Source organism: Oreochromis niloticus, unplaced genomic scaffold (genome assembly GCF_001858045.2).
Source record: "Oreochromis niloticus isolate F11D_XX unplaced genomic scaffold, O_niloticus_UMD_NMBU tig00000310_pilon, whole genome shotgun sequence".
NCBI classification, from domain to species: domain Eukaryota; kingdom Metazoa; phylum Chordata; class Actinopteri; order Cichliformes; family Cichlidae; genus Oreochromis; species Oreochromis niloticus.
The window spans coordinates 4211-76299 of NW_020327120.1; the positions used below are offsets into that span (position 1 = coordinate 4211).

General features: G+C 41.3%; 2 protein-coding genes and 1 long non-coding RNA gene across 4 annotated transcripts; 1 reads left to right on the forward strand and 2 right to left on the reverse strand.

Annotated features, from left to right (window-relative positions):
* Positions 1 to 24709: 24709 nt before the first annotated feature.
* On the reverse strand, positions 24710 to 36802 carry LOC100698726 (uncharacterized). The gene is made up of 7 exons (XM_005466246.4): positions 36570 to 36802; positions 36299 to 36370; positions 35942 to 35995; positions 29065 to 29118; positions 28261 to 28314; positions 25781 to 25912; positions 24710 to 25677 (listed from the first exon to the last, which is right to left on the reverse strand). Exons 1-7 carry the CDS (start codon positions 36775 to 36777, stop codon positions 25400 to 25402), a joined length of 852 nt encoding a protein of 283 aa, XP_005466303.2. The 5' UTR covers positions 36778 to 36802; the 3' UTR covers positions 24710 to 25399.
* Positions 36803 to 37488: 686 nt separating this feature from the next.
* Positions 37489 to 40380, forward strand: LOC112844580 (uncharacterized). 2 transcript variants are annotated; one of them, XR_003217304.1, is made up of 2 exons: positions 37489 to 37629; positions 37869 to 40380. It is a non-coding gene; the product is annotated as an uncharacterized LOC112844580 (long non-coding RNA). The 2 variants fall into 2 exon arrangements; XR_003217305.1 differs by having other exon boundaries at positions 37496 to 37629; positions 37791 to 40380.
* A 3796-nt stretch (positions 40381 to 44176) lies between these two features.
* LOC102078744 (uncharacterized) lies at positions 44177 to 52187 on the reverse strand. The gene is made up of 7 exons (XM_019356282.2): positions 52035 to 52187; positions 49543 to 49635; positions 48803 to 49396; positions 46984 to 47189; positions 45110 to 45227; positions 44660 to 44828; positions 44177 to 44552 (listed from the first exon to the last, which is right to left on the reverse strand). The coding sequence occupies exons 3-7, from the start codon at positions 49367 to 49369 to the stop codon at positions 44539 to 44541; spliced, it is 1074 nt and encodes a 357-aa protein (XP_019211827.1). The 5' UTR covers positions 49370 to 49396; positions 49543 to 49635; positions 52035 to 52187; the 3' UTR covers positions 44177 to 44538.
* Between the last annotated feature and the right edge of the window lie 19902 nt (positions 52188 to 72089).

Here is a 72089-nt window from a genome sequence, read left to right on the forward strand (position 1 = left end):
ATGAGGCCTGAAAAGAGGCGAAAAAGTGGCTAAAATTACACCTTAATTTTAAAATGGCTGACTTCCTGTTGGATTTGGGATATTGCTCCAAGAGACTTTTTTGTACATCTTGATATCCTCCATAAGCTTACCAGGTTTCAGACTTATAAATAAAACACAGAGCAGGGGCTGATGTTTTGAAATTTTGTAGGGGGCGCTGTGGAGCCATTTTGCACTATTCAAGGAAAATGATCACATAACAACAAAGCCCTCATCACATTGGAGGTGTGCGCCAAATTCCAAGACTTTTTAAAATTTCCAAGCCCCTCAAAAGCCACTTCGTCTTTCATGGTGAACCGCCTTGCGACCAGGGTGCGCCGTTCAGTTTAAAGTCACAATTTTCGCACAGAAGCATCATGAAGGACTGATGGTGATACTCACGGCTTTTGAGGTGGCCACGATGAACCTGTGAAAATCAGTACAACAAAGTGAAAGACATGACATTTCCTGGTGCCACTAGGTGGCGCTCTACGTATTCCTGACAATGGGCATATCAATCTGTTCAGGGCGGGTCTGACATCATCCCTGTAAAATCTGGTACTGATCAGATTGGATTTCATTGAGTTACACTAATTTGTTTCTTCATGGCGAGACATCAATGTTCGCCATGCTGCTGGGGTCACACCCTTCAGCGAAAACTCACAGTTTTCACTGTAACCCAAGACCAACTCCTTAAGGCTTTCCTGGAGAAATTTGAGGCTGCAGATGTCACCCATTACAATACTGTGCCCCAAAGTGTAAAACATGACATTTCCTGTTCCCACTAGGTGGCGCTGTACCTGATGTCAAATATGGCAGTTGAAATATGTTCAGGGGTGGAGCCTTATCATATGTGTTCACTTTGGTCAAGGTCGGACAATGTATGACAGAACGAGAGGCAATAAGATTTTCATGGCGAGTCATCGAAATTCGCCGTGGCACCACGGCCTCACCGTATCCCGAAAACTCAAAAGCTCCGCAATTTAACATGGCCCAGGTGTGTAGTTGACACTGACCAAATATGAAGCTTGTACGATGAAATTCCAATGAGGAGTTCGCAAAAGTTCGAGGCATGGAAATGGCAAAATTAGAGCCAAAATGTCACCTTCACTTGCAAATGGCGGACTTCCTGTTGGGTTTGCGTCAATGGTCCCACTGACTTTTTTGTTCGTCTTGGCATGATACACATGTGTGCCAAATTTCCTACATGTAGCTAAAACGATGTGTTCGTAGGGCTGCATTTAACAACGCATAGGTGGCGCTACAGAGCCATTTCCCAGTGCTCATATGTAAAACCATTAAAATACAAAATTTTTCACCAGACCTGGCATGTGTGCAAAATTCCAAGAGTTTTCGAGCATGTTAAAGCCCTCAAAAAGGCCCTTCTTTTGCCTGAATAATAATAATAATAATTAAAGCTGCAAGCAGCGTTATGAGGGCCCTCGCACCCCGGCACGTCGAGCCACGCCCAACACCTACAACCAGCACGTCCGATCTGATGTCACATTGATGGAATTCATGCCTAGAACCACCAGCTAACGATTCATCTCATTCAATCATTATTATAGTCGTCCCACTAGGTGGCGCTCTAACCATTACTGACAAATGGGATAACAAACATTTCCGACCTTGAGTCTCATCACGCCTGCGAACTTTGGGAGAGATTGGACATTGTGTTTTTGAGTGACAGCAGATTACTGCTTTTTGGCGAGGGATTGAAACTCCACGTGCCGCCATGGCCACCCCGTTTCCCTGAACGTAAAAAGCTTCGCAATTTAACATCACAAAGGTCTTTAGATTCCACACACAGGAGATCGGGTTAATCTGATGAAATCCCTTGGAGGAGTTCGTCAAAGTATGAGGCCTGAAAAGAGGCGAAAAAGTGGCTAACATTACACATTAATTTTAAAATGGCTGACTTCCTGTTGGATTTGGGATATTGCTCCAAGAGACTTTTTTGTACATCTTGATATCCTCCATAAGCTTACCAGGTTTCAGACTTATAAATAAAACACAGAGCAGGGGCTGATGTTTTGAATATTTGTAGGGGGCGCTGTGGAGCCATTTTGCACTATTCAAGGAAAATGATCACATAACAACAAAGCCCTCATCACATTGGAGGTTTGGGCCAAATTCCAAGACTTTTTAAAATTTCCAAGCCCCTCAAAAGCCACTTCGTCTTTCATGGTGAACCGCGTTGCCACCAGGGTGCGCCGTTCAGTTTAAAGTCACAATTTTCGCACAGAAGCATCATGAAGGACTGATGGTGATACTCACCGCTTTTGAGGTGGCCACGATGAACCTGTGAAAATCAGTACAACAAAATGAAAGACATGACATTTCCTGGTGCCACTAGGTGGCGCTCTACGTATTCCTGACAATGGGCACATCAATCTGTTCAGGGCGGGTCTGACATCATCCCTGTAAAATCTGGTACTGATCAGATTGGATTTCATTGAGTTACACTAATTTGTTTCTTCATGGCGAGACCTCAATGTTCGCCATGCTGCTGGGGTCACACCCTTCAGCGAAAACTCACAGTTTTCTCTGTAACCCAAGACCAACTCCTTAAGGCTTTCCTGGAGAAATTTGAGGCTGCAGATGTCACCCATTACAATACTGTACCCCAAAGTGTAAAACATGACATTTCCTGTTCCCACTAGGTGGCGCTGTACCTGATGTCAAATATGGCAGTTGAAATATGTTCAGGGCTGGAGCCTTATCATATGTGTCCACTTTGGTCAAGGTCGGACAATGTATGACAGAACGAGAGGCAATAAGATTTTCATGGCGAGTCATCGAAATTCGCCGTGGCGCCACGGCCTCACCGTATCCCGAAAACTCAAAAGCTCCGCAATTTAACATGGCCCAGGTGTGTAGTTGACACTGACCAAATATGAAGCTTGTACAATGAAATTCCAATGAGGAGTTCGCAAAAGTTCGAGGCATGGAAATGGCAAAATTAGAGCCAAAATGTCACCTTCACTTCCAAATGGCGGACTTCCTGTTGGGTTTGCGTCAATGGTCCCACTGACTTTTTTGTTCGTCTTGGCATGATACACATGTGTGCCAAATTTCATACATGTAGCTAAAACGATGTGTTCGTAGGGCTGCATTTAACAAGGCATAGGTGGCGCTACAGAGCCATTTCCCAATGCTCATATGTAAAACCATTAAAATACAAAATTTTTCACCAGACCTGGCATGTGTGCAAAATTCCAAGAGTTTTCGAGCATGTTAAAGCCCTCAAAAAGGCCCTTCTTTTGCCTGAATAATAATAATAATAATAATAATAAGAAACGGAGCAGATACAATAGGGCCTTCGCACTCTCAGTGCTCGGGCCCTAATAATAATAATAAGAAGAAGAAACGGAGCAGATACAATAGGGCCTTCGCACTCTCAGTGCTCGGGCCCTAATTAAAGCTGCAAGCAGCGATATGAGGGCCCTCGCACCCCCGGCGCGTCGAGCCAAGCCCAACACCTAAAACCAGCGCTTCCGATCTGATGTCACATTGATGGAATTCATGCATTTAACCACCAGCTAAAATTTCATCTCATTCAACCATTATTATAGTCGTCCCACTAGGTGGCGCTCTAACCATTACTGACAAATGGCATAACAAACATTTCCGAGCTCGAGTCTCATCACGCCTGCGACCTTTGGGAGAGATTGGACATTGTGTTTTTGAGCGACAGCAGGTTACTGCTTTTTGGCGAGTGATTGAAACTCCACGTGCCGCCATGACCACCCCGTTTCCCTGAACGTAAAAAGCTTCGCAATTTAACATCACAAAGGTCTTTAGATTCCACACACAGGAGATCGCGTAAATCTAATGAAATCCCTTGGAGGAGTTCGTCAAAGTATGAGGCCTGAAAAGAGGGGAAAATGTCGCCAAATTTACACATTAATTTTAAAATGGCTGACTTCCTGTTGGATTTGGGATATTGCTCCAAGAGACTTTTTTGTACATCTTGATATCTCCAATAAGCTTGCCAGGTTTCAAACTCATACATAAAACACAGAGCAGGGGCTGTTGTTTTGAAATTTTGTAGGGGGCGCTGTGGAGCCATTTTGCGCTCTTCAAGGAAAATGAACATATAAAAAGAAATCCCTCATCACATTAGAGGTGTGCGCCAAATTTCAAGACTTTTTAAACTTTTCAAGCCCCTCAAAAGCCACTTCATCTTTCATGGTGAACTGTGCTGCCACCAGGGTGCGCCGTTCAGTTTATAGTCACAATTTTCTCACTGAAGCATCAAGAGGGACTGATGGTGATATTCACCGCTTTTGAGGTGGCCACGATGAACCTGTGAAAATCAGTACAACAAAATGAAAGACATGACATTTCCTGGTGCCACTAGGTGGCGCTCTACGTATTCCTGACAATGGGCATATCAATCTGTTCAGGGCTGGTCTGACATCATCCCTGTAAAATCTGGTACTGATCAGATTGGATTTCATTGAGTTACACTAATTTGTTTCTTCATGGCGAGACCTCAATGTTCGCCATGCTGCTGGGGTCACACCCTTCAGCGAAAACTCACAGTTTTCTCTGTAACCCAAGACCAACTCCTTAAGGCTTTCCTGGAGAAATTTGAGGCTGCAGATGTCACCCATTACAATACTGTACCCCAAAGTGTAAAACATGACATTTCCTGTTCCCACTAGGTGGCGCTGTCCCTGGTGTCAAATATGGCAGTTGAAATATGTTCAGGGGTGGAGCCTTATCATATATGTCCACTTTGGTCAAGGTCGGACAATGTATGACAGACCGAGAGGCAATAAGATTTTCATGGCGAGTCATCGAAATTCGCCGTGGCGCCACGGCCTCACAGTAACCCGAAAACTCAAAAGCTCCGCAATTTAACATGGCCCAGGTGTGTAGTTGACACTGACCAAATATGAAGCTTGTACGATGAAATTCCAATGAGGAGTTCGCAAAAGTTCGAGGCATGGAAATGGCAAAATTAGAGCCAAAATGTCACCTTCACTTCCAAATGGCGGACTTCCTGTTGGGTTTAGGACATGGCCATAATAGACTTTTATGTGCGTCTCCGAACGTTAGATATGTGTTCCGAGTTTTATACATGTAGGTCATACCCATCTCGGGGGCTCGCGTTTCTCATTTTTCTAGGTGGCGCTACTGAGCCAATTTTCCCTGGACATGTCTACGGACATTAAAATACGTAAATTTTCACCAGACCTGACGCGTGTGCAAAATTTCATGAGTTTTCGAGCATGTTTAGGCCCTCAAAAGGCCGATTCATTTGCCGAAATAATAATAATAATAATAATAATAATAATAATAATAATAATAATAATAATAATAATAATAAGAAGAAACAGAGCAGATACAATAGGGCCTTCGCACTTTTGTGCTCGGGCCCTAATAATAATAATAATAATAATAATAATAATAATAATAAGAAACAGAGCAGATACAATAGGGCCTTCGCACTTTTGTGCTCGGGCCCTAATTAAAACCAGGACACTCAAAAAGATGCTCTGTAAAAGAGTAGAATTCTTGGAACAGAGTTTAATACACTGAATCATATGAACAGCAGGAAAAATACATACAGACATTTAGCAAGAAAATTACAAAGCAGAAAGCAAGCAAAGCAAAACCCCGGGGTGTACAGCCTTAAGCACAGACAGCAGAGCAACACAGAGACGGACAGGTAGCAGCAGCAGGAGGAAAAAAAGCTCTGGGGGCGTCCTCTGGTCCCCTAATATAGGGACCAGTGTCGCCGCCCCCTGCTGCTGGGTAACTTTCCCACACGCCCAGCACAGCTGCTGGGGTCAGGTAGCGGCCAAGGTCTTGGCCAAAGGCCAGTCAGGACTCTGAGTACCCCTTGCTCTGGCTTATCACAATAGGTCATGACACGGTCAAAGGTCACACATTAATCCTAATTATTAAATCTTATACAGCAAGTGGCACAATCTTATAGGTTACATGCTTTCTCATATATAAAAACACTTCAGTTTGGGTTCAAAGTGTGTGTGTGTGTGTGTGTGTGTGTGTGTGTTTATTTTGTATGATATTTTATCGTGATGTGTTCAGGATCTCTGTTACAATGTTACTGTTTTGGTTGTGCTGCGTTAAAGACGTTAAATTAATTAATTATTAAGTAAATTATTCAAGAGAACTCTCCCCCTACATTAACTGCCCTGTTACAGTACCAACTTAATAAACCTCGGTGAAGCAAAAATGTCTTGTGCTTAAGACTCTACATGAAAGTTAAAATATATATGTTCAGTGCGCATAGATATATAGTGTATATAGTTACATAGTTATACATATCACACAAAAATCCACCACAATGCAGAACAGCTGATTGTTCTGTAAATAGTTTGAAATGGTTATTAAAAAAAAGGGTAAAAGGTAAATGGCTGCAAATAACTTTGTTGTTTGCAAAACTTGTGCATATGATTTTAAAATTGACAATTTATATTTGCATTTAAAGTTATGAAATATGATTCAATAAACATGTTTGTGGTTGTTACAGTAAAAATATAACTTTTTCTACTCGGATTTTATGTTTTTTGTCTGATTTTAGATCAATTGTATTAATACAGTATGTCAACATGAAAACATAACTGTAAATTCAGACACGTGAGGTTGTGCTGGAAAGAAATGATACCAAACAAGGCAAAGTAAATAGTTTTTAAAGGTAAAATGTGGAGGGAAAATCGAAAGTAGTTAAAAATGGCCAATTATACCCTGGACCCCAGAGGGTTAAACATTTTTTTAAAGTGATGCAATAGTTACTTTTCAAGTAATTAATTACATTTAGAATCTTGTAACTCAGTTACTTTTTTTGAAGAAGTAACTAGTAACTATAATTAATTACTTTTTCAAAGTAACTTGCCCAACACTGGTCATAAATGGTAATTCCAGAAACTGTAACTGCCCCCAGGGCTTCCCTAGAGGTTGAGTTGCTGACCTCAGCTGATTCTGGGCCCCTGGAGGTTAGGAGCTAGTGCAGCCTGCTCCACCATCTGCTGGCAGCTCAGCTGAGCTGTCTCTGCCTCCTGTTTCTGCCAAGAGCTCAGGCAAGCCCAGCCAGCCTTCAATGGACTGTTTTTTAGCTGCTTACTCAGACCAGGGAGCAAATAGCTCAAAGCCTGTTTTTCCTGAGCCTTCCCCTCAGACTCCTTGTGGCCAAGTTCTTAGCACTCCCCTGCACCTGTCTCAGTTTCCCAGGTGAGGGGGGCTTTGGCCCAGTTGGTCCCTGCTCCGGTTTCCGGGCCGGCTGAGGCTCTGCTGGTCCCTGCACCCATATCAGCTTCTCGGTTGGGGACAGCAGCTGCCCAGTCGCTGCCAAAACCTGCGCCGACCCCCAAGTTGAGGCCCGCCAGGACACAGCTAACCTCCGCATCTGTACTCACTCCTCAGGTGGGAGTGGTTGAGGTTCAGCAGGGGCCTGCACCCGTGTCGGTGTTCACTGGAGGCTCTGGTGAGCCCGTCCAACTGGTTAACTCGGGTTCTGGGGGCGCAGGGGAACCAACACCACCACCTGTCCTACATCCACTCTAACCATCACTACAGTCTGCATCTCAGCCGCCTGTTTTACCTGTTCAGTCGCCCTTAGCAGTTCAGTCTCCTGTGCAGTCTCCCCTAGTTCAGTCTTTAGCTCTGTCATCTGCTCAACCACAGTGTTTTCGCTGCGTGGTCTGAAGTGTGGAGCAGCTAAGGCACCAGGAGTTGCTGTGACCGACTTCGCCGTTCATCTCAAAGGGATCTGTATTGTGTTTTTCTGCTGGATTAATGCACTGTATGTATTTGAGTTCACACCTGTATTATAATATCTCCGTGTGTAAGAGGTAAAGCGTATTGTTAACTGTTTTATCTTTGCTCTGTATTTTAGCAGGAGAAGCCACTACAGTTACTTTGGCACTGCTAAGTTTGTTTTGTTTCTGAATAGGCTTCTATCATTTACAAATTGACGCTAGACATTTTTGAGTTCCAGACCCTGAAAAGTTGGGATAATAACCTGCATTAGCAGTGGGTTACCAGTGCACAAAGCTGTTACTGGATGAGAACTGTCTGTAACAATTTCATTACCTTATTTTTACAACCTTTTTATTTTCTTCTGAACACTTACTTTATAATTCACATTAAAAGGAACCCCAAAGATAATGTGTGTTCTGAGCTGGTTGATTTAGCCAGGCTACACAAAGATCAAAGGGAAACTGAGGACTTAAATACACACAAGCTAATTAGGGAAACACAGCTGGGTAAAACAAGAAACAGCTGAACTACGTCAGACTGGCGTGGGAAATAAAACTTTAACACTGAGACTAAAACACATAAACTTGATAAAACTTGATTTAAAAAAATGACTAAACATGGGCGACCTGACAGAAACACAGACTGGGTATGGGACACATAGGACAGGAAAAACTTGAACTTTAACAAAGAAAACTATGAATCCAAAACTCAGAATGAAAACACAAGTTAAAGCAAAGCTAATATTTAAACTGTGCAATCTAAAGTCAGGGTCTCGTTCAGCACACGTTTCTAAGATTTTATAATAACTTCACTTTTGTCTGAATTTAGAAGCAGGATATCAAAGATCATCCAGACCTCTACGTCTTTAAGTCATGCTGTAGTTTAACTACCTGACTTGTAGAAGAAGAGAGGGGCAAACGAGGTGGTGCTTGCACTGTGTGTGTGAGAGAGAAAGAGAGCGCACGATTGTTGAAAAGCGTGATCTTTGCGTGTGATCTGCAGCAGCAGATGTGCATCGATTGCCAAGTTGGTTCTTCTGGTGCAAACAATGTGATGCAATATTTCATAGTTTACGCAGAAAACCTTCACCTGTTTAATATCTGTGACACACAGGAGCAGAAAGAAGCATTGGTTCCCTGAATAAGTTGAGAGTTTTGTGAAAATTCCCTGGAGAAAACTTCAAAAAGTGAATTTTGTGCAAACTTTCAAAGGTCATGAGTCTGAGTGAGTCTAAAGAGAAAGGGGTGCCTGCTCAAAAGGCAAACCTTCTCTCCAGATACGCACTTTGAAGCGTGGAGTTGATTTTGGCAGATGTGTGTCTTTGTGCAATTTCTCTTTGTGTGTCTGAGCCAGTATGTGTCTGTGGGTGTGTGTTTATGACTGGGCCTGTGGCTTGCTGAGTCTTCGCCCTTGTGGGATATGGTCATGGAGGCTGTTTTGGTTTGCTTGCTGACCTGCTCCCTTGGGGCCTTTGGTCCTGGGTGGCTTACGACTCTTTGGCACTCGATGTGGATCTGCTGGGTACTGGGCGGTTCTCAGGCACCTCTTTCTCTTTCCTTATCGCTTCTCATCTCTTTTGCCAACCTGCCTCTTAGGTCGAGTAATAAAGTAAATAACATAAATGAATTCAAAGAAAAAGAAAAAGACCACCAAGAAGAACCTATTTAAAAAAGAAAAATCCTGGTAAAAAGAGTTCATAGCATCTGAAAAGTCCCCTTTTCCCAAACATTACAGGCTCATCTTGTAGCTATGATTCTGGGCCAAAACATTTTCAACATGGACATGGACATAGATATATAGATACATAGACATAGACATTTACATTAACATGTAAATGCAAAGATCATGACTGGATCAGACTGGATATGACATCTGGGTTTATTTCGCTGGACTTTTCTGACAACGTTTCAAACACCCGTTCAGCTGCAAATCAACTATAAGAACCATAATAACAAATGTTTGTGGGATTATGATCCAGACAGTATGACAGCAGTATTAAAATGATACATTTTCTCCGTCCTCTGTTCTTATTGCATATATTTTTTTGTGTGTCTTCATATTTCTGGGAGGTTTTCTTTTCTTTTTGTGACCTTTGGCTTTCTGTGGATGCCACTTCCTGCTGAGGAGAGGTGAGTGATTGTGAGTTCTGTTCACAGTGTTTAAAGGAAAAGTGCTTCACAGCTCACTTCTTACACCCACAGACTTTATTGTTTCAATGTTTTTAATGTCAACTGATATTTTTCTGTTGATTAAAGAACTTTATTAGAATATATCTGTTTGCTGATCATACGCTGGTCTGCAGGAGCGTGCAGGTGTTTCTTTCCTTATCTTCTTTAAAGGTGTGCAGGTAGAAGCCATCTGAGAGGATAAATCCATCTCAGCAGTTAAAACCATGAAGCTGTTTGCAGCAACATGAAGTGTGAGGCCAGAACCTGAAACATCAGCTCTTCTAAACTTTCCTCATAACAAATGTCACAACTGAAATCCTGAGGACCAGCACTGGTTCCTCTTTTTCATCTGTGAAATGTAAAGCTGATACTGAAGCTACGACCTTCTGTTCAACAGTACTCAGTGAGTGTGCCGTGATCATTCTGTATACACTGTAGAGCATGTCGAGCCCTGCTGTCCTCCTCTGGTTTAAATGGAGTGTAAAGTATGAAGAACAGAGCGCTGCAGAGGAGAGCTTTGGTGGTTTCTTTGAAGACTTGATGACATAATAAGTAATGTCTGTGAACATGTGTGTGTTGGAGTCATGTCTTTACTTCCTGTCTTCTTCTTTCTCCCTTTGTCTGTCCCGCCCTCCTTAGTGTCACCTGCTGTCAACTTTTCTGGATTCCTGTTTTATTTGTTCAAGACTTCAAACAAACCGGTGCTTAATTCAGGGGCCTCAAGGTGCTTTATACTGTACACTCTACAATACTCTACAATAATACAGAGAGAACATTAACAAACATATAACCCCCAAAGGAAAAACATCCCTTCAGTGATTCCTGAGATTAGGGACAAAACGGGTTTTAATTTTTTAAACATTATTTCTTGATTTTTCAAAAACATATTTACATATAATTGTTACACAAAGTTTTGGCTGTCTCACCATGTTTTGGTACAATCTCCCAGGTGTAACATTTTTTAATAATTTATGTTTTTGCTGGAGAAGTGCAAGGTTTTTGTCAACACTGTCACACACAAAGAAATATATTTTAAATTAAGTTGTTTCAGCTATTCTGACTATTAGCAGCTTCTCTGTTCTACTGTTTATGCACATATGTTTTCAAACTAATTATACCACTTTTCAAAGTAAGATTGTTTTGGCTTTTTATTATTAGAGTTACAGTCATACATATTTTCAGAAGCTTGTATTTAATCTCTATACGAAACAATCATATTTAGCAGCGTGCAAATGACACATTTATTGAGAAAATTACATATTTTTATTGGAAGATCATGAGGGAGGAAAATATATGGTTCTCCAAAAGAGAAAAATGAACCAAAACTTCATATTATGGAGTTGACAAGGTGCTGACGGTGGTGACACACTAGTAGAAAACAAGATATTATTTCTTTCTAAATGACCATTAAACCTTAACAACCTTTGTAATATTACAAAGACACATCATGACAATTCTGTTTTTGCACATGTCAAGTTCTACATCTTAATAGTTCACCAGCAAGTAGCTGCCTGCTCCTCCTTGATTCCTAAAGTACTCTGTGGTTGTGTGTTTAGATCCTGCTGGACTTTCTCTCCTTTTGTCTCTCTGTGCTTCCAAAACCTTCTCTTCTGCCTTTTTTCTCTTTCTTTCAGATCACTGATGTTCTTTATTTTTCCCTCTTTCACTCTGTTTCTCCATCTTTCCCTTTATGAGAAACTCTTTCTTCAACTCAGGCTGGCTGTTAATTTTTTTCTCCTTTTTTCATCATCCCTGTTCCTTCTCTTCCGTTCCTCTACTGACAGGTTCCCCTTTGCTATTCTAGCCTGAAATGAACCATTTTCTAATTACTATAATTTTTCCTAACCATATGCATTTATACAGATTAAGGATGAATATTCACAACACAATTATGTATTAAGCAATAGAAATCTGACGTCATTAGCTGTTTCCAGGTCCAAACTCCGCTGCAGATCCCAAAGTCAAATGAACTCTGCGGCATCACTGAGAGTTACAAACTGTCTAAATTCTTTCATCTTTAATAAAATGATCAGTGTGGCTGAGTTAGAAGTTCGTTTGCTGGTTTCCACCTACATTCCAACATAAATGAAGACAGAAACTAAACAACAGTGATTTTTGTAGCTGGTACGTGTTTGCTCGCGACACAGCTATGTTAGCATAAGATAAACACACTGAAGCTGGAGAATGAACGCTAACTTTTTTCCACTTGATAAAAGTTAATGCAAGGGTTTCTGATGGATAGGCCCAGAGGTGGGACCAAGTCATTGTTTTGCAAGTCTCAAGTAAGTCTCAAGTCTTTATCCTCAAGTCACAAGTCGAGTCTCAAGTCACTGGTGTAAAAGTCCGAGTAAAGTCACAAGTCTGAAACTTTGAATTTCAAGTCCTTTCAAGTCTTTTAAAAAAAAAAAGAAAAAAAAGAATGTTGCAGTTATATGCTAAATGTAAATATTAGATGTGATTTTTAATTCTCTGTTTTTCTCAACACATGATGAAATAGTGAACTTGGAAAATATACACAAATTGTGAAATTGCACCTCTCTAAAATGCAGCTCAGTTAAACTTAGCTCCAAGAATAATTTCACCGACAATTCTGAGATAAGCTGCATGTTATTCTTGGATGCGCTTGTAGGACCGGCTTTAAAATCGCATGACAAAAATATCATACACATTAAAACCAAACAGTATCATCAATGTAGCCTGGACAACATTTGCTAGTTAGATGAAGTCAGCTGTCTCATCATAGCAAAAGAGAAGCACCACCTACCGTTCTTTATGCAACTTCAACTGTCGGACAAAGTTGGAAGTTGTTCCATCTCTGTCTGTGATTCTCTTCTTGCATGTTTTGCATGTTGCATTTCGTTTTTTTGTTGACTACTTCATAGTTTATGTACCTGAAAAAAAAAAAACTCCTTGTAGCATTTTTGAGCGTTTTTTTTTCTTCTTAAAAAAAAATCTGGTTAATTTGATTGGCTGTGCTACAGCCCACGCACACATACGTACAGAGTGTGGTTTGAATAAATGAATGAATTGAATTAATGGTGCACACTTTCTATATAATATGCGTGTTAAATTTTAGATTTGGGGTGAAATATCAAGTCTTTTCAAGTAAACCGGTTCAAGTCCAATTCAAGTCCCAGGTCATTGGTGTAAAAGTCCAAGTCAAGTCACAAGTCTTAGAACATTTTTTCAAGTCAAGTCTAAAGTCATAAAATTAATGACTCGAGTCTGACTCGAGTCCAAGTCATGTGACTCGAGTCCACACCTCTGGTTAGGCCAACAGTGATCACTGACTGTTTTTAGGGGCTTGTTCAGATTAAACAGAACACGATACAAAGCATTAAAACATGTTAAAAAAAAAAAAAAAAAAAGCACAACAGGCTTAATAAACAAAGAGGAGTTTGGACCCAGAAGCAGGTTTCATACATCATCACTTAAAGACCAGCTCTCGGGGCAGAGATAGCTCAGTAGATGGAGTGTTCACCACATGATCGGAAGGTTGGGCGTTCAAATCCAACGAACAGCGGCTATCCTGGATTGGTAGCTGCCCACTGCATCACTGAGTGAATGGGTTAAATGCAGAGGACTAAGCATTTTCCTATGGGATTAATAATGTATACATAAACAATGAGATTCAAGATAAAGCAAATTCGATAATATTCTATGCATCTGTAAAGCTGAAATATCAGTAAAATACACAGTAAGTAATATGACTGAAGTATTAATAAAAAATAACTTAATATAACTGATGAATATCACATTTTTGTGGCATTTGTCAACACCATTACAAAAAAGGGTCAACACCGTCAGACAAAAAATTAATTAAATCTTGCATTTCATCGACTGTGGTGTTGACGCACTATGGTTGTGACACAGAGTTTTATCAGAAAGTTTTTTGTTATTTTGATTTCATTTATTGCATACAATAAATGAAATCAAAATAAAAAACTTATCACAGCAGTGTCTCATGGCATGTGTGTCAAACAGGAAGTGATAAAGACGTCCTCAGAGTGTGAGCTACCCACAATAATTCCTGATTTTTTTGTACTTTTTAAAAAATCAGATGGTGTTAACGAAAACTCTGGACACGATTTTAATCACTTAAAAATATGTAATCATATTTTGATATTATATAAGGTATTGACTTAAAGACTTAGTGACGAGAGCCTAAGTAAACATCATGATGTTTAAATTTACATTACTTTTAATTTTTTTTCTGTATTTTAATATTATCACACCTGCTTCTGGACAATGGATTTTTAAGGTACTGGTAATGTATTGTATCATTTAAAATAAATATATATGTATAAAAAATGCAAAATCATACTTTTGTTGTATAAACATTGCCTTGGTTTGTCTTTTAATCATTTGGGTTAACACTTGTATGCATAATTTTAACCCCAAAATTGGGTTTTATCTGGCGGACATGTTTTGTCCCTTATCTCAAGAATCACTGCCTTCTAATAATAAGAAACCCGTGACTCAGTGAGGAGAAACTATCTGCTGCAAGGTCATTATCGTTAACAAAAACTAACGAAATAACGAAAACTAGAAGTGAAAAAACATTTTCGTTAACGGAAATAAAAACAAAACAAAAAAGGAAAACTAACTAAAACTGTAATGAGTGTTCACAAAACTAACTAAAATTAACTGAATTTATAGCAAAAATGTGTTTAGTTTTCGTAGATGTGTGCGTGTCATACAATAGTCAAGGGTGAAAACAAAGTTTAGTTTCCAGATTTTTTTCTTGCTGTGTCTCATTATGCCAGCAGGTGGCAGTACGTTAGTCGAGTCGTCTGTGTTGCTGCTCCGTCCACGCGCAGAATCATGTCAGGAAAAGTCGGGAGAAAGCGCCAGAGTCTGATTTGGGATTACTTTGAATATGACTGTGTTTTGGATAAAGCAAGTGTCTTGTAGTGGAAAGAGACAAATTATGAGGGACATTTCTAAAGGGAAGAAAATCCCACAAACCTTAAAGTGCACTTGAAAAGCTCACACAAGAAGGCTAAGCTAGCTTACCTTGAGAAGGTAAAGGAGCACACTCAACTAGGGTTGCCAACCGTCCCTTAAAAAACGAAATCGTCCCATATTTAGAAACAAAAGTACACGTCCCGTACTGAGCTAATAAGGGACGCACTTTGTCCCGTAATACATTGAGAATCAAAAGTAGTCTATAAATGTTAATGGAATTAACGCTTTGTTTGAAAACATAATTCCCAGCCCCTCTCCTGCTTTATGACTAATGAGCTGACAGCACACTTATGACAATTCGCCATTACTTTTGGGAATACTGGTCATCGCTAGTTGTTGTATCATTCCTTGTGTCAGAGGATTGTTGGTAAAAGTAATGGCGAGGGTTCCTAACCCTGGCTGGGTTGAGGGCATCTACCAGATGAACTTAGAACCCATAGAGTGGGGCAGGGAGTGATACAACATGAGGTATGGTGACATTCCTTGTTGGAATGTCAAAAGAGGGAATGTTGGGATTTAGAGATTCTTTTATTGCTGCCATATACTCTGCCTTATGATAAATGTATTAATAACATGTTCTACAGTATTATTTTATCAGTAATATTTCTTACAGGGTTCATATTGCATTGAATATGTTTGTCATCACATTCATTCTATTCACAGGTTTAGTTCATTTTATACACAATGCATAACTGTGCTTGTTTAGAGTTGATGTTCTATCCAAGAGGGTTTTAAGCTTCACTGGTGAGAGTGTCCAGGTGATACATGTTGAGGGAAGATGAGAACATAGCAGGTTAATTGCATGCATGCTTACAATACACATAAATCTAGTAGCAGGCCTGAGCGAAGGCCCAAGTGTCTTCTGCTTCTTATTTGAGACCTGCTGCAATTTAGTCTACTTAGTGATTGAGGACGAGGGTCCATTATTAGCCCTTAGAGGCCCTGAAGCTTGAAGTTATTACCTTAAAAGGAAGGTGTTATCAAAAAGAGAAGTTATATGTCTGTTCATAGTTATTAGAGATGTACAAGATGTACCCTTGTCTGTAAATAATGACTGGACATAATGTATTTTTGACCTGTATTGACGTGTATGTGGGGGTGTGATCCTCTATGCTATAAAACCAGAACTCAGTGTATTTTTGTCAGAGCAAATAAGCCATATGCTGATGGTTGTTCTCCGTTGTCAATAAACTCATCGTTTGATTGCACTTTTCTGGGCCTCCGTCGTTTGTTGTCTGGTCTACAGTTGATCGATCTCGCTTCACAATTCAGATTACCGCTTATCTCATTAGTCGAGGAAAGGTCGCTTGCGGAGAAAATACCGGAAGACAAGAGATGACCACAACAAGAAGCATGGCCAACAGGGAAACAAACGCCGACACTGCGGTGCACGTCTGGGACGACAGTACACCTAAAGCTGGGCAGACACTGTGCGATTTTTTCAGTCACGTTATTCAGCTCCTGTTCAAACTGCACGACTGACTCGCAGGGGTTAGAAGTTCGTCGGTCACGATGCAGGGTCTCACACTATACGGCCCGATGCTCTGATGCAACCTGAGTGCTCACACTGTGCGTCCATAACATGAAGGTTATAACAGAAAATCTGTCGCTCGCTCTCCCTCTCTGTCTCTCACTCACACAGACACGCACACCACCACCATCAACTTTGCTAAATTGCTAATGAAAAACATTGATCAGGCAGCTGTGATTGGGCAGCGGTGTAAATCCAACTATTTTCACGGTTGTTGTGGTCGTGATAATTTTGTGAGGCCACATCGAAAAGGCTCGGATGAGCTTTCCAAAGTTCTACAAGTGCCTCCACCGCTTGTGTCCAGATCACACGCTGCACAGCCGTGCTGCTCCGTCTTTTTCACTGATGTTTATGTGTTTGTGCATGAGCACGTACCCCACGTATACTACATGATGCACGACGCACGACGAAAGCCAAAATCGGGCCGATCACCAAAACGATCGCACGACTCAAAATGGGCCAAAAATCGCACAGTGTAAGCCCAGCATTAGACCAGCAATGTTTGTTCCAGCAAAGAAAAAAAGGCTACAAAAGTACTGGGAGGAATGGGAAAAGGAAAACACCTGGCTGGAAAAGTGCACAATAACACCTATAAAGAGCACTGCACTGTGTGCCGGCGCACTTTTTCCATAGGCATGCTTCTAATGGTGGGCACATGAAGAACATGAGGGGCGTGAAAGCTCGGGGAACCCTTAACCAATTTGTTGTCCACCAGGCCACGGCAGAAGCAGATATGGTATGTAAACACTGGTTTGTTTTTTTAAAACCCTCTGGTTAAGGTTAATATGGGCATGTGAAGTGAATATCAGCGCTATGTGGCCAGAAGTGTGATAATATAATTTATTTTGTGTAATAAACAACTGCAAGGATAGATGATTACAACAAATAGATGACTAATACATAAAAGTAATACATAGATGAATAATGATGATTAGTTATGATAAGTAATCATCTTAACTCATGGGGAACAAGTGGGTTTACAAACGGGAGCAAAAGCTGAAATAATACCTCAACTGAAGCCAATTGCACTAAATACACAATATGTGCACTGTTACAAGAATGTTTTTCGTTCTATTGTTTTTCTATTAATTTATATAATTTTAAGTTAAGCAGGACAGAGTTCTTTTAAAGAAAGATTTACTTATATTCTCAAAAGTTAAGCATGACAGGCTTCTGTTTAAGAAAGAGACCTGTTTTATTGTGTTAATGTTGTCATTTTGAGCTAAAAATAAATGGTTAAATGATCATTTGTTTCCCATGTGTTCATATCACAAAGAATATGCATCTACTTAAATCAAATTCAAATCAAATGGTTAAAAAAACAATTTCACACACAAAAAAAAGAGCTACAAAATTCACCAAACTGGGAAGGGTGAAGATAACTGGGTCGCCCGGCCCTGGCCACGAGGTGTCCCTTATTTATTTTTCAGGGAGATGGCAACCCTAAACTCAACCCTCATCCCCAGAAACAGAAGCTAACACCAGGCAAGGCAGCGTGATGCATCCTGAGACAACAGGACTGGGATATCTACATAACTGTGTGAGTCAATTGCCTTCAAAAAGTTTATCAATTCACTTGAACCAAAATTACAAACACCCGGTGCTGCAAGAGTTAATAGTTTCATTGGGGCCAAGATAAACATTTTATAGTTGCCAGGTATCAACGGTTGTTCATCTGCCCTAATTTATTTATTTATTTAAAGAACCCATAGTTGGGAATGTGAGTTGTCTGTCTCTGCGTGTTATCTGAAAACAGTGAAGCTGAGAGTCACAAATCCTGTGTGTGTGTGTGTGTGTGTGTGTGTGTGTGTGTGTGTGTGTCGGGAAGACATGCAGCTGTTTTCCTGTACCCAGGAAAACAGCTGTTTTCCTGTACCCAGGAAAACAGCTCCTCAGAGGAGCTGAGGACAGTGTGTTGGAGTTCTTCGTGTTGTGAAATTGTACTTTGGTTCTTTCAACAAGCTCGACAATCAAATGTTTGCTCCGTTTGTGAAGCTGAAGCTGACACGATCGAACGAACCTTAAAGTAGTTTCATCTTTTTATGACTGTTTTAAAATAAATATCTGCTTCCTGTGTGAAAAGGTCTTCAGTGAGTGAGTTCTTCTAAAAGATCTACAGCATCAACTTTTCAGCCTTCCAGTAAATATTTTTACGCCTGGTTTTTGCACCAGAGTGGGTCATGGACGCTAACAAAGCTAGCTGCTCCATGCTAGTGTTAGCTCTGCCCTCCTGTCCAAATATGGTCAAAATGCATGAACTCTGTGCACACAATCAACTGCAGAGAATTCAAAGGAGAATATCTTTTCATTCCTGCTCTGTTTACATGACCCAATTTGTTCAGTCATGCAGTCAAAGTCTGATTATTGAGTCATTCACCAACAGCACCTGTAGGAGGTGTGGTCCTGTGGCTCTGCAGTGTGTGAGGTTGAGGGGACATGAGGGACAGTAAGCGCCTCATTCACGCGTCTTTTCCCCATGTTATAAAACTCTAAGATTAACAGATGACAGTTATACAGCAGGTTTCTGCTGACAGAATGAAGATCATCACATTTTTCCCAATTCTGCTTCTGGTCTGCTCTGTTTCAGCAGATCAGACTGAGACTGCAGTCCAACAATCCTGTCCACAGGACATCCATGCTGTGCTGAGAGAGCTGACCGCCTCATTGGCTGTGCAGAATGAGCGGATCACTGTCCTACAGAGAGAGAATCAAGGTACAGTTTCATACATCAATGTGACTTCAGAAATATCCAGAAGATCAGAAACAGGAATGACCAACATTCATGGTTATGTGTTTTCTTATGAGACTGAATATTTTTATCACAGGAATATTGGAGCAATCTTCAGAGAAATTAATGATGCAAGGAAACAAAATGCTTTAAAGAGCACGTAAAGACGCTTTACATTGCCCAGCCTCACCCCCCTTAGTTCCTCCTTACCACCTTCATGCCCTGTCTCCGCAGTCTGATGTGTGATGTGTGGAGGGTCCGGGCTGCGAGGATTATGGCAGTGGTGACTTTTCCCAGGAGAAGCTGGGACCCTGTTTACTAGAAGGTTTTAACATTTCTGTACTTTTAGGTGACAGAAGGAGACATGTGTCCCCGTCAAAACACAGAGAGCTGCACTCTAAAAGATCTTTAAATATAGTAAACATACCTTGTGTGCCACAGACTGCTCCCAAACACGAGGGGGCAAATAATACCTCTAAAACACTTAAGTTGGCTTTATTAAACGTTAGATCTTTAGCTGGGAAAACATTTTTAATTAATGATTTAATCACCGAGCACAGCCTTGATTTTATGTTTTTAACTGAAACTTGGTTGGACCAAAGTAACAGTGGAGCTGTTCTCATCGAGACGACCCCTCCTAACTACAGTTTTATCAGTGAGGCCAGGGTGAGCAGGAGAGGAGGAGGGGTTGCTGTCTTATTTAATGAATCATTTCAATGTAAGCAGCTATCTCCTGGAAGTTTTCAGTCTTTTGAATATGTGGCTTTACAGCCACATATGGTGTTCGCTCGCTTTGTGGTAGAGTATCACTTCCTGTTCCTGCTCAAACACAGTGGTGTTTCTGAGTAGCTTTTCTGCTTAGCAATTTAATTTAAATCTTTTGATACATCCCTTTTTCATAGTATAATCTTAACGTGCTTCATCTGAATCACCCTTTCTGTGTGCTCACTACCTAATTTATAGCCAAAGTATTCACTCACTGTCTCTTTACTGTTTCGCTAGCTTAGCTCGTAGCCGACTCGTTAGCACCATGGCTACTTCACCTGTCCCTCCTGCACTTTCCTGCTCATTGTGTCAGATGTTTAGTTACTCCTCGGCCTCCTTTAGCAGTAATGATACCTGTAACAAATGTAGCATATTTGCAGCTCTGGAGGCCAGGATTACTGAATTGGAGACTCGGCTTCGCACCCTTCATTCACCCGTAGCTAGCCAGGCCCCTGTAGCTGGTGCAGCCGAAGATAGCGTAGGCCCCGTTAGCTGTTCCCCGGCAGACCCCAAGCAGCTGGGGAAAGAGGGCGGCTGGGTGACGGTGAGGAGGAAGCATAGTCTTAAACTGAAGCCCCAGGTACACCACCAACCTGTTCATGTGTCTAACCGTTTTTCCCCACTCGGCGACACACCCACCGGGGGTCAAACTCTGGTAATTGGTGATTCTGTTCTCAGACATGTGAAGCTAGAGACACCGGCAACCATAGTCAATTGTCTTCCAGGGGCCAGAGCAGGCGACATTGAAGGAAATTTCAAACTGCTGGCTAAGGGTAAACGTAAATACAGTAAGATCATAATTCACGTCGGCAGTAATGACACCCGGTTACGCCAATCGGAGGTCACTAAAATCAATATTGAATCGGTGTGTAACTTTGCCAAAACAATGTGGGACTCTGTAGTTTTCTCTGGTCCCCTCCCCAATCAGACCAGGAGTGACATGTTTAGCCGCATGTTCTCCTTAAATTGCTGGCTGTCTGAGTGGTGTCCCAGAAACGATGTGGGCTTCATAGATAATTGGCAAACCTTCTGGAGGAAACCTGGTCTTGTTAGGAGAGACGGCATCCATCCCACTTTGGATGGAGCAGCTCTCATTTCTAGAAATATGGACCAATTTATTAAACCCCCCAAAATATGACTATCCAGAGTTGGGACCAGGAAGCAGAGTTGCAGTCTTACACGCCTCTCTGCAGCTTCTCTCCTCCTGCTACCCCCCCAAAAACCCATCTCCATTGAGACTGTGTCAGCTCCCAAAAAGACAAAAAACAAACCAAAAACCAGCAATAAACAACTTAAACATAAAAAATCACAAAGAAAGAACAATACAGTATCCACATCTGAACCAAAGAGTAAAACAGTGAAATGTGGATTATTAAATATTAGGTCTCTCTCCTCCAAGTCTCTGTTAGTACATGACTTAATAATTGATTAACAAATCGATTTACTCTGCCTTACAGAAACCTGGTTGCAGCAGGATGATTATGTTAGTTTAAATGAATCAACACCCCCGAGTCATTCTAACTACCAGAAACCTCGAAGCACAGGCCGAGGGGCGGTGTGGCAGCAATTTTTCACACCAGTCTATTAATTAACGAAAGACCAAGACAGACTTTTAATTCATTTGAAAGCCTGATGCTTAGCCTCGTCCACCCCAGCTGTAAAACTCAGAAACCAGTCTTACTTGTTATCATCTATCGTCCACCTGGGCCTTACACAGAGTTTCTCTCTGATTTCTCAGACTTTTTATCTGATTTAGTGCTCAGCTCAGATAAAATAATTATTGTGGGTGATTTTAACATCCATGTAGATGCTAAAAATGACAGCCTCAACATGGCATTTAATCTGTTATTAGACTCAATTGGCTTCTCTCAAAATGTAAAAGAACCCACCCACCACTTTAATCACACTCTAGATCTTGTTTTAACATATGGCATAGAAACTGAACATTTAACAGTGTTTCCTGAAAACCCTCTGCTGTCTGATCATTTCCTGATAACATTTACATTTACAATAATTGATTACACAGCAGTGGAGAGTACACTTTATCAAAGTAGATGTCTTTCTGAAAGTGCTGTAACTAAGTTTAAGAATATAATCCACCCACTGTTATCATCTTCAATGCCCTGTACCAACATAGAGCAGAGCAGCTATCTGAACGCTACTCCAACAGAGGTCGATTATCTTGTTAATAATTTTACCTCCTCACTACGTACGACTCTGGATACTGTAGCTCCTGTGAAAACTAAGGCCTCAAATCAGAAGTACCTGACTCCGTGGTATAATTCTCAAACACGTAGCCTAAAGCAGATAACCCGTAAGCTGGAGAGGAAATGGCGTGTCACAAATTTAGAGGATCATCATTTAGCCTGGAGAAATAGTTTGCTGCTTTATAAGAAAGCCCTCCGCAAAGCCAGAACATCTTACTATTCGTCACTGATTGAAGAAAATAAGAACAACCCCAGGTTTCTCTTCAGCACTGTAGCCAGGCTGACAAAAAGTCAGAGCTCTATTGAGCCAACCATCCCTTTAACGTTAACTAGTAATGACTTCATGAACTTCTTCACAAATAAAATTTTAATCATTAGAGAAAAAATTACCAATAATCATCCCACAGATGTAACATTATCTACAGCTACTTTTAGTACCATTGATGTTAAGTTAGACTCTTTTTCTCCAATTGATCTCTCTGAGTTAACTTCAATAATTAATTCCTCCAAACCATCAACGTGTCTTTTAGACCCCATTCCTACAAAACTGCTCAAACAAGTCCTGCCATTAATTAATTCTTCAATCTTAAATATGATCAACCTATCTCTAATAATCGGCTATGTACCACAGGCCTTCAAGCTGGCTGTAGTTAAACCTTTACTTAAAAAGCATCTCTAGACCCAGCTGTCTTAGCTAATTATAGGCCAATCTCCAACCTTCCTTTCATATCAAACATCCTTGAAAGAGTAGTTGTCAAACAGCTAACAGATCATCTGCAGAGGAATGGCTTATTTGAAGAGTTTCAGTCAGGTTTCAGAGCTCATCACAGCACAGAAACAGCTTTAGTGAAGGTTACAAATGATCTTCTTATGGCCTCTGACAGTGGACTCATCTCTGTGCTTGTCCTGCTAGACAAGAGTCCTGACAGGGACTAGAAAGAGAGAGCAGATTTCTCCTGTTTTGGCTTCCCTTCATTGGCTTCCTGTTAAATCCAGAATTGAATTCAAAATCCTGCTCCTCACATACAAGGTCTTAAATAATCAGGCCCCATCTTATCTTAATGACCTTGTAGTACCATATCACCCTATTAGAGCACTTCGCTCTCACTCTGCAGGCGTACTTGTTGTTCCTAGAGTATTTAAAAGTAGAATGGGAGGCAGAGCCTTCAGTTTTCAGGCCCCTCTTCTGTGGAACCAGCTTCCAGTTTGGATTCGGGAGACAGACACTATCTCTACTTTCAAGATTAGGCTTAAAACTTTCCTTTTTGCTAAAGCATATAGTTAGGGCTGGACCAGGTGACCCTGAATCCTCCCTTAGTTATGCTGCAATAGACGTAGGCTGCCGGGGATTCCCATGATGCATTGAGCATTTCCTTTTCAGTCACACTTGTTATTAACCTCTGTCTCTCTTCCACAGCATGTCTTTATCCTGTCTTCCTTCTCTCACCCCAACCGGTCGCAGCAGATGGCCCCGCCCCTCCCTGAGCCTGGTTCTGCTGGAGGTTTCTTCCTGTTAAAAGGGAGTTTTTCCTTCCCACTGTCGCCAAAGTGCTTGCTCATAGGGGGTCATATGATCGTTGTGTTTTTTTCTCAGAATGCATTATTGTAGGGTCTGCCTTTCAATATAAAGCTCCTTGCGGAGATTGCTGTTGTGATTTGGTGCTATATAAATAAAACTCAATTGAATTTAATTAAATTGAAGAGATCCAGGGTGTTCAAACTCTCTGTCTTTCTCCTTCCTGAGAATCTGTATCTCTCATGCAGAACATCATCAGAAAAGCCCAATCGATCACGTCTGCCTCTGAACGTTCTCGCCATCCAAACAGATCCTCTCGTTCTGAACACCTAAATCTGCAGGATTTTCTAAATGTGGTGACACCATTTCCAAAGAAGCTGAGAAACAGTAGAAGCTTCCACAAAATTTTAAGCCAAAGCTCAGAACATAATCAGCTCCTGATGATAATATCAACACTTCACCGAGTTCTTTTGATTCCTCAGAGGCAGCTGATGGAAGACAAAACATTGCTCAGTAGACCATTTAACACTTTATTACTTCTAGAAGGGAGATGCGCCCTGCACGACACGCTGCGACGGATCTCAAAATGGTGGTGTGTCCATGACAGTTTTATTACAGAAGCTCTTTCACTCTAGTCTAACTGCATTCCAGTAATTTTTCATAGGATATGGTTCCCTCTTATCTACTGCTCTACATGCCAATGTGGGCGAGAGTCTACGACTGAAGGACACCTATTCTAATGCCTTTATTATTCAGGGCTGTGTCCACTTATACTACTTATACTTATACACTATATAACTTTATAACACTTATTAATAAAAAAAAGCATAGCATTATTGAGGCACTGAAAAATTATTTATTCCCAACACTGACCAGATTATGTGTTCAGCAGACGTTACCATGGTTATTTAGCCAGAAAAACTCTGAGTTTGAGCTCGACGTAGCTCGCTAAACCACTAATCTCACTTCATAGGTCACCCCTCAGGTGTCACTTTACCTGTGATAGTAACTCCCAGCATGTGTAGGTTTGATCTCTGTTCTACGTATGAAACACATGTAAAGAAATCAACAGCGTTAGTTCAATGATGCTTTTATTTTGAAACCAAAGAATTGAAAGAAATGAACCCGAGTAAGTTTACAGTCAGTTATCTGTGTCTGGATTTGGATTCAGATGAAAAATAAGGAAACATTTCAGCTTCTACAAATTCCTCCACAGCACTGACACACATTTTTATATCAAACTAAATCTGTTTACATTTTTATCATGATAGTCAGATTAAATGTAACATCTGTTAAGTGTTTAAGAAAAATACCTGCATGATGATCAAAGAAGAGAAAAAAGAGGAACTGTTGGATTTTGCTCAACTTAACAGGAAAGACTCCAGTTAAAAGCAAACATGTGGGCCAGCAGTCACCAAAATAACAGACTGACCAACACAGGACAGTGGAGCCAATAAAGAATAATACAGTTTATCAGCTTATAGAAAATAGTCATGACCTAATGCAGGAGCAGCACTTTATGAAGAGCCGACTCAAAGAAAGGACAAAGAGAAGAGAATCACTGAGCATTTAACTGGATTTATTTAAATAAAAGATAAGAAGTAAATTATCTGAGTCAGTAGAATCAGAGGAGAAGTAGAAACAAATAAACACAAAACTAGAACCAACCAGAGAGAGAGAGAAAGCAAGAAACCAGGAGGTGATTTATTAAGCTCCGCCCATACATGACAGTCCAAACAGGAAGTATTGGAGCTGTCACACCTCTCACATGGTGAAAATCAGATGACCACTGAAACTGGTATGATGGTTTTGATCGTCAAATATCCTTGAATGTGTCCAGAGACGTACAGACACCTGATCTCCAACCTCTAGAAGCAGTGAGGCTCCATCGGATGCACTCACATAACCAGATGTTGGATTTTCCTCTGCCAGAAAAATGTGCTCTCCATTCCTGAACAACACAGCAGCTGCACGAATGTTTCCATATCCGAATACCTTCCAGTCAAAGTGGTAGACTCCTCTCACTGGTGCAGTGAAAATACCTGTGGGACATTTGTTTTTGTTAAATGGAAAATCAGCTGTTAGAACATCTGGAACATCAGCCTGACATCAACATAGCTGAGAAGTGACATTCAGTGTTATTACCTGTGTATGGGTTGTAGGCATTTCCAATGTTTGTGACAACACGTTTGAAGATCAGAATAATCCTAGTGGTAAATGGTCCAATTTCTTCACGGCCTTGATTCACCAGAGAGGCTGAGAAAGCCACCTGTTTGACTGAGAGAGAGAAATGTCATTATTTTAAACTTTCTGTTTTAGAGTTAGACTCTTCCCAAAAAAGTGACCATGACAAAAACTTTAATCTCCAATGAAAGAAATGTTTGACAGCTGAATGCATTTCTGTCATGAATCACCCAAAATGCAGGACTAAAAACACACGGGAATGAACTCAAAATATAGCTTTATTTACTGACTCAAGGAAATTATACAAAACTAAACTAGACTGGGAAAATATAAACTAAACGTCACAGAGAGGCACACAAGGGAACATACAGCATGAGGGAGGAAGCGACACGGAACTGAGGGAGATGCAGACATAAATACACAGAAGGATAACGAGGGACGAGGGAACACACAGCTGACACTGATCATAATAAGACAGGGCAGGAGCAAACACAACATGACGTATACTGACGGGAGAATATCAAAGTAAAACAGGAAGTACACAGAGACACAGACCGGAGGGGGAGAGAGAACACGGGGAGAGCACAGACATAACTGGCTGGGGAGAACATGGAATAAAACACAAGGAGGAGAAACGAGGCATGGGAACTCACAGATACACGGAGGGGGACACAGGGGGTAAAGACACGAGGGGAAATCTAATGAACTAAACAGAACAACCTAGGAACCAAGGGATAAATAATGAACAAAATACAAAAACACCAGAAAACTAAGAACACTGGGTCACAATGACCCAGGACCATGACAATTTCATTGTCACAGAAGAAATCAAACTCTGTGATTGGAAACTGAAATTTGTGTGAATCTATTTTTGAGGATCCCAACCTCATCTTTTAGATCAGACAGGAAGTTATTTTGTAGCTTCTGCTAAGAACTACAAATATGGCTTCAGTTTTTATTAATTGCATTATTTGCATATTTTATTAATAAGTTTGGACTGGCTGTCATTTTAAATACTAAACATGTTCCAGAAATCACAATTGTGAAATAAATGATCTTTGGGTATTTTCATGTTTTTTAGTTCATGCTAATAGTTCGAAACACCACATGCTGCACCATAAAGCTCCTGTACTGGAAAGATCATTTACACTGATGCAATTTAAACATATCAAAATCAGAATACTTTATTAATCCCTCAGGAAATTATCTAGAGCAACTGTAGCAGGCTGCATGCATGGTTGACACATGCGCACTTATATCTGAGATATTACCATATTTTTCGGACCATAAGGCGCGCCGGATTATAAGGCGCATTAAGCGAAACAAAACAGTAAGTAAGTCAAACTTTACTCCACTCATTCTTCTTGCTTCCTCCACTTCCGTACCATTGATTCATTCATTTTGAATTCTCTGGCAGCTGCTCTATTCCCATGTTGTTGCAGTATATTAATAACTAACCTCGTGTTGTGGATGGATTATCTCAGTTGTTCTCCTGACTGAAGTTTGGTCCGTTTACAGCATCCTGCCATGCGATTGCATTTGTCCCTAACCATCGGGAACCCTCACGTTAACTTTTATCAAGTGGAAAAAAGTTAGCGTTCATCCTCCAGCTTCACTGTTTATGCTATGCTAACATAGCTGTGTCACTAGTGATCACGTAGCACATCATTATATACCAGCTAGCCCAACTTCAGTAACCCTACAAACGTCACTGCTGTTTAGTTTTCTGTCTTCATTTATGTTGGAAGTGATAGCAGAGCTGAACGTTTGAATTTTTTCAGAAATCTCTCAGTCAGAACATGCTATGTTTAGCTGGAAACCAGCGAGCTAACTTCCTGCTAACTTCTAACTCCGTTAAATTTCATAAATGTTCTTTTCATGGATGCCTGGATGTTAAACTTCATTGTTTAACCTGGTAAAGCAGCAATGCTGATCATTTTATTAAAGATGAAAGAATTTTAGACAGTTTTCTCTCTCTGCATCAACTCTCAGTGATGCCGCAGTGATTGTTTGACTTTGGGACCTGAATGAGATGGAGTTTTGGACCCAGATTATTCCGTGAGGCTCCTGACTAATGTTCGGACAATCCATCAAGCAGTGCGGCTTCGTAGCTTACCAAAGTCGTATTACAATGTTTTTTCACAGATTTTTGAGGGCTGTGTACCACATAAAATCGATTCGAGGTCAGTAAGCACAACCAGAATTCATACTTAAGTTTTCAAACACTTTGTCTTTAACTGTAACACATTCCAGTCAGCTCGTGATGTTGAGCTGATCAGAGCAGGTTTTAGTTTCAGTCTCTAACATTAAGACATTCAAATATAAATACTAATTTAGTTCATAAAAATTTGGATGTAAGCTCAACTATTAATTCTGAAATTATGATTGTGTCAAATACAGAGAATTTTCAGCGTTTTTATTTTCAGATTTCCACAAAGTACCTTGTACTTCCTGTTTCAGCTGGTTGATCTCGGTCTCTAGCTTTACTTCTTGTTCTGAGAAAAATGTAATAGGAAAAAAACTTACAGATAGGACACAGTGATTCACCTGTTTTTATCTGTGAAGTAACTGTGACTCTTATTCTGTTCATGCCACACTGAGCGGGGGTGAAATAAAGTTATTGTTATTTTTTTTATTATTCAGAGCCAAAGCACAACAACAGTCACCTCAAGGCACTTTATCTTGTCAGGTAGATCCTACAATAATACATGGAGAAAAGACCAACAATCATATGACCCCCCTATGAGCAAGCACTTTGGTTACAGTGGGAAGGAAAAACTCCCTTTTAACAGCAAGAAACATCCAAAAAAAAAATAAAAACATTGTTGGTACTAAAGTTGCCCCAGTGAATGAACTAAACATATTCAAACGCAGTAACACAACCTTGTGGACAGAGTTATAGCTCTGACATACATGTATGTTTAGCTTCCAGAGTTTGTTGGCTTCAGTCTGCAGGTGGCGCTACAGCACAAATATACCTTTAAATGTTCACCGAAATGAGAGTTTGAGCAGCGTTGTGTCTTCAAACACTTTGTCTTTAACTGTAACACATTCCAGTCAGCTCGTGATGTTGAGCTGATCAGAGCGTTTTTTTGTTTCTGTGTCTAACATTAAGACATTCAAACATAAATACTTATTTAGTTCATAAAAAATTGGATGTAAGCTCAACTATTAATTCTGAAATTATGATTGTGTCAAATACAGAGAATTTTCAGCATTTTTATTTTCAGATTTTCACAAAGTACCTTGCACTTCCTGCTTCAGCTGGTTGATCTCGGTCTCTAGCTTTGCTTGTTGTTCTGAGAAAAATGCAATAGAAAAAAAACCTTACAGACAATACACAGTGATTCACCTATTTTTATCTGTAAAGTAACTGACTCTTATTATGTACATGCCACACTGAGCGGTGGTTAAATTAAAATCAATTTTATTTTATTTATATAGCGCCAAATCACAACAACAGTTACCTCAAAGCACTTTATCTTGTAAGGTAGATCCTACAATAATACATACAGAGAAAAAAAACCAACAGGCATATGACCCCCTATGAGCAAGCACTTTGGCGACAGTGAGAAGGAAAAACTCCCTTTTAACAGGAAGAAACCTCTGGCAGAACCAGGCTCAGGGAGGGGCGGGGCCATCTGCTGCGACCAGGTTGGGTGAGAGAAGGAAAACAGGATAAAGACATGCTGTGGAAGAGAGACAGAGATTAATAACTACTGATTAAGTTTAGATAAGTCTATTAAGACATGTTGAGGGAGAAAAATGATTGACGAAGAAAAACTCAATGCATCATGGGAATCCCCCAGTATTCTACACCTATTGCAGCATAACTAAGGGAGGATTCAGGGTCACCTGGTCCAGCCCTAACTATATGATTTAGCAAAAAGGAAAGTTTTAAGCCTTATCTTGAAAGTAGAGATAGTGTCTGTCTCCCGAAGCCAAACTGGAAGCTGGTTCCACAGAAGAGGGGCCTGAAAACTGAAGGCTCTGCCTCCCATTCTACTTTTAAATACTCTAGGAACAACAAGTGAGCCTGCAGAGCGAGAGCGAAGTGCTCTAATAGGGTGATATGGTACTACAAGGTCATTAAGATAAGATGGGGCCTGATTATTTAAGACCTTGTATGTGAGGAGCAGGATTTTGAATTCAATTCTGGATTTAACAGGAAGCCAATGAAGGGAAGCCAAAACAGGAGAAATATGCTCTCTCTTTCTAGTCCCTGTCAGTACCCTTGCTGCAGCATTTTGGATCAGCTGAAGACTTTTCAGGGAGTTTTTAGGACATCCTGATAATAAAGAATTACAGTAGTCCAGCCTGGAAGTAATAAATGCATGAACTAGTTTTTCAGCGTCACTCTGAGACAGGATATTTCTAATTTTAGAGATGTTGCGCAAATGGAAGAAAGCAGTCTTACATATTTGTTTAATATGTGCGTTGAAGGACATGTCCTGGTCAAAAATGACTCCAAGGTTCCTCACAGTGTTACTGGAGGCCAAGGTAATGCCATCCAGAGTAAGAATCTGGTTAGATACCATATTTCTAAGATTTTTAGGGCCGAGTACAATAACCTCAGTTAGGGTTAGGATTAAGGAGCTCCTTAGAATTAAGGAGCAGAAAGTTAGCGGCCATCCAGGTCTTTATGTCTTTAAGACATACCTGCAGTTTAAGTAATTGGTGTGTGTTATCTGGCTTCATGGTGTCCTGATTCTTTAATATTGAGGATAAGAACAAACCAACACTGGCCCAGATGAGTTCAGTCAAACGATGATTTTAAACACGTGCGTGGGAAGGTGTATACTGTAACAACATCAGCATAGATCTTCGCTAAAAAGCACACTTCAAAATGGTTTTAATATGTCAGGGTTCAGCCCCTTCTTGCGTCAGCAAAGAATATAACATGCAGCAGTTACAGTTTTCAGATTAACAGTTAATGACAGTTAGACAAGTTCCCATTATCGGCAGCATTTTTACCATACATGGCTGTTTGTTTCAACTGTCTCCCCCTCCAGATGATTCCTGTTGACTTGTTCATTTTGTGCTTATTTTAACACCTCTTGCATCAACTGTTGCTATGCAGGCACACATGCAGTTAGAAGCAAAGTGTATCTCTCACCTCTGACCTAGAACTTCATCTACAGTTAGTTGTGTCTGTAAGCGTGCTTGCCTTGGCCTTCTTGCGCTCAGGTCACTTTACACAATAGATCGCCTGGACATTCACGCCAGACGAAGCTTATGACCTTCAAAAGGACTGTGCGCCAACTCTTTATGAGCGCATTTGCAAAGTGTGTATAAAAATAGCTACAACTATGCATTTAATAAAAAAATTTAATAAGGTGGCACTAATGCAAGCCATGTTAGCAATGATATATTTTCTTTTAATTCCACAATGGTTAGATAGAGCTGGGTGTCATCTGCATAGCAGTGAAAATGTATGCAATGTCTTCTAATGATGCTGCCTAAGGGAAGCATGTATAATGTAAACAGAATTGGTCCTAGCACTGAACCCTGTGGAACACCATAATTGACCTCAGTGTGTGAAGAGGACTCTCCATTTACATGTACAAATTGGAGTCTATTAGATAGATATGATACAAACCACTGCAGTGCAGTACCTGTAATACCTACAGCATGTTCTAATCGCTCTAATAGGATATTATGGTCGACAGTATCGAACGCTGCACTGAGGTCTAGCAGGACAAGCACAGAGATGAGTCCACTGTCAGAGGCCATAAGAAGATCATTTGTAACCTTCACTAAAGCTGTTTCTGTGCTGTGATGAGCTCTGAAACCTGACTGAAACTATTCAAATAAGCCATTCCTCTGCAGATGATCTGTTAGCTGTTTGACAACTACTCTTTCAAGGATGTTTGATATGAAAGGAAGGTTGGAGATTGGCCTATAATTAGCTAAGACAGCTGGGTCTAGAGATGGCTTTTTAAGTAAAGGTTTAACTACAGCCAGCTTGAAGACAGTATCCATAGTCATATGTAGTGAAGAGGTAAAGTCATTAAGATAATCAACCTCTGTGGGAGTAGCGTCCAGCTAGCTGCTTTGCTCCCTGACTATTACCCACAGCCATGGTTCACACATTATTACCCAAAAGTTGAGTATAGATTGTTGGCTTCTGTCTGCAGGTGGTACTACAGCACAAATACAGATGAAAATGATCACAGAAATTAGGCCCAGATTTACTAACACAGCCTGTGAGTGTAATGTTGAAACTTTGTGCCAGTGTAGAGTCGAGTCACAGAGTGATAGAGTATGGATCTATGGATCTTGTGCTCAAAGCTTGTTCCTATGCTGCCATGATTAGTGCCTCTGTGCTGTCTTTCAGTCCAGCTTTGTCCAGCCACTGGTAGGACCTCTGGATGTCAGCCACTTCCTCTATCTGCTGGTGGTACAGTACATGCCAGGCAGGGACATGTCCTTCCATGATGGTTCCTCCTCTTCCTCCTCTTTCTTGGGTTCCTGCTTCCTGAGGTATTCACTGAGCACGCTGTCGGTTTGGGCCATCTTCCTGATGTACTCCTGGATGTTTGTTGTCTCATCCTGGACTGTGGTACTGACACTCGCCAGTCCCCGGCCTCCTTCCTTCCGCTTAGCATACAACCTCAGGGTGCTCCACTTGGGGTGAAACCTTCCATGCATGGTCAGGAGCTTCCTGATCTTGATGTCAGTGGCTTCTATCTCCTCCTTTGGCCAGCTTATTATCCCATCCGGGTACCTGATCACGGGCAGGGCGCAGGTGTCGCTATGATGCGTGACAGGTGGTACTGAGGCAGGTTATTGGCCAGTAGTTGGATGGGACCGGTCCCTTCTGGGGGTCATTGAGGATCAGGACTGTCTGGCCTTCGGTTAGCCATTCTGGGTGTCTCTTGTCAACAAGCAGCTGGTTCATTTGTGCTGTCAGACACTTGTGGAGTGCAGTCAGCTACTTCAGCCAGTTGGCGTGAACCATGTCGGGGCCTGGTGCTGTCCAACTTTCCATACTGGAGACCCTTTCTTGGATATCTGCCACTGTGATGGTTACTGGTCTATTCTTAGATCCACTAGCCACTGAGCCATTACTCAGTGTCCAGCCTTGCTGGTGCTGTTCTCATATTGTTCCCCTGTCACTGAGAGTGCACCTTGGCTGGTTCTGTGGAGAACAGCTGGTTTATTTTCCTGCCTTTGATATCTCTGGCATACCTGATGTTCAGCTGCAGGTGACTTACTAACAGGACAGGTGCAGCATATTAACTGTAATCAGAAAACCCTTTAAATACAGGGAGTGCAGAATTATTAGGCAAGTTGTATTTTTGAGGAATAATTTTATTATTGAACAACAACCATGTTCTCAATGAACCCAAAAAACTCATTAATATCAAAGCTGAATGTTTTTGGAAGTAGTTTTTAGTTTGTTTTTAGTTTTAGCTATTTTAGGGGGATATCTGTGTGTGCAGGTGACTATTACTGTGCATAATTATTAGGCAACTTAACAAAAAACAAATATATACCCATTTCAATTATTTATTTTTACCAGTGAAACCAATATAACATCTCCACATTCACAAATATACATTTCTGACATTCAAAACCAAAACAAATCAGCGACCAGTATAGCCACCTTTCTTTGCAAGGACACTCAAAAGCCTGCCATCCATGGATCCTGTCAGTGTTTTGATCTGTTCACCATCAACATTGCGTGCAGCAGCAACCACAGCCTCCCAGACACTGTTCAGAGAGGTGTACTGTTTTCCCTCCTTGTAAATCTCACATTTGATGATGGACCACAGGTTCTCAATGGGGTTCAGATCAGGTGAACAAGGAGGCCATGTCATTAGTTTTTCTTCTTTTATACCCTTTCTTGCCAGCCACGCTGTGGAGTACTTGGACGCGTGTGATGGAGCATTGTCCTGCATGAAAATCATGTTTTTCTTGAAGGATGCAGACTTCTTCCTGTACCACTGCTTGAAGAAGGTGTCTTCCAGAAACTGGCAGTAGGACTGGGAGTTGAGCTTGACTCCATCCTCAACCCGAAAAGGCCCCACAAGCTCATCTTTGATGATACCGGCCCAAACCAGTACTCCACCTGGTTTGGGCCGGGGTCTTTACCAATCCAGCCACGGGCCCATCCATCTGGCCCATCAAGACTCACTCTCATTTCATCAGTCCATAAAACCTTAGAAAAATCAGTCTTGAGATATTTCTTGGCCCAGTCTTGACGTTTCAGCTTGTGTGTCTTGTTCAGTGGTGGTCGTCTTTCAGCCTTTCTTACCTTGGCCATGTCTCTGAGTATTGCACACCTTGTGCTTTTGGGCACTCCAGTGATGTTGCAGCTCTGAAATATGGCCAAACTGGTGGCAAGTGGCATCTTGGCAGCTGCACGCTTGACTTTTCTCAGTTCATGGGCAGTTATTTTGCGCCTTGGTTTTTCCACATGCTTCTTGCGACCCTGTTGACTATTTTGAATGAAACGCTTGATTGTTCGATGATCACGCTTCAGAAGCTTTGCAATTTTAAGACTGCTGCATCCCTCTGCAAGATATCTCACTATTTTTGACTTTTCTGAGCCTGTCAAGTCCTTCTTTTGACCCATTTTGCCAAAGGAAAGGAAGTTGCCTAATAATTATGCACACCTGATATAGGGTGTTGATGTCATTAGACCACACCCCTTCTCATTACAGAGATGCACATCACCTAATATGCTTAATTGGTAGTAGGCTTTCGAGCCTATACAGCTTGGAGTAAGACAACATGCATGAAGAGGATGATGTGGACAAAATACTCATTTGCCTAATAATTCTGCACTCCCTGTAGAGGTAATACACTTTCATCAACCACAATGGGGACAAATAAAAAGAAGCAGAGAAAAGAAAGATTTTCTCAGGCTGGAGGTCCTAGTTGATTGATGAAAATGTTTAATGATGTTAACCAAAATCTGAACATTCAGTCTGGCTGTCAGAAAGCTATTTGGGAGTCTGTTTTAAAAAGGAAGAATGAAAGCGACTGAATGTGAAAGAGCGCTCCATTGAAGAAATTTAAAAAAGGTGACATGATCTCCAATAACTCAGACGCCCTCTACAGGAAAGGGCAGAGCAGGCTGTACCTGCTGCGGAGACTCAGGTCGTTTGGAGTGTAGGGCCCACTCCTGAAGACCTTCTATGACTCTCTGGTGGCCTCAGCCATCTTTTATGGTGTGGTCTGCTGGGACAGCAGCATCTCTGCTGGGGACAGGAAGAGACTGAACAGGCTGATCAGAAGGGCCAGCTCTGTTCTAGGATGCCCTCTGGACCCAGTGGAGGTGGTGAGTGACAGGAGAATGGCGGCTAAGCTGTCATCCCTGTTGGACAACATCTCCCACCCCATGCAGGAGACTGTGACAGCACTGAGCAGCTCCTACAGGCTGCGGCACCCACGGTGTGGGACGGAGAGATTTCGCAGGTCTTTCCTCCCCACTGCTGTCAGACTCCACAACAAAGACTTTAACTGATCAAACACACACATCCACACATGTGCAATAACACTAATGTACAATAATCTTTTCTGGCATCGTTGTATTTTTACTCAGTTGTATATAGCATTTGTATTCTATTTTTATCTTATTGTATATTTTATTCTATTTTATTCTACTGTATATAGTATTTTATTTTATTCTATTCTGTACAGTTGTGTACTGTATTTATTCTTATTTTATTTTATTCTAATTTTTGCTTCATAACTTTTGCACTGTCCACTTCCTGCTGTGACAAAACAAATTTCCCACGTGTGGGACTAATAAAGGTTATCTTATCTTATCTTATCTTAATACACACAATCAAATATTGTACACAACAAGGTTAAGGAGACTGTTGGAGATCCTGCTGATGAAATACCCTTGATTGCTGTGGTCAAGGTTATTGATTCCCTGGTCATGGTGCTGAGAGTTGTACACAAAGTAAACAATGTACTTAAATATAGTCTCAGTGCATGCTCCCAGATCACATTATGCTCTGTTGAACTTATGCTTTTGATTTAACAGGGAAACTTCAACTGCTGTGAACATTCCAGCAGAGGTGGATCAAACAATTATATAAATGTGAACATGTGTCAGAAATATGAATATATTAACATTTCTATAGACAGATTTCTACAAAATACCTTCTGAGTGCAGCTTCAGCTGGTCGATCTCAGTCTCCAGCTTTGCTGCTTGTTCTAAGACAAATGAAAAAGAAAAAACTCACAGACACAGACTTTAAATGATGGTTAGAATTGTTGCATCAGCACAGAAACTGGTGTTTAAGTAAATGTTGAAGTATTTGGTTTGGAAGTGTTTGCCATGAAGAGGAGCTGTGAGCTGTTTCATTATAAACACATTCCCGTCAGCTTAATATCAGACACTGGAGCCAAAAATGTCTCTTTTCATCTGAGCATCAGGAACTGTTTTACAATGAAAACAAATCTGGAAGGTTACATCTTTTGCAGAAATGATCAGACATGATGATTTCCACACAATACCTTTGGACTGCAGCTTCAGCTGGTCAATCTCAGTCTTCTGTCTCCCCATTTCTTTCAGCTTTGCTGTCTGATCTGAAATAGATGAAAATCTTTTTTTTTTTATTTCGCTGCATTATTATTTTCCCTGAAAACTAATATTTTTAAAAGATATTCAATTTCACCGGAAAACACAGAATCATGAATATTTGTCATTCCTCATTTCTGTCATTCTGAATATTTCTCAGATAAATTTGATATCTGTGTAACACAATAACCTGACATGACGCTGTACCTTGATTCTCTTTCTGTAGGACAGTGATCCGCTCTGTCTGTAGAGCCAGTGAGACTGCCATCTCTCTGAGCACAGCATGGATGTCCTGTTGTGGACAGGGTTGTTGGTTTGAAATCTGCTGGTCAACAATTTCATTATCTGCCTCTGTCTGATTTGTGGAAACAGAGCAGACCAGAAGCAACAGTGAGAAAAACACCATGATCTCCATTCTGTCAGTAAAAACTCAACAGTATCTGTGTCATCTGCAAACCTGACTGACTTTTATATTACACAGTACAAAGGGGAGGTCACTGTTTCATTAGATTCAGTAACCCTACAATAACTGAGGGCAAAAGTAACTCTAGTAAATCAGTGACTAATGTAATCTTTATGGCTTGAAGACAGACTACAAGGAAAACAACAACTAACTATCAATGATTGTTAACTGACAGTGAATCAGGTCAACACGTGTTCATTGTAAATAAGAGCAAATATGATCTCCATGAAGGGATTTCTATTCAGAAGAAATTTAAAATTGGAAACATGGATTAATCAACAAAAATCATTTTGCATATCGAAGATTACTTATTATCATCACTGATTAACAATTAATTAATTAAAAAAACTGAGGCTGACAAAGTGGCAAATGATTGAGGTGACCTAATTATTTATGTAATGTTTATGACTTACAGATACAAGCATTTAAATAATCATTATGAACTTCCACTAACTCAGAAGAATCTTAAGCCTATATTTAAAAAGTCCTCTGTACATCTGGGACTACATCCTGTTATCACTGAGAAACAGACAAACTCAGCACTCTGAGCTGTGTTGGATTCTCTGTTTTATTCCTTTAGTTCTCAGCAGTAATGATGTTATGAACAGCCTTCAAACTGTCACAGACATATCATCAAGGACAGCAGCTTTACAAACTGCACATCTTTATTTAGACTTCTTCTCTCTGTTTGATCTCTGAGCTGACTTCAACAATAACTTCATCTAAACCATCAACATGTCTGTTAGAACCCATCCATGCAACACTGCTCACAGATGTGTTACCTTCACTTCCACATTATATCAGGTAAGTTTCTCTTCATCAACAAAGTAAAAGAACTAGGGTTGGTGTGATCACATGTTTTTCTAAATGCTCCTCCTAAAGCACCAGACAGACTTTTTTGTCCACACCAGTGTACATACACACAATCTTTACTCACCTGATCACCAAATCTTGTTCCCTGCTAGGTCATCCTCTTCCTCCAAAAGAAATGAGAATTTTACTTTGGGGTTCAAAGCTTCTTTGTCTCCTGTTTCCTCCACCAGCTGAGCAGCTCTCCATCAGACACAAGTCTGTCCCCATCCTCCAGCTCTGATGCATTTCTGTTTGGTGGTTCTATCCTGCTGAGCATCGAGGTGCAGGATGTCCACAGAAGCACAGACGGAGCAGCCACACAGCTGTCCAAGAAGGCAAGCTGCATCTAGCTCTAAAACCTTATCCACAGGCATCACCTCTCAGACACCTACTGACACTTAGACACGTGCATGCTGATGAGTACAATGTTCATATAGTGTTGCAGGATGCAGAGCCCACGGTGCAGCTTAGGACTGGATAAATGATCACATGTTAATCTCAGTTATGATTGTTGACTTCCATCACTCATGAACACAAGATCATTGGAATAAAATGATTCTTTTTGCATTAACAGTCATTATGAATATTATAAATTCATAATTCTTATAAATCAAGTAAACTTCTTTCCTTTGTAGAAGTTTAAACACACTCACAGTTTAGTTCAGCTCAAGCCAAGATCTCAAAAAGAAGCTTTGAAAAGCTCAACACTATGCAAGTTTCTCTCTTGCATTTTGTCATCTATATGTCATTGGGTGGAAGTAAATTTAATGTTTTATTCTGTTGTATTAGTTTGTTTTGATAGTTTACATGGTTCTATATTTATTGTTTGCATGCTTTTATTTTGAAAGATTAGTATTATTTCCTATCCACATCTTCCCATCTTCACCATCTGCTCAGTCACCTGTTATAAAGATGAAGGTCAGCACAGTGAAGCAGAGTGGACACACAGCAGGGTCACAGCTGAGCGAGCAGCAAAATGGTCGTCATGGAAACCTGTCCACAGAGTTCTGTCTGTGGAGCTGACGTCAGTGGACGAGGAGCTGGACCCAGAAAAATAAGGGACTCAACTTGTGAAAGACTGATCGCTTAAGAGATGATCTGTGTTACGACTGTTGCACCCGTGCACATCATCACATCAGAGTTTGATCTTGTGTCAACCTCCTGTTCATCACAGAGTTCACATTATGAGCTACAGGGATGGAAATTAACATCTCAGCAGAGGACCAGAGGAGGAAGAGGAAACCAGCTTGTGCTGTACCTCAGATGGTGAATACAGATACTAATAAACCAGAATATTAACACAATTCTACGTTCTTTCCAAGAGTGTTTGCAAACAAACACAAACATTTGAAATTCACCATCTCATCTACAGCAGTGATCTACTGTTTACTCTGTGAGAGAGAAACAGTCTTTTTCATCTTCAGCTACATGATAACAAGCTTTTATTGTGTTGAACCATTTCTTAGATCTTAAAGTGAAGCTGATTACACTCAGACACTGAAGCAAACCTCTCACTGTATTTTATATAGAAGCTGGATGACTGCAGAGCAACAGTTTGTAACATATAAAAAATGCTCTGATAGTTTTCATCTGTACCTCGACCCAGATTGTTAAAACAACCTCACCCTAATCTTGCAATGCTTCATATCAAAGTTTTTTTTATTATTCAATGTCCATTAAGATAAAATGAATACAGCTTATAGGAAAAAGTCCTTCTGACTGATTCTTCTTTAAGGGGTCCAGACTCATAGCAGGTCTATTTAATGGACCATTTTAACAACACAGTCATCAGGCTGTCACTGCTCCCTGTGAACACTTTAAACTTTGGACCTAAATGGCACAATTAGCCTTGGGCAAAAAGTCAAAGTCCAGTTTTGTGAGTACAGAAAACACGTGCATGATATTTGTTTGTGAAGGAGTGATGGGAACTGATAACACTGTATTTCCTCATACTTCTGGAGCTTTGACAAACTGACTGATGTTTGTTGTTGTAGATCTGCAGCATCCTCATACAGGAAGTCTGGTTCGGCTCTCTGATAAAAAGAAAAGTCTTCATCTCTGGTCCTCTGAGTCTTACAGTAGATAACACAGAGGTCACAGGGAGTTTCTGTGGATGCTTTAATGTCCAAGTGTCTTTCCTGCTCACCCTGATATGAAAAAGACCGAGTAGCCCTGCAGGTCAAATCTGATCAGTTACACCTGTTATGGCTAAATTTAACAACACTGACCATTTCATTAAAAGTAATGAGCAGATAATGAGGGTAAATTCTATAGCAACAAAGTTTCAGCACAATAAGGTGTATGAGTTTGGGAAGAAATAAAGTTTACTAACAGTAGTAAGGTGTTATTGCCATCAGCTATTGATGGGGTTATTGGCAATAAGAATATTGCCGAATTATGGAGAAAATATTACAGAAAAAAATCTTAACTGTGTAAAGAGTGAAAGATTGCGTTTATCTAATATTAGTTTCAATAATGGCTATTCAACCTGAAAAAGTACAACCTGCCATTAAGAGGATGCCTCCAAGCTGGTGGTTTAGACCCATTATCAGCAGCTGTCAAGTTAGATGAATGTAAAACTGGGTGTATGCTGGGTAATCTTCTTGTTTATCATTTAATGTACACTGACGCTGTTAAGGGAAAATCCCAAATGGCAAACTGCAAATATAAACAGAACACAATGAGACAGCGTAATGAATCACATGTACATGGGTGAGCGTCTCAGAAGAGAGTCACACAGTGTACCTTTTTATTCGTGCATTTATAGTCACTGGTGCCCACACAACAGGGCGGAGTATTTTCGCTCTTCTCAGAAAAATGACTATACAACAGTATGTGGCTATCTTACTGGAACATTCCGTTCCTCTTTTTATCAAGACATGTTACACAGGCGTGCTCTCCCGCCCAGCAGGCCGTCCAAGGACGAGCTTCCGGCAAGCAATATGAATCACAAACAGCAATGCATTTAATAAAAATCTTTTTACAGACGCTTTGGTCATTTTGTGTCCTTACAGTGCTGGTTAGTGTTTGTGCTAGTTATGGTGCTCAGTATGATATTGCTTTTAACCCTATTGTGATCGCTACAACTGAGGAGGAATTTTCCTTAAAATTCCAAGCCGGACATCTGCAAGTCAAATGTTTTTTCACGAGTAACGTCCCAACTTTTCATGACTTACTAAAGAACTAAGTACGAATTTATGTGCCGTTTGAATAACTTGAGACGTTCAACAGTAAAAGCTTTGCCAGTTCTAACACATGGTGGCACAAAGTGTGTGTCAAGTTTTTATAAACTTTGGAAAAAGTGTCCGTATATTCTGTGAGTTTTGTCTTTGTTGTTTATTTTTAATGATATAATGACTCATTTTGTCTGAAATCAAATCAAATATGATAGAACTGTTACTTTAAAAGACGGGACGAACCTGAACTATTTACACCAAAATTATAATTTTTTTACAATTGCAACTAATTAAAAAACTAATACCCAAATCACCTGAACTCTACTTTCTAACTAACCTACTGTGAGCTGAGTTTGTTCTTATCTTTGATGAGGAGAGGTTGGAGGAAGGACGAGCACAGCCAGGTCTAAAGATGCTCTTATCCCCGAGTCCCGTGTTGATGATCATCACCCAACAGGACAGCAGCATCCAGTGGACGTATGATGTCAATCAAAATCCTTCTGAATGAACCGTCTAACACGGCAACAATGAGCAGATGAAAAGCCAAAACTTCAATCCAAACTTCTGACCTGCTCATCTCACAGAAGACAAAAGGGAAGAAGCCCGAATCTCTTCTTCACCTCACTTTTATACCTGCTCACCCTTTCTCTCCTGCTGGACGTCACAGCTTCACACTTTAAACATCCAATCAAGTTGTTGACATCAAATCATGTGATGTCCACCCTCACCTTATCTGTCTCCATCTGTCTGACTTTCTCCACAGATATGATTTAAAACAGAATTTAAACTTTAAAATCGCTTCATTACATTTTCTTGTTTTCTGAAAAACAGAAACTTGATCATATTTGAGATAAAGATATTTGTTTAAAATGTAGAGCGTAAAAGTAAAGAGTAGTCAGAAAAAAAAACTCAAGTACAGATACCTGTAAATTGTACTTAAGTACAGTAACAAAGTATTTGTACGTAGTACAAATACTTAGTAATTAAGTCTCGCATGTCTGTGTCGAATTTTCCACCAACTGAAAACTGGACAGAAAGCCTGAACTTTCCTTCTACCTCTGGATACTCAACAGTCAGTACTTTTACTTGTAACAGTGAACATTAGGATTCTGATTACCTCCATTGGTGTAATGTTTTGTTTCAGCAGGAAACAGCATCTTTGAAAAGAAGTTTTAATTGTAAATCCTCCTCCTCACTAATGTCCGGGTGTCAGACACAAACAGGAGAGTGGGGATCAAACTCTGGCTGTTGTGGATCCTCCAGGTCTGTTTAACACCAGCAAGAGTGAACCTGATGTGAGGAGGGAAATCACTCGGGTCTAAATGGTCCTGTTCACCCACGGAGACGACCTGAAGAGGAACACAGAAGAAGTTATCACTGACAGCAGATCGCTCCATAACTTACATCTACATGTAGAAGACAGGTTTGATGTTATACTCATGTTCATGCAGAAATGTAGAGAATGTCAGAGTTGACTGATACTGGGAGACTGAACACTGGGAAGGATGGGATACTTTAAGTAGTGCAAAGCTGGAAAAGGAAGACAGTCTGTGCTCATATCCTGAAGTCCAGTCAACTAACTGCTGTTTTTTATTTTAAATAATTATAATTTAGTCCTTTTTTCAGTTTGAGCAGCACATTTATTTAGCATTTAAATAAATACTGCTTTATGTTTGAGACAACACCACATCCATATACATCTAGAGACACTTCACTGTCAGGCTGTTAGCTAACCGTCACATGTGTTGCACTCAAATGCTGTGTCAAGAGATTTATTCTAAATGACACTTCTTCAGCTGAGAGTCAGAGAGTGGAGACACACACGCTGTAGATTTTTACTTGCAAGGGCGTTCACAGAGCGCTCACATCAGAGTGGGGGCCCTGTGAAGTGCGCGCTCTGTTCTTGCACTTGTCTTTATTTATACACAAGAAAAATGAATACATTTGTTCAGTGACGTGAGCATGTGCATATGTGTGTGTGTGTGTGTGTGTGTGTGTGTGTGTGTGTGTGTGTGTGTGTGTGTGCGAGGTCAGAACTGCTTGTTCAACTTCTTACTATCGCTGTGGGAAGATTCAGATAAAAATATCAGAACACGTTTTATAAAGAACAATCAGTTCTAAGCAAGGAAAAGGTCATCATGCAGTATTCTATCACATGTAAACTTATATCATTAAAAGCTTATACTGACTACTAAATACAATTTTCTATTGACATGCTGCAAAACCTGTTTAAATAAAAAATCACACTGAACTGTTTTATTACAATGAAATGAAAAATGAAATATAAAAAACACATTTTTAACAAATATAAGAATGAAGAAAACAGGGTTAACCCAGGGCAGTAATGTTGTTCATAATAGTGTTTTCGTTTGTTTATCTTATAATTTGTGAATCTGCAAACGTTACCACTCAGTCCTTATTTATATGAAAGTAGCTATATTGTGGTGGGGCTTGTTTATTTGTTTTGTTTTGTTTTGTCTTTACTATACTTTTACTTTATATATTGTTTGTTTAATTTAAGGCTAAAAGAAAATTAAATCAATGAGACGTAAAATTTGAGGGGGTAGGGACTAATAAGTGTATACTTCTGCCTACTCCTTTTCAACCAAAAGAATGGAATGATATTTTGTAATGATTGTGAATGCACATGTTTGAAATAAAAATGAACTGAACTGAACAATAATTTCAGTGTATTTAATGAAGCCATGCATGTTTGTCTCTGAGCTACAGCGATTTGAAAAAGATGCAGGTGAGTGTGAACATGTGTGATCCTGAATAACTCCACAGGTACACGAGATACATGAAATATGCAGGACTGAGAAACACATTTGACCTGATCAGCAGCAGGATGTTTGTCTGTAAACAGATGATGAAGTAAATTCAAAGCTGTGAACATCACGTGGAACAAAAGCTGGAACACATCAAAATACAACGAACAGAAACAGTGTTTAAGTGGAAACTGCATGAAGGCAGAGCTGAGAGAGTTTTCAAAGAAATGATGGTTTAAATGAAAGATTGGGAACAGTTTCCTCTGGGTTCCTTTTCAGGTTACAGATTTATTGTCATTTTAGTTGAATGTCATTAGACACTCTGCTGATGTGCTTCATCTCTCTCAACCTCAGTGCGGGTGTAATACCTTCTCTGACCACTGTTGCACGTCACATTTGATAGAATCAGGAATCGATGGTCGTTCGGAGCACTTTTAGTAACATGTTGGACTGATTTAACAAAGACACCAACAAATGATCTGATTTGAAAAGCTTCAGGTGTGTGAAGAGTGAGGAGGAGGAGCTGTGAAGACACCTGAACACGGAAAACAGCCAAAATATTCAAAACAACTTTATTGTCCACTTTTTGTGTGTACAAAGTGATTTGTCTTTGATTCAGTCACATGAACACATCACACACAGACAGGACAGAGTGCAGTGAAACACATAATCACATGTTTATACTCATCATGTGTGTTTTATCTGTCTTTGGTCTTTTGCTGCGCACTTTGGAAATTCATGTAATAAACCTTTAATAAACTAATCGAATAAAAAAGTCACGTCAAACAGTTTTTCTGTGTTCGTTCCTCTCGGCTGCTTCCTTCTGTGTAACCTCCACCATGGTTCACTGTGCAGCCGGTGATGCTGCAGTCGCTCAGGAAAAGGAGAATAAAGGTGGAGAAACTCCACAGACAGCCTCACTCTGTAGAGCCTGTTGATGAAGAAGGTTAATCAGGAGACGTTTACAGCTCACAGCTCATCGGCTGTGTCAGGAGGTGAAGCAGGAACTCAGCCTGTTATTGATTATTGATTTGTTACCTCTGATTCTCTGCTGGAGTGAAACTTCCTTCTTCAGTGGCCACAAACGAGCGACCAGGTTTTGAGCATCCTCGTAATGTTGAAAGTCAGATTCAGGTGTGACTGTCACAGCATCAGGCTCACAGAACGTGAGGTTCTTCCTCAGATCATCAGAATCAAACTTCAGCACCTGGAAAAGAAAATGAACAGAGAGAAAAAGACGACAACATTTTTACACAAAATCCTACAAAATGAAACTCAAACAGAACTGAAACATTTAAGTTTATTTACAGTAAACATGTTCATTTATTCATCAAACCTCCAAACACACCAACTCTGGCAGAAACACACAAAGAACAAAAACTCAGAAAGACAAGAATCAAAAAGCTTCTTCCAGCTTTAAGATGATTAAACACAATAATGTTCCTGATGTTTCTGCAGGTGTGTGAGGAGGAGGAGCAGTGAAGGTACCTGCCCACCCTCCACATGCAGGGCGATGGCGACGTGGTCCCAAACATAAAACTGAGGTCGCTCATTCACCTCCTCAGCATCCATCAGGTTTTCCTCACGTCTTTCAATCAGCTCGTATCTGAGAGGAAGCAGCGTCTGAATCAGCTGACAGTGTTAAAGGTCATGTGCTGGGTCATTACTCTGCCCTAATCTTAGAAATATGGTATCTAACCAGATTCTTACTCTGGATGGCATTACCTTGGCCTCCAGTAATGCTGTGAGGAACCTTGGAGTCATTTTTGACCAGGACATGTCCTTCAATGCACATATTAAACAAATATGTAAGACTGCTTTCTTCCATTTGCGCAACATCTCTAAAATTAGAAATATCCTGTCTCAGAGTGATGCTGAAAAACTAGTTCATGCATTTATTACTTCCAGGCTGGACTACTGTAATTCATTATTATCAGGATGTCCTAAAAACTCCCTGAAAAGCCTTCAGCTGATCCAAAATGCTGCAGCAAGAGTCCTGACAGGGACTAGAAAGAGAGAGCAGATTTCTCCTGTTTTGGCTTCCCTTCATTGGCTTCCTGTTAAATCCAGAATTGAATTCAAAATCCTGCTCCTCACATACAAGGTCTTAAATAATCAGGCCCCATCTTATCTTAATGACCTTGTAGTACCATATCACCCTATTAGAGCACTTCGCTCTCGGACTGCAGGCCTACTTGTTGTTCCTAGAGTATTTAAAAGTAGAATGGGAGGCAGAGCCTTCAGTGTTCCGGGCCCTGTGGCTCAGGTGGTAGAGCAGATCAGCTACTGATCGGAAGGTTGTTGGTTCGATCTTGGCTTCCCCAGTCAGCACGTCAAATATCCTTGGGCAAGATACTAATCCCAACTTGCCCTCCGATGTGTTCATCGGAGTGTGAATGTAGATTAGTTTGCACTTGTGTTTAGAAGTGCTTGTATGAGTAGGTGTGAACGAGGCATGTTGTATAGAGCGCTTTAAGTATTTTGGGAGAGTAGAAAAGCGCTATATAAGAATCAGTCCATTTACCATCTTCTGTGGAACCAGCTTCCAGTTTGGATTCAGGAGACAGATACTATTGTTGTGTCCAAATTCATGGGCTGCATCCTCCTGAGGACCCGGCCTTCGCGGTCTACGTAGGCCGGAAGTAAACGGATGTTGAATTGGACGGTCTAGTCTTCAGGTCTGCGTCACCGCTGTCTCGGTGGAGTCTAATAAACTCGGCCGTCTGCTCCTTGCTATCTAAAATATAACCAGACGCTGGCGTAAACTCTCGACCATCTCACACTTCTGTTTAATCAGTTTTCTGTTTGACGTTTATTCAGCTGTGTGAAAACCACCCGGGGGATTAATAATGTTTTATTTTATCTAATCTAATCTAAGCCAAACCGATTTACTCACAAACAAATAAAACACTGAAAAAAGCCAAACAATTACATTTTTAAGTTATCCGAGTGACTTATATATCATGTTTAACCTGAGTAGCGAACGAGCGGGGGTCTGAAAACAATGAAGCCGGGATTCCGCTGCTCTCGATGGCTCGATTGACCACTGATTTTAACTTCAGTATTTTCATGCTGTCAGAGTTACACAGCCTCAGCTACACGGAGGGATCGACCTCAGGTTTTTTCCCTCGTATCTTCATAAGATCAGGAAACATCAAAATGCTGGATGACTTCAAAAAATATACAGAAAATAAGTTCTGTATAAAAGTCTGGAGAAATATTCAGATTCTACTGTTTTTTACATAGAATGTGTCTGTCTATCTGTGTGTGTGTCTATCTGTGTGTGTGTCTGTCTGTGTGTGTGTGTGTGTGTGTGTGTGTGTGTGTGTGTGTGTGTGTGTGTTGTAACATCTGTGTCTTACTTGTGTGTCTCACACATGGCCTCGGGCCTCCAGGTAAAGTGTCCGTCCCTGTAAGCACAGACGTTGCTCGGATCGTCGGGCAGGACGGGATACTTGGTGAAGCGCTCGCCATCGTGCGGGCTGTGGACCAGCACAGCGTACTGCACGGCCTGTTTGTACAGGGAAGTCTTGAAGACCCGCATGACGGGCGCAGCACCAAAGCAAAACTGAGAGAACAAAACTGGTTTAGGTGGACGTCTCACTGACTGTGAATCAGTAACTCGAGACATGAACAGTGAGAGGTCGAGGTAGGCAACATCATCTGACAGACACAGCTGGTTAGTGTAGAGAGAGGTGGGACAGAGAGAGACTGAAGTCCCCTGGCTTACCTCTCAGTACATCTGAGAGAGGGTAGAAAGGCCTAACATCCTGTCTTATACGTTTGAAACCATACAGAAACAGAGCTTACCTTGGTCAGCTTTTGCTAATAAATAATCTTCATTCTTAATCAAAGATTGAACCATAAGTTTGATGAATGTGTTTAGTTTGATTAGAGAACATGTCTGTTCTAATCTGTGGATCTTGTGTGTGTAAATGTGATCCAGCTTCAACCTCAGCAGATTGTCTGAGTGTGACTGCAGGAATGTGAAAGTTAAGAAATGCGTCTCCATCATAATACATGATTCTGAGTAAAAGTAATGGTACTGAGTGTTAAACAGATTCATGTGTGATTCAGCTGATAATTAATCTTAATTGCTTAATACTGATCAGAATATATCAGGTATGTTAAAAATGAGCAAGTTTTAGTTTAAATAATAAAAACAATAAGAAAATGTGATCAATGAAATGATTCAAAGACAGGCCTCGCACTGAAAGGCTGTGCAGGGTTACTTCCTCTCATGCCTGCATCCTCTGAAGGTTCAGCCTGGGTAGCTCACAGTCACAAATTACAGCAAGTTATGTCAGAGGAGCGGCAGCCACCCAAGACTGTGGGCTTCAAACTGGTTTTTGATTTGATTTTTTTGCGTTTTCTCGGCTCATTTTTGCCGCGTTAAAGAATCAAGAAGACTTCAACCCAGCACCAAACACAAGGATAAGTGCATCTTTGGATCCAGCTGTGCTCTTCTTTCCAGCCTCTCTCCTCCAAACATCAGAACAAACTCAGCGTTAGCTCAGAGCACGTTAGTTAGATTACTGTAATACAAGTGATTTGACTGATTAATATTCTGACTGTTTTGTTATTTTATTCTGCCTTTTCTTTGCTCCTGCTAAATTGTTTTAATGAAATATGCTGCAGTTTAAGTCTAAACTGTGCAAATGTCCTTTTTACCCCTTTGTGAAACAGTAAAGGTCAAATAAATGGCTCTTACAGGTTCCTCCAGCCCTTTAAAAGTAACAGAGCCATGAAATTTAAGCCAGTTAGTTACCAAATGCACCGACCTAGAGGGGAGCTGTTGTTAACAGGTGTGGTTGGTTGGTTACTCAGGACCCTGGGGGTCCTGGTGGGTCAACACCTGGAGTGGGGAGGTTAGTGCTGGGCGGGTTCCCTCACCCACACCGGCTCCATCTAAACTCTGGGTAAGATTCAGAGAATCAGAGATTAGGACAGAGCTGATCCAGGGTGGTGGCCCCACAGATCGACCGTATCAGGTCCTCAGTGGTCACGTGACTTTTGTCTCTGCAGTTTGCTCTCTTCCAGTCTGATGTGATGGACGGACTGAGCGGTTTAAAAACATTTTTCCTTTAACAAACTCAGAGTGCCACATGAAAGTTTGTCTCCTGCAATAAAACAGCATTAAGTTCTTCTGTAACTGTTCATTTAAATTAAAGGAGTCCGTACCTGCTTGCTGTAGGCCTCCAGCACCTCCTCCACTGGGAAGGTGAAGCGGTACGATCCATACCTGGACTTCTCACTGAAGGCTGGAGAGGAGGCGAACTTCCACAGGAAGCTCTGCTGCCTCCGGGCCTGCTCCTCGGTCCAGTTTGGGAAGGCCTCCTCCAGGAGCCTCCTCTCAGCTGACTGGATCTCCTGTGGTGCCACAGCCAGACTCCACCACACCAGGGACAGTCTGTCTGGATCCTTTGAGCTGCTGTTCGGATCCTTAAAGCCTCCGTCCTTTCTGATTTCTCCTAACATGTTTGTTTCGTGTTTCAGATGAAACACGTGAAGCTCCGGCTGAGGGTATGGACGCATGTTTTTATGAAGGTACTGGTTTCCAAAACCATATATCCGTGCTTCCTGTTTGAAGTCTTCCAGCCTTAAATGCTGACTTTCTATAAAAAGTTCATCAAATCCTCTGCTGTTGGTTTGTTTCTGCATGATCAGGTGAAGGATCCAGATCCAAAACACCAGTGAACAGTCCAGACTGTCAGTGTCACTCTGTGCTGACGGGGAGAGGAGGCACATGTGCCCAGACGCCCATCAGCTGGTTATCTGGAAATAAAAGTTAATCTTTCAACACACACACAATAAATTAAAGTCCTGTTATAGTAATCAGCATGATCAGCACTGGTGTGAGTCACTGGATAAGATTTCTTAAAGCACCTAGGGGTGATTACTAATTATAGGAACTCACTTACAGGAGCCCAAAAGCTTTGTCGCAGCTGGATCCAGGAGGCAGACGCTCTTTCTAAGTTTGATGATTAGGCTGAAGACTTTCCTCTTTGATAAAGCTGGAAACACAGACAGTATGATTAGGAAATGAGAAGTGACCAGCAGCAAAAAGAGGAAAAACATCTCTCAATAAAACCAAATATCACAAACTAAAATAACTCGGAGACGAGAGACAAAGAAAGTTGCTCAGCTATTAGCTGAGATCCACAGAGTCCACGCTGCTGTGCAGAGGTGAGGAGCTCTCAGTGTGTTTGATTTGATCTATAAGGAGAAACCAGCGCTCTGACAAAACCTTTAGGCCAGGGGTCTGCAACCTTTAACACCCAAAGAGCCACTTGGACCCGGTTTCCACGCAAAAGAAAACACTGGGAGCCGCAAATACTTTTTGACATCTAAAATGAAGATAACACTGTATATATTGTTTTTTACTTTTATGCTTTGTGTGAACAACTAAGGTGTGCTACTTATGAAATCCATGAAGTGCTACGGAGAAAATTACATTTCACTTATGTAATTAACACATTTTGAACTCTTAAAGAAATATAACAAAAGGAAAGACACCAACCTGAACTAAAATGATGCATGTAGCAAACAAAAACTGTTGTCAGCCGCTACATAACTTTGCACTTTTGCTGTAACAAAACAAATTTCCCACCTGTGGGACTAATAAAGGCCATCTTATCTTATCACCCTTATATCTCCTTTGGGCTGTTGGAGCCTTGACCTGACTCATAAAAAATAATTGGAAAAAAAAAGCACTATGCTGCTGAAAAATGAAAAAGAAAAATAGATATTTGCAAAATTCTGCCTAAATATGTATTTTACCTGGTTAATGCGTGCGGCGGGGCGTGGTCTGCAGCGCCGCTGCAGGGGAGGCGGACGCACCTGAGCGGGACCCGCAATCACGCCTCGCCACCTTAACGTCTGCGCTATCTGTGCTGTTGTGTCGGTCTGTGTCGGGCTGTGAGCTGAAAAGCTACAGCCGGCTGTATGCGTACAGCAACTGTGTGTGAAAAGTGGTCAATAAAGAGATGCTGAAAAGCGTGTTCATGGAAACATCGTCGGGTCTGCCGTGATGTGTTTACAATGGGACTTCTGCTCCTGAACCTCTGCGCACAGAGTCCGCAAATCGGGGCTGTGCGAAGTTCATCTTTACACAGGACTGTAAGCTGTCATCTGTGAGGCGTGAGCGGTGTTTTAAACATAGTTCACGGTGGAGAACAGCTGCTGACATAATGTGGATCCGAAGATCCGTAATAATAATGGTTGAAAGTCTCGATAAAGGCACGGCGTTTTGGCGGGTATACCGGCTTCCGCAAGTGTGACGCTTATTTTGAGCGATGAAAAAAATAATAGAATATAATTATATTTTTATATTTCAATATCACAATAATCTTCCAATTTAGAACTACAAGTTAAAAAAGAACTAACATAAATAAAATACACTTTAGCTAAATACTTCTAATTTATTTTCCCAAACCACGCGGAGCCGCAGTATAAGGACTAAAGAGCCCTGCTTTAGGCAAATACACACATCTGCAGGGATAGTAACTGTCACCCTCAGTTTGACACCTGTGACACGACATGACCCTTTCACGACAAATGCTGCGTTTCCGTAGTGTAGTGGAAAGGTCCCCGGTTAGAAACTGGCGGAAACATTTCTTCTCTTTTTTTTTCAATTCTGAAATGACAACAACAGCTGCAGGAGTTTCATGTTTCCTGAAACAACATTGTTTTCCTTGTTTCTGACGCCTCAGTATCTTTATGTAACCTGAACAATGAATATGATTAGAAAACGAGCGCAGGACGAATGAGGACAGATCACATATGAAGGCTCAGGTGTGGGTTTGTGTGAATGTCACAGGTATGTTTACGTTTTATGGTAAATATCAAAGTAACAGTGAAACAGCGACAGCGTTAGTATCCCTCCCCCTGTCACACCGGGGAGAACTTTAAAAAAAAACAAAAAAAAAACAAAACACTAATTTATTGACTTCGTGCATGCTTGCAAAAAACCTTACTGCAAACCCACTCAAAGACTAATAAAAAGTGTTAACAACTCTGTGTAATGTTTACAGATTAAACTATTCACGGCACCTCACACAAAGGTTTCCTGGCGCAGGCCCAGAGGGATTTGTGTCCTCCCAGTAAGAACTTTCTGCTTTAACAGTCGAACACACATCCCTGAGGTTCCGTCTGTGCTGCTCTCTGAAGTCCAAACACTTATTTTTATTATACGTTCTTCCCAACAGGCCTTTTATTCCTTTTGATCTCGTTGCTCGTCGTCAAAGTAATCTATTTAATTACTCGTCAGAAAGTCATTTGTTAGAAAGTCATTAGCTGAAACTCGCTGTTACATAATTACCAGTGAACAGGACAAACCTGAGGCCACACACACCAGCACGAATCCTGAGGATACAACCAAAGTTTTCCTTTATTATCATCAGTGTTTGCTCACCTACGAACACAACAGCTGAACGCAGCTCTGCTCCTTTCATGCGGTAAAAACCAAAGTAACATCCATGTCTTCTTTCCTCAACATCTGTAAACAGCTCCACCATTTTCCTCCGCCTCCTCCAAACTGAAATCAGCTGACTGTCGCCCACGACCAGATAGAAACACGAGTGTCTGTTTTTCTTTCCATCCGCAGATTATTATCTATCTATTATCTATTATTCATGTCTTTACTTTTCTTTTATTTACTCCAAGATCCTGAACCTGCGAAAAAAAAAGATTCTTTTGTGTACTAAATTTTAGGGATGAAAAAAACCTCAGTAACCACAGACTGACCACCAGAGGTGGCACAAGTACACATTCTGTACGTAGAAGTACAGATACTACAGTTAAACGAACATTTCAGTAAAAGTGAAAAAGTACTGAAATGTACTCAGAGTAAGAAAGTAAAAAAGTAGTTCCTTGAAGGACGATTCTACCACCTATTTTTATGCACAGGTAACTTCTGCTGTATAAAAATAATACAAAAATGATATCAAGCTGACCTGTTTATCCTGAGCTAAACTATTTTCATGGGACTGAATCACACAAAGTTAGTTTGCTTAGTTTGTTAAGATCAGTTTCTTGTTTAGTAGGTTCCCCTTGTGTCTTTGTCCTCTGTGTGTCTGTTTATGTGCGTGTCCTTGTGTCTTTTTTCCCTTTTCTGTTCCTATGTTCTTCTCCTTATGTTTCCAGGTTTTGTGTGTAAAAATGTGTCTCAAATAAAGATGAAATCTGTCTCCAGAGGAGGATCCCTCACTCCCTCACAGATAATAAATCATTATCTGAAACTCTCATTTTTATTTCTTTGTTAAATTAGTTTAACATGTTCCTGATTTACTCCCCAGTGTAGACCTTCAATCACAAACTGAAAAAGTGTTGTCATTTTGATGAGTTAATCCTGCTTCCTGTGGTCACACACACAATGAAGAAAACACAGCAGGGAAACTCAGTCGCTGCGATGGTTCAGGAGCTGCACATGATTTGTGCCCTGATACTGAGATGTCACTCTCCTGGTAACAGGAGGTCCTGCACTGTCCTCAGAATTTAGGAAGGAGAAAAAGGTTTATCTCCATGTCGGGGAGTCAAACCCCGGTTTAGTTCAGCCATGCCCAAAGTCAAGAGTGCTGCGGCCACTTAAACACCAGAACAGACCGCAGAGCGCCCCCAATCCAAAATCTTCACTGTAGTCAAAATATAAGAAAGAGTTTTTCTTTTTAAATGTATTAAATAAACATTTTTTTTAAAACACAGGCTGTTTACTATAAACTCTAATGCTGCCCAGGCTGCACAGTGTTAAGGCCAGTTTGTGACCCACCTGCCACTGGGACACAAACTTCAAAAGTAGATCAGTAAATGTAAATCAGAGTAATGAGTAATATCACAAAATAACCACCTCCTATTACCAGTTTTTATTTGTTTTTTATATAAAATATATATATATATTTAAATAAATATATAACTTAACGTAGAAATTTCAAACAGACTTTCTGTTACTACTGTGCCCCACCTACAGTACCTCCATGTCCCACTAGGGGGCAAAGTTTGAGAAACACTGGTTTAGTTTCCCATTCATTATGTGTGCCTATGCCAAGAGGCACACATATTACTATTCCTCGGATTTATTATTATGTGTGCCTATGCCAAGAGGCACACATATTACTATTCGTCGGATTTATTATGTGTGCCTATGACAAAAGGCACACATATTACTATTCGTCGGATTTATTATTCTTCTTATTATTATTATTATTATTATTTTCCTTACTATTCGTCGGATTTATTATTATGTGTGCCTATGCCAAGAGGCACACATATTACTATTCGTCGGATTTATTATTCTTATTATTATGTGTGCCTATGACAAGAGGCACACATATTACTATTCGTCGGATTTATTATTCTTATTATTATGTGTGCCTATGCCAAGAGGCACACATATTACTATTCGTCGGATTTATTATTCTTATTATTATTATTATTATTATTCTCCATCTTCCGCCTAAATTTCGGCACGTATCACGCCCCGCAGTTTTGAGAAAAGCTTCATATATGTTACCTCATTTTGTGCGGCTGGATCTGGAATGGTGTGCTATGACTTTTGGTGTTTATGACTATTATAGTTTTTTAAATATTAATATTTTAGTGAAAATTTTCCCGCGCTCCTCTGCCAAACAGTTTTGACAATAGGGGTACATATGTTACATCATTTTGTGCGGCTGGAGCTGGGCTAGTATGGTGTGACTTTTGGTGTTTATAACTTTTATAGTTTTTGAAATATTTAGATTTTAGTGCAAATTTAGGCCAATTTCTAGGCTCCTGAGAAAGATTCTGCTTTTGGCACCATAGAAACAGACTTCATTTGTGGTGTGTTGGCTCTCTCTAGTGGTATACCAGGAGTAGTACGGCCTAAAGGGTGCCATGCTTGGTGAAAACTACATATCCCACAATTCATAGCATGCCTCTACCGAGTCAAACAATGGCGGACACCACTTCGTTTTATATGTCTTTTATTCGTGTTTCTAGGTCACAAAATACACTTTTAAGATATTTTCAGGCGAGAATGTAGGTGTGTAAACTTCAAATATCTGCTCGTTTTATCAAGACATCCCATATTAGGGACAATTCTCTTAAGTGTTGCTGATAGCCGGCTAGCTAGCTAGCGCCGCTAGCTTAGCTAGCTAGCGCGGCTAGCGACCCTTCGTGAAAAACCACCCAGGCTTGGCTGATAGTGAGGTGGCTAAAATTTGTTTAATCGCCTGATCGCTCGGCAAGGGTCTGTGTCTTAGCTGGACTTATTTTTCGTTTATATGGGCCGATGATGCTGGTCGATGTGGAAAAAATAACTGAGTTGTTTGGTGGTGGAGCTACAACAGAGGGCAGCTATCCACCGGTGTGTGACAGAAAGGACATGCCGCGAACGAGACATACAAGGCGGTGAGGCTACCGCCGATCGTCTGGTGTTTGCTAACGCGGAGGTCAATCGTGGATCAGGGAAAGCGAAGGCAGGAGCGTGAGGTGAACTGAATTTCAGGTAAGAAGTTATGACCTGCACTCTATTTGGGTCAGATATAAACCGAGTTTAGGTGTAGTTTATTTAGCAACAGTTCTCTTACGTGTTGCTGATAGCCGGCTGGCTAGCTAGCTAGCGCCGCTAGCTTAGCTAGCTAGCGCGGCTAGCGACCCTTCGTGAAAAACCACCCAGGCTTGGCTGATAGTGAGGTGGCTAAAATTTGTTTAATCGCCCGATCGCTCGGCAAGGGTCTGTGTCTTAGCTGGACTTATTTTTCGTTTATATGGGCCGATGATGCTGGTCGATGTGGAAAAAATAACTGAGTTGTTTGGTGGTGGAGCTACAACAGAGGGCAGCTATCCACCGGTGTGTGACAGAAAGGACATGCCGCCAACGAGACATATGAGGCCGGGCAGGCGATTGCTAACGCGGTGGTCAATCATGGATCAGGGAAAGCGAAGGCAGGAGCGTGAGGTGAACTGAATTTCAGGTAAGAAGTTATGAACTGCACTCTATTTGGGTCAGATATAAACCGAGTTTAGGTGTAGTTTATTTTCGTTGTGCTGACTTTTTACAATCGTACTGCGTGCTAGCTAGCACGACGGGAGTTTATATACAGCTGTGTGCGCGCTAAGTTACTGACGTTGGACTTTATTTTATTCATAATGGTTAGTTCGTAGAGTTGCCGTACAAACGGAATCGTGCCACATTCAGAGAAAATATTACGATTTATTCTGTCGTTACGAAGCCTCCCCTGTCATTCTCTCGCCTGTTGAAACTTCAGTCATGAAACTGATCAATGATCGGCTTTTCTCTCTTGTTTGTTTATCGCGCTAAACAACAGCAGCACGTTTAAGCTTGATCAGCTGTTGTTAGAATTCATTTGCTTTTAATTTCTAGTATCAGCTGATGTTTGCTGCAGCCACAGCTGTAAAAACGGCTGTTCCAAACCAGATATCCTTACTGAATCATCAGAGCTGAACAGGTGATGGAGAAACAGGTTTACCCTTAGGTGACATGAATGAGTTGAAGGGAAGTTATGAACTGTTTCTGAGAGACAAACACCAAGCTCATTTTTTTGTGTAGCTGACAGCTGGTAACTGTGCAGGGGCGGATCTAGCAAAGCTTTTGCCAGGGGGCCAGGTAGGGCATTAACAGAGAAAGGTGGACATAAAGATATACTTTTCTTTCTTACTCTCATATAAAATATTTAGCTTTTATTAAATAGTTATCTGAATCTCACAACCAAAGTTTGTATAATAATACACAAGATTGGCTGTAGACCATTGTTCATAATTCAGAACACTGTGTAGAAATAACAAAAAACAAAAAGTGAATGCATGTGTGAAAAGTGGTCTATAATGTAATGCTTCAAAGCGTGTTCATGCAAACATTGTCGGGTCTGCCGTGGTACAATGGGACTTCTGCTCATGAACCTGTGTGCACAGCGTCTGCAAATCGGCGCTGTACGAAGTAACTTCATCTTTACACAAAACTGTAAGCTGTCATCTGTGAAGCGTGAGCGGTGTTTGTTTTTACCATAGTTCATGGTGGAGAATGGCTGCTCTTCTGAGTTTTGCTGTCTGTAGCCGTATGAATGGCAACTACAGTGATTAGCAGCGGCATAGGCACACATAAAATTTCTTCTGAAATTTTCGCTTTCTAGTTATTATTATTATTATTATTCTCCATCTTCCGCCTAAATTTCGGCACGTATCACGCCCCGCAGTTTTGAGAAAAGCTTCATATATGTTACCTCATTTTGTGCGGCTGGATCTGGAATGGTGTGCTATGACTTTTGGTGTTTATGACTATTATAGTTTTTTAAATATTAATATTTTAGTGAAAATTTTCCCGCGCTCCTCTGCCAAACAGTTTTGACAATAGGGGTACATATGTTACATCATTTTGTGCGGCTGGAGCTGGGCTAGTATGGTGTGACTTTTGGTGTTTATAACTTTTATAGTTTTTGAAATATTTAGATTTTAGTGCAAATTTAGGCCAATTTCTAGGCTCCTGAGAAAGATTCTGCTTTTGGCACCATAGAAACAGACTTCATTTGTGGTGTGTTGGCTCTCTCTAGTGGTATACCGGGAGTAGTACGGCCTAAAGGGTGCCATGCTTGGTGAAAACTACATATCCCACAATTCATAGCATGCCTCTACCGAGTCAAACAATGGCGGACACCACTTCGTTTTATATGTCTTTTATTCGTGTTTCTAGGTCACAAAATACACTTTTAAGATATTTTCAGGCGAGAATGTAGGTGTGTAAACTTCAAATATCTGCTCGTTTTATCAAGACATCCCATATTAGCGACAATTCTCTTAAGTGTTGCTGATAGCCGGCTAGCTAGCTAGCGCCGCTAGCTTTGCTAGCTAGCGCCCCTTCGTGAAAAACCACCCAGGCTTGGCTGATAGTGAGGTGGCTAAAATTTGTTTAATCACCCGATCGCTCGGCAAGGGTCTGTGTCTTAGCTGGACTTATTTTTCGTTTATATGGGCCGATGATGCTGGTCGATGTGGAAAAATAACTGAGTTGTTTGGTGGTGGAGCTACAACAGAGGGCAGCTATCCACCGGTGTGTGACAGAAAGGACATGCCGCGAACGAGACATACAAGGCGGTGAGGCTACCGCCGATCGTCCGGTGTATGCTAACGCGGAGGTCAATCGTGGATCAGGGAAAGCGAAGGCAGGAGCGTGAGGTGAACTGAATTTCAGGTAAGAAGTTATGACCTGCACTCTATTTGGGTCAGATATAAACCGAGTTTAGGTGTAGTTTATTTAGCAACAGTTCTCTTACGTGTTGCTGATAGCCGGCTGGCTAGCTAGCTAGCGCCGCTAGCTTAGCTAGCTAGCGCGGCTAGCGACCCTTCGTGAAAAACCACCCAGGCTTGGCTGATAGTGAAGTGGCTAAAATTTGTTTAATCGCCCGATCGCTCGGCAAGGGTCTGTGTCTTAGCTGGACTTATTTTTCGTTTATATGGGCCGATGATGCTGGTCGATGTGGAAAAATAACTGAGTTGTTTGGTGGTGGAGCTACAACAGAGGGCAGCTATCCACCGGTGTGTGACAGAAAGGACATGCCGCGAACGAGACATACAAGGCGGTGAGGCTACCGCCGATCGACCGGTGTTTGCTAACGCGGAGGTCAATCGTGGATCAGGGAAAGCGAAGGCAGGAGCGTGAGGTGAACTGAATTTCAGGTAAGAAGTTATGACCTGCACTGTATTTGGGTCAGATATAAACCGAGTTTAGGTGTAGTTTATTGTCGTTGTGCTGACTTTTTCAATCACTTACAATAACTCGTACTGCGTGCTAGCTAGCACTACGGAGTTTGTATACAGCTGTGTGCGCGCTAAGTTACCGATGTTACCGATGTTGAACTTTATGACAGCCTCCCCTGTCATTCTCTCGCCTGTTGAAACTTCAGTCATGAAACTGATCAATGATCGGCTTTTCTCTCTTGTTTGTTTATAGCGCTAAACAACAGCAGCACGTTTAAGCTTGATCAGCTGTTGTTAGAATTCTTTTGATTTTAATTTCTAGTATCAGCTGATGTTTGCTGGAGCATGAAGATGAAATCAGGAGATGTCCTAACTGAATCATCAGAGCTGAACTGGTGATGGAGAAACAGGTTTACCCTTAGGTGACATGAATGAGTTGAAGGGAAGTTATGAACTGTTTCTGACAGACAAATATACACCAAGCTCCTTTTTTGTGTAGCTGACAGCTGGTAACTGTGCAGGGGCGGATCTAGCAAAGCTTTTGCCAGGGGCCAGGTAGGGCATTAACAGAGAAAGGTGGACACAAAGATATACTTTTCTTTCTTACTCTCATATAAAATATTTAGCTTTTATTAAATAGTTATCTGAATCTTACAACCAAAGTTTGTATAATAATACACAAGATTGGCTGTAGACCATTGTTCATCATTCAGAACACTGTGTAAAAATAACAAAAAACAAAAAGTGAATGCAAAAGTGCATAAATATTTATTTTACGTGTTTGATGTGTGTGGCGGGGCGTGGTCTGCAGTGCCGCTGCAGGGGAAGTGGACCCACCTGAGCGGCACCTGCAATCACGCCTCTCGGGCGTAGTCTGTGCTCTCTCAGCTGTTTTTGGGTGTGTGTCGGGCTGTGAGTTGAAAAGCTACAGCCGGCTGTTTGGGTACACCAACCATGTGTGAAAAGTGGTCCATAACGTAATGCTTCAAAGCGTGTTCATGCAACATTGTCGGATCTGCCGTGGTACAATGGGACTTCTGCTCATGAACCTGTGTGCACAGCGTCTGCAAATCGGCGCTGTACGAAGTAACTTCATCTTTACACAAAACTGTAAGCTGTTATCTGTGAAGCGTGAGCGGTGTTTGTTTTTACCATAGTTCATGGTGGAGAATGGGTGCTCTTCTGAGTTTTGCTCTCTGTAGCTGTATGAATGGCAAACTACACTGAATAGCAGCGGCATAGGCACACATAAAATTTCTTCTGAAATTTTCGCTTTCTAGTTATTATTATGTGTGCCTATGCCAAGAGGCACACATATTACTATTCGTCGGATTTATTATTCTTATTATTATTATGTGTGCCTATGCCAAGAGGCACACATATTACTATTCGTCGGATTTATTATTATTATTATTATTCTTCAGTTTCCGCCTGAAATTTTGCAGCGAAACTCGCCTCGCAGTTTTGAGACAAGCTTCATATATGTTACCTCATTTTGTGCGGCTGGATCAGGAATGGTGTGCTATGTCTTTTGGTGTTTATAACTATTATAGTTTTTAAATATTAATATTTTAGTGAAATTTTCCCGCGCTTCTCTGCCAAACAGTTTTGAAATAGGGTTACATATGTTAGATCATTTTGTGCGGCTGGAGCTGGACTAGTATGGTATACACTTTTGGTGTTTATGACTTTTATAGTTTTTGAAATATTTAGATTTTAGTGCAAATTTAGGCCAATTTCCATAGAAACAGACTTTATTTGTGGTGGGTTGGCTCTCTCTAGTGGTATACCGGGAGTAGTACGGCTGAAAATCTGTATGCTTGTTACAAAACTCCATATCCCATAATTCATAGCACCCCTCTGCCGAGTTAAACAATGGCGGACACCACTTCGTTTTATATGTCTTTTATTCGTGTTTCTAGGTCACAAAATACACTTTTAAGATATTTTCAGGCGAGAATGTAGGTGTGTAAACTTCAAATATCTGCTCGTTTTATCAAGACATCCCATATTAGCGACAATTCTCTTAAGTGTTGCTGATAGCCGGCTAGCTAGCTAGAGCCGCTAGCTTAGCTAGCTAGCGCCCCTTCGTGAAAAACCACCCAGGCTTGGCTGATAGTGAGGTGGCTAAAATTTGTTTAATCGCCTGATCGCTCGGCAAGGGTCTGTGTCTTAGCTGGACTTATTTTTCGTTTATATGGGCCGATGATGCTGGTCGATGTGGAAAAAATAACTGAGTTGTTTGGTGGTGGAGCTACAACAGAGGGCAGCTACCCACCGGTGTGTGACAGAAAGGACATGCCGCCAACGAGACATATGAGGCCGGGCAGGCGATTGCTAACGCGGTGGTCAATCATGGATCAGGGAAAGCGAAGGCAGGAGCGTGAGGTGAACTGAATTTCAGGTAAGAAGTTATGAACTGCACTCTATTTGGGTCAGATATAAACCGAGTTTAGGTGTAGTTTATTTAGCAGCAGTTGTCTTATGTGTTGCTGATAGCCGGCTAGCTGGCTAGCTAGCTAGCGCCGCTAGCAACCCTTGGTGAAAAAGCACCCAGGCTTGGCTTATATTGAGGCGGGTGAAACTCGTGTCAGCACCCGGTCGCTCTCTATTTGGGTCAGATATAAACCGAGTTTAGGTGTAATTTATTTTCGTTGACCTTTTACAATCGTAATGCCACGGGAGTTTATATACAGCTGTGTGCGCACTAAGTTACTGACGTTGGACTTTATTTTATTCATTAGGGTTAGTTCATAGAGTTGCCGTGCCGTACAAACGGAATCGTCCCACATTCAGAGAAAACATTATGATTTATTCTGTCGTTAAGAAGCCTCCCCTGTCATTCTCTCGCGTGTTGAAACGTCAATCATGAAACTGATCAATGATCGGCTGTTCGCTCTTATTTATCGCGCTAAACAACAGCAGCACGTTTAAGCTTGATCAGCTGTTGTTAGAATTCTTTTGATTTTAATTTCTAGTATCAGCTGATGTTTGCTGGAGCATGAAGATGAAATCAGGAGATGTCCTTACTGAATCATCAGAGCTGAACTGGTGATGGAGAAACAGGTTTACACTTTAGGTGACATGAATGAGTTGAAGGGAAGTTATGAGTTGTTTCTGAGAGACAAAAACCAAGCTCCTTTTTTGTGTAGCTGACAGCTGGTAACTGTGCAGGGGCGGATCTAGCAAAGCTTTTAGGGGGGGGGGGGGGGGAGCTAGGGCATTAACAGAGAAAGGTGGACACAAAGATATACTTTTCTTTCTTACTCTCATATAAAATATTTAGCTTTTATTAAATAGTTATCTGAATCTCACAACCAAAGTTTGTATAATAATACACAGGATTGGCTGTAGACCATTGTTCATAATTCAGAACACTGTGTAAAAATAACAAAAAACAAAAAGTGAATGCATGTGTGAAAAGTGGTCTATAATGTAATGCTTCAAAGTGTGTTCATGCAAACATTGTCGGGTCTGCCGTGGTACAATGGGACTTCTGCTCATGAACCTGTGTGCACAGCGTCTGCAAATCGGCGCTGTACAAAGTAACTTCATCTTTACACAAAACTGTAAGCTGTCATCTGTGAAGCGTGAGCGGTGTTTGTTTTACCATAGTTCATGGTGGAGAATGGCTGCTCTTCTGAGTTTTGCTCTCTGTAGCCGTACGAATGGCAAACTACAGTGATTAGCAGCGGCATAGGCACACATAAAATTTCTTCTGAAATTTTCGCTTTCTAGTTATTATTATTATTATTCTCCATCTTCCGCCTAAATTTCGGCACGTATCACGCCCCGCAGTTTTGAGAAAAGCTTCATATATGTTACCTCATTTTGTGCGGCTGGATCTGGAATGGTGTGCTATGACTTTTGGTGTTTATGACTATTATAGTTTTTTAAATATTAATATTTTAGTGAAAATTTTCCCGCGCTCCTCTGCCAAACAGTTTTGACAATAGGGGTGCATATGTTACATCATTTTGTGCGGCTGGAGCTGGGCTAGTATGGTGTGACTTTTGGTGTTTATAACTTTTATAGTTTTTGAAATATTTAGATTTTAGTGCAAATTTAGGCGAATTTCTAGGCTCCTGAGAAAGATTCTGCTTTTGGCACCATAGAAACAGACTTCATTTGTGGTGTGTTGGCTCTCTCTAGTGGTATTCCGGGAGAAGTACGGCCTAAAGGGTGCCATGCTTGGTGAAAACTACATATCCCACAATTCATAGCATGCCTCTACCGAGTCAAACAATGGCGGACACCACTTCGTTTTATATGTCTTTTATTCGTGTTTCTAGGTCACAAAATACACTTTTAAGATATTTTCAGGCGAGAATGTAGGTGTGTAAACTTCAAATATCTGCTCGTTTTATCAAGACATCCCATATTAGCGACAATTCTCTTAAGTGTTGCTGATAGCCGGCTAGCTAGCTAGCACCGCTAGCTTAGCTAGCTAGCGCCCCTTCGTGAAAAACCACCCAGGCTTGGCTGATAGTGAGGTGGCTAAAATTTGTTTAATCGCCCAATCGCTCGGCAAGGGTCTGTGTCTTAGCTGGACTTATTTTTCGTTTATATGGGCCGATGATGCTGGTCGATGTGGAAAAATAACTGAGTTGTTTGGTGGTGGAGCTACAACAGAGGGCAGCTATCCACCGGTGTGTGACAGAAAGGACATGCCGCGAACGAGACATACAAGGCGGTGAGGCTACCGCCGATCGTCCGGTGTTTGCTAACGCGGAGGTCAATCGTGGATCAGGGAAAGCGAAGGCAGGAGCGTGAGGTGAACTGAATTTCAGGTAAGAAGTTATGACCTGCACTCTATTTGGGTCAGATATAAACCGAGTTTAGGTGTAGTTTATTTAGCAACAGTTCTCTTACGTGTTGCTGATAGCCGGCTAGCCGGCTGGCTGGCTAGCTAGCTAGCTAGCGCCGCTAGCTTAGCTAGCTAGCGCGGCTAGCGACCCTTCGTGAAAAACCACCCAGGCTTGGCTGATAGTGAGGTGGCTAAAATTTGTTTAATCGCCCGATCGCTCGGCAAGGGTCTGTGTCTTAGCTGGACTTATTTTTCGTTTATATGGGCCGATGATGCTGGTCGATGTGGAAAAAATAACTGAGTTGTTTGGTGGTGGAGCTAGCCGGAGCTACAACAGAGGGCAGCTATCCACCGGTGTGTGACAGAAAGGACATGCCGCGAACCACACATAGGAGGTGGGGCAGGCGACCGCCGATCGACCGGTGGTTGCTAACGTGGAGGTCAATCGTGGATCAGGGAAAGCGAAGGTGGTTGCTAACCTGGAGGTCAATCGTGGATCAGGGAAAGCGAAGGCAGGAGCTGAGGGGTGAACTGAATTTCAGGTAAGAAGTTATGAACTGCACTCTATTTGGGTCAGATATAAACAGAGTTTAGGTGTAGTTTATTTTCGTTGTGCTGACCTTTTACAATCGTACTGCATGCTAGCTAGCACGACAGCTGTGTGCGCGGTAAGTTACTGAGGTTTAACTTTATTATATTCATAAGGGTTGGTTCGTCAGAGTTGCCATACAAACGGAATCGTCCCACATTCAGAGAAAACATTACGATTTATTCTGTCGTTACGAAGCCTCCCCTGTCATTCTCTCGCCAGTTGCAACTTCACTCATGAAACTGATCAACGATCGGCTTTTCGCTCTTGTTTATCGCGTTAAAGAACAGCAGCACGTTTAAGCTTGATCAGCTGTTGTTAGAATTAATTTGATTTTAATTTCTAGTATCAGCTGATGTTTTCTGGAGCCACAGCTGAAAAAAGGGAAGTTATGAACTGTTTTTAAGAGACAAATACAGGGAGTGCAGAATTATTAGGCAAGTTGTATTTTTGAGGAATAATTTTATTACTGAACAACAACCATGTTCTCAATGAACCCAAAAAACTCATTAATATCAAAGCTGAATGTTTTTGGAAGTAGTTTTTAGTTTGTTTTTAGTTTTAGCTATTTTAGGGGGATATCTGTGTGTGCAAGTGACTATTACTGTGCATAATTATTAGGCAGCTTAACAAAAAACAAATATATACCCATTTCAATTATTTATTTTTACCAGTGAAACCAATATAACATCTCCACATTCACAAATACACATTTCTGACATTCAAAAACAAAGCAAAAACAAATCAGCGACCAATATAGCCACCTTTCTTTGCAAGGACACTCAAAAGCCTGCCATCCATGGATTCTGTCAGTGTTTTGATCTGTTCACCATCAACATTGCGTGCAGCAGCAACCACAGCCTCCCAGACACTGTTCAGAGAGGTGTACTGTTTTCCCTCCTTGTAAATCTCACATTTGATGATGGACCACAGGTTCTCAATGGGGTTCAGATCAGGTGAACAAGGAGGCCATGTCATTAGTTTTTCTTCTTTTATACCCTTTCTTGCCAGCCACGCTGTGGAGTACTTGGACGCATGTGATGGAGCATTGTCCTGCATGAAAATCATGTTTTTCTTGAAGGATGCAGACTTCTTCCTGTACCAGTGCTTGAAGAAGGTGTCTTCCAGAAACTGGCAGTAGGACTGGGAGTTGAGCTTGACTCCATCCTCAACCCGAAAAGGCCCCACAAGCTCATCTTTGATGATACCAGCCCAAACCAGTACTCCACCTCCACCTTGCTGGCGTCTGAGTGGGACTGGAGCTCTCTGCCCTTTACCAATCCAGCCACGGGCCCATCCATCTGGCCCATCAAGACTCACTCTCATTTCATCAGTCCATAAAACCTTAGAAAAATCAGTCTTGAGATATTTCTTGGCCCAGTCTTGACGTTTCAGCTTGTGTGTCTTGTTCAGTGGTGGTCGTCTTTCAGCCTTTCTTACCTTGGCCATGTCTCTGAGTATTGCACACCTTGTGCTTTTGGGCACTAGTGATGCTGCAGCTCTGAAATATGGCCAAACTGGTGGCAAGTGGCATCTTGGCAGCTGCACGCTTGACTTTTCTCAGTTCATGGGCAGTTATTTTGCGCCTTGGTTTTTCCACACGCTTCTTGCGACCCTGTTGACTATTTTGAATGAAACGCTTGATTGTTCGATGATCACGCTTCAGAAGCTTTGCAATTTTAAGACTGCTGCATCCCTCTGCAAGATATCGCACTATTTTTGACTTTTCTGAGCCTGTCAAGTCCTTCTTTTGACCCATTTTGCCAAAGGAAAGGAAGTTGCCTAATAGTTATGCACACCTGATATAGGGTGTTGATGTCATTAGACCACACCCCTTCTCATTACAGAGATGCACATCACCTAATATGATTAATTGGTAGTAGGCTTTCGAGCCTATACAGCTTGGAGTAAGACAACATGCATGAAGAGGATGATGTGGACAAAATACTCATTTGCCTAATAATTCTGCACTCCCTGTAAACACCAAGCTCCTTTTTTTGTGTAGCTGACAGCTGGTAACTGTGCAGGGGCGGATCTAGCAAAGCTTTTGCCAGGGGGGCAGGTAGGCCATTAACAGAGAAAGGTGGACACAAAGATATACTTTTCTTTCTTACTCTCATATAAAATATTTAGCTTTTATTAAATAGTTATCTGAATCTTACAACCAAAGTTTGTATAATAATACACAAGATTGGCTGTAGACCATTGTTCATCATTCAGAACACTGTGTAAAAATAACAAAAACAAAAAGTGAATGCAAAAGTGCATAAATATTTATTTTACGTGTTTGATATGTGTGGCGGGGCGTGGTCTGCAGTGCCGCTGCAGGGGAGGTGGACCCACCTGAGGGGCATCTGCAATCACACCTCTCGGGCGTAGTCTGTGCTCTCTCGGCTGTTTTTTGGGTGTGTGTCGGGCTGTGAGTTGAAAAGCTACAGCTGGCTGGGAGGGTACACCAACCATGTGTGAAAAGTGGTCCATAACGTACTGGTTCAAAGTGTGTTCGTGCAAACATTGTCGGGGTCTGCCGTGGTACAGAGGGACTTCTGCTTATGAACCTGTGTGCACAGCGTCTGCAAATCGGGGCTGTACAAAGTGACCTCATCTTTACCCAAAACTGTAAGCTGTCATCTGTGAGACGCGAGCGGTGTTTGTTTTTACCATAATTCATGGTGGAGAATGGCTGCTCTTCTGAGTTTTGCTGTCTGTAGCCGTATGAATGGAAAACTACACAGATTAGCAGCGGCATAGGCACACATAAAATTTCTTCTGAAATTTTCGCTTTCTAGTTCTTATTATTATGTGTGCCTATGCCAAGAGGCACACATATTACTATTCCTCGGATTTATTATTATGTGTGCCTATGCCAAGAGGCACACATATTACTATTCGTCGGATTTATTATTATGTGTGCCTATGCCAAGAGGCACACATATTACTATTCGTCGGATTTATTATTATTATTATTATTCTTCAGTTTCCGCCTGAAATTTTGCAGCGAATCTCGCCCCGCAGTTTTGAGAAAAGCTTCATATATGTTACCTCATTTTGTGCGGCCGGATCTGGAATGGTGTGCTATGACTTTTGGTCTTTATGAATTTTATAGTTTTTTAAATATTAATATTTTAGTGAAAATTTTCCCGCGCTCCTCTGCCGAACAGTTTTGACATTAGGGTTACATATGTTAGATCATTTTGTGCGGCTGGAGCTGGACTATTATGTCATGACTTTTGGTGTTCATGACTTTTATAGTTTTTTAAATATTAATATTTTAGTGCAAATTTAGGCCAATTCATCTTTTGGCGCCAAATAAACAGACTTCATTTGTGGTGTGTTGGCTCTCTCTAGTGGTATGCCGGGAGTGGTACAGCCTGTGTACCCTTATTTGGATTACCGTAATGATGACAATTTCAACGGTGCGCACAGCGTCGCTGCTTTCAGGAGCCATTGGAATTTTTAAGGTTGCGCAAATCATTCAAAAGTTACGGTAATGCTTGGTGGAAAACTCAATATCCCACAATTCATAGCACGCCTCTACAGAGTGAACAATGGCGGCCACCACTTCGTTTTATATGTCTTTTATTCGTGTTTCTAGGTCACAAAATAAGCTTTTAAGATATTTTCAGGCGAGAATGTAGGTGTGTAAACTTCAAATATCTGCTTGTTTTATCAAGACATCCCATATTTAGCGACAGTGCTCTGACTACGTCGGTCCTGCCTGACAGCTAGCTGGCTACCTAGCTGGCTACCTAGCTAGCTGCCGCACTTGGCTGCAAATGGATAGCGAGGGGACTCTCTCTGTCGTTTCACCTCCCTGGTCTCTCGCAAATGCTCGCATAGAATCGGAGTTACAGCTGGATGTGGAAAAATAACTGAGTTGTTTGGTGGTGGAGCTACAACAGAGGGCAGCTACCCACCGGTGTGTGACAGAAAGGACATGCCGCCAACGAGACATATGAGGCCGGGCAGGCGATTGCTAACGCGGTGGTCAATCATGGATCAGGGAAAGCGAAGGCAGGAGCGTGAGGTGAACTGAATTTCAGGTAGGAAGTTATGACCTGCACTCTATTTGGGTCAGATATAAACAGAGTTTAGGTGTAGTTTATTTTCGTTGTGCTGACTTTTTACAATCGTACTGCGTGCTAGCTAGCACGACGGGAGTTTATATACAGCTGTGTGCGCGCTAAGTTACTGACGTTGGACTTTATTTTATTCATAATGGTTAGTTCGTAGAGTTGCCGTACAAACGGAATCGTGCCACATTCAGAGAAAATATTACGATTTATTCTGTCGTTACGAAGCCTCCCCTGTCATTCTCTCGCCTGTTGAAACTTCAGTCATGAAACTGATCAATGATCGGCTTTTCGCTCTTGTTTGTTTATCGCGCTAAACAACAGCAGCACGTTTAAGCTTGATCAGCTGTTGTTAGAATTCATTTGCTTTTAATTTCTAGTATCAGCTGATGTTTGCTGCAGCCACAGCTGTAAAAACGGCTGTTCCAAACCAGATATCCTTACTGAATCATCAGAGCTGAACAGGTGATGGAGAAACAGGTTTACCCTTAGGTGACATGAATGAGTTGAAGGGAAGTTATGAACTGTTTCTGAGAGACAAACACCAAGCTCATTTTTTTGTGTAGCTGACAGCTGGTAACTGTGCAGGGGCGGATCTAGCAAAGCTTTTGCCAGGGGGCCAGGTAGGGCATTAACAGAGAAAGGTGGACACAAAGATATACTTTTCTTTCTTACTCTCATACAGGAGTGCAGAATTATTAGGCAAGTTGTATTTTTGAGGAATAATTTTATTATTGAACAACAACCATGTTCTCAATGAACCCAAAAAACTCATTAATATCAAAGCTGAATGTTTTTGGAAGTAGTTTATAGTTTTAGCTATTTTAGGGGGATATCTGTGTGTGCAGGTGACACTTCCTGTGCATAATTATTAGGCAACTTAACAAAAAACAAATATATACCCATTTCAATTATTTATTTTACCAGTGAAACCAATATAACATCTCCACATTCACAAATATACATTTCTGACATTCAAAAACAAAACAAAAACAAATCGGCGACCAATATAACCACCTTTCTTTGCAAGGACGCTCAAAGCCTGCCATCCATGGATTCTGTCAGTGTTTTGATCTGTTCACCATCAACATTGCATGCAGCAGCAACCACAGCCTCCCAGACACTGTTCAGAGAGGTGTACTGTTTTCCCTCCTTGTAAATCTCACATTTGATGATGGACCACAGGTTCTCAATGGGGTTCAGATCAGGTGAACAAGGAGGCCATGTCATTAGTTTTTCCTTCTTTTATACCCTTTCTTGCCAGCCACGCTGTGGAGTACTTGGACGCGTGTGATGGAGCATTGTCCTGCATGAAAATCATGTTTTCTTGAAGGATGCAGACTTTTTCCTGTACCACTGCTTGAAGAAGGTGTCTTCCAGAAACTGGCAGTAGGACTGGGAGTTGAGCTTGACTCCATCCTCAACCCGAAAAGGCCCCACAAGCTCATCTTTGATGATACCAGCCCAAACCAGTACTCCACCTCCACCTTGCTGGCGTCTGAGTCGGACTGGAGCTCTCTGCCCTTTACCAATCCAGCCACGGGCCCATCCATCTGGCCCATCAAGACTCACTCTCATTTCATCAGTCCATAAAACCTTAGAAAAATCAGTCTTGAGATATTTCTTGGCCCAGTCTTGACGTTTCAGCTTGTGTGTCTTGTTCAGTGGTGGTCATCTTTCAGCCTTTCTTACCTTGGCCGTGTCTCTGAGTATTGCACACCTTGTGCTTTTGGGCACTCCAGTGATGTTGCAGCTCTGAAATATGGCCAAACTGGTGGCAAGTGGCATCTTGGCAGCTGCACGCTTGACTTTTCTCAGTTCATGGGCAGTTATTTTGCGCCTTGGTTTTCCACACGCTTCTTGCGACCCTGTTGACTATTTTGAATGAAACGCTTGATTGTTCGATGGTCACGCTTCAGAAGCTTTGCAATTTAAGACTGCTGCATCCCTCTGCAAGATATCTCACTATTTTGACTTTCTGAGCCTGTCAAGTCCTTCTTTTGACCCATTTTGCCAAAGGAAAGGAGGTTGCCTAATAATTATGCACACCTGATATAGGGTGTTGATGTCATTAGACCACACCCCTTCTCATTACAGAGATGCACATCACCTAATATGCTTAATTGGTAGTAGGCTTTCGAGCCTATACAGCTTGGAGTAAGACAACATGCATGAAGAGGATGATGTGGACAAAATACTGATTTGCCTAATAATTCTGCACTCCCTGTAAACACCAAGCTCCTTTTTTGTGTAGCTGACAGCTGGTAACTGTGCAGGGGCGGATTTAGCAAAGCTTTTGCCAGGGGCCAGGTAGGGCATTAACAGAGAAAGGTGGACATAAAGATATACTTTTCTTTCTTACTCTCATATAAAATATTTAGCTTTTATTAAATAGTTATCTGAATCTCACAACCAAAGTTTGTATAATAATACACAAGATTGGCTGTAGACCATTGTTCATAATTCAGAACACTGTGTAGAAATAACAAAAAAAAAAGTGAATGCATGTGTGAAAAGTGGTCTATAATGTAATGCTTCAAAGCGTGTTCATGCAAACATTGTCGGGTCTGCCGTGGTACAATGGGACTTCTGCTCATGAACCTGTGTGCACAGCGTCTGCAAATCGGCGCTGTACGAAGTAACTTCATCTTTACACAAAACTGTAAGCTGTCATCTGTGAAGCGTGAGCGGTGTTTGTTTTTACCATAGTTCATGGTGGAGAATGGCTGCTCTTCTGAGTTTTGCTCTCTGTAGCCGTATGAATGGCAAACTACACTGATTACTAGCGGCATAGGCACACATAAAATTTCTTCTGAAATTTTCGCTTTCTAGTTCTTATTATTATTATTCTCCATCTTCCGCCTAAATTTCGGCACGTATCACGCCCCGCAGTTTTGAGACAAGCTTCATATATGTTACCTCATTTTGTGCGGCCGGATCTGGAATGGTGTGCTATGACTTTTGGTGTTTATGAATTTTATAGTTTTTTAAATATTAATATTTTAGTGAAAATTTTCCCGCGCTCCTCTGCCAAACAGTTTTGACATTAGGATTACATATGTTAGATCATTTTGTGCGGCTGGAGCTGGACTATTATGTTGTGACTTTTGGTGTTTATAACTTTTATAGTTTTTTTAATATTAATATTTTAGTACAAATTTAGGCCAATTCATCTTTTGGCGCCAAATAAACAGACTTCATTTGTGGTGTCTTGGCTCTCTCTAGTGGTATACCGGGAGTAGTACAGCCGAAAAGATTTATCCTTGTGTTGAAAACTCCATATCCCACAATTCATAGCACGCCTCTACAGAGTGAACAATGGCGGCCACCACTTCGTTTTATGTCTTTTATTCGTGTTTCTAGGTCACAAAATAAACTTTTAAGATATTTTCAGGCGAGAATGTAGGTGTGTAAACTTCAAATATCTGCTTGTTTTATCAAGACATCCCATATTTAGCGACAGTGCTCTGACGACGTTGGTCCTGCCTGACAGCTAGCCGGCTACCTAGCTAGCTGCCGCACTTGGCTGCAAATGGATAGCGAGGGACTCTCTCTGTCGTTTCACCTCCCCGGTCTCTCGCAAATGCTCGCACAGAATCGGAGTTACAGCTGGATGTGGAAAAATAACTGAGTTGTTTGGTGGTGCTATAACGCGGAGCTACAACAGTGGGCAGCTATCCACCGGTGTATGACAGAAAGGACATGCTGCGACCGCGATCGACCGGTGTTTGCTAACGCGGAGGTCAATCGTGGATCAGGGAAAGCGAAGGCAGGAGCGTGAGGTGAACTGAATTTCAGGTAAGAAGTTATGACCTGCACTCTATTTGGGTCAGATATAAACCGAGTTTAGGTGTAGTTTATTTAGCAGCAGTTCTCTTATGTGTTGCTGATAGCCGGCTAGCTAGCTAGCGCCGCTAGCATAGTTAGCTAGCACGCTAGCGACCCTTCGTGAAAAGCACCCAGGCTTGGCTTATATTGAGGCGGGTGAAACTCGTGTCAGCACCCGGTCGCTCGCCGACAGTATGTGTTTTAGCTGGACTTATTTTTCGTTTATATGGACCGATGATTTATTTATTTATTCATTTAGTAACGGTATAAACAGTGAAAGGTGGTGGATTGGCCAGATGTAAACTTCAAATATCTGCTCGTGTTACCAAGACATCCCATATTAGCTCTGATGTTTTCGGTGCCTGCAAAGAGCTAGACAGGTAGCTAGCTAACCCGAGCTGGCTGTCTTTTGACTCAGGGTCATAGCTGGACTTATTTTTCGTTTTTATGAGCCGATGAGGGTTTTTTTTAGTAACGGTACAA

What these genes read in the sequence shown, in the direction of transcription:
- LOC100698726 (XM_005466246.4), bottom strand. Translation starts at nt 36,777, where the DNA reads ATGGAGATCATGGTGTTTTTCTCACTGTTGCTTCTGGTCTGCTCTGTT. An exon ending in GCTGAAGCAGGAAGTGCAAG is followed by an intron (nt 28,315 to 29,064) that starts GTACTTTGTGAA and finishes CATTTTTCTCAG; the next exon opens with AACAAGAAGTAAAGCTAGAG. An exon ending in TGCCTACAACCCATACACAG is followed by an intron (nt 25,678 to 25,780) that starts GTAATAACACTG and finishes AATGTCCCACAG; the next exon opens with GTATTTTCACTGCACCAGTG.
- LOC102078744 (XM_019356282.2), bottom strand. Translation starts at nt 49,369, where the DNA reads ATGTGCCTCCTCTCCCCGTCAGCACAGAGTGACACTGACAGTCTGGAC. An exon ending in TGGAGGCCTACAGCAAGCAG is followed by an intron (nt 47,190 to 48,802) that starts GTACGGACTCCT and finishes TTGTTCTCTCAG; the next exon opens with TTTTGCTTTGGTGCTGCGCC. An exon ending in TGCATGTGGAGGGTGGGCAG is followed by an intron (nt 44,829 to 45,109) that starts GTACCTTCACTG and finishes TTTCTTTTCCAG; the next exon opens with GTGCTGAAGTTTGATTCTGA.